The sequence below is a fragment of the Gordionus sp. m RMFG-2023 genome, chromosome 2 (assembly GCF_954871325.1).
Source record: "Gordionus sp. m RMFG-2023 chromosome 2, tfGorSpeb1-WG-v2, whole genome shotgun sequence".
NCBI lineage: Eukaryota > Metazoa > Nematomorpha > Gordioida > Chordodea > Parachordodidae > Gordionus > Gordionus sp. m RMFG-2023.
Window position 1 is genome coordinate 28,503,606 of NC_088776.1, and position 72,089 is coordinate 28,575,694.

Here is a 72,089-nt window from a genome sequence, read left to right on the forward strand (position 1 = left end):
TTTGGTTGCTGTATAGTGGCGTCTCCAATGACATTGCTGCTGATATAGTCTACTTCTTTACCGATCTTCATGTTTAGATCACCTAAAATTATTATAATATATCTACTTGGTAGGAAGTAAATAATGTTTAACATTATATCAATAAAGCCTGATCTTTCGCTTCTATTAGGTGGGGCATAAAAATATGCAATTATTGTTTTTTTAAAACTAAAAAAATTAAATAATATAAATAAAAAAATATATTATAAGAAATGTCAATCAATTTGGATATTATTTGTAATTTTTTTATAAAAAGCTATTCTGTGTTTTTAATATGATTTTCTATATGTACTGTTTGGAATGATTCATTCTTTTGTTTATATGATTTTTCTTTTGGTATTGATATTTGGAATAAGGAAGAATATAGGAAATAGAAACCATTTTTGTATTATTGAGAATATTGAAAATAAAAGCATTTTTACAATATTAGTTTTAATAATTTTATTTAGCATACATTTTTAAATTCTGCGCACAAATAAAATAAAGACTTACAGTGTTGTGATGATTTAATGAAACATGTTGACGATTAAATAAAACCATCCATATAAAAATATTTTGTTTGCAAAAATAATTAAAATAACACAAGGATGAATAAAAGAATTTTCAATAATGTTTTGTCTATATTTTAATTATTTTTGCAAACAAAATATTTTAGATGGTTTTAATTTAATCGTCAATATGTTTCATTAAATCATCACAACACTGTCTCATTAATTAATTTTTAAAAATATTTTATATTTCTAACATAAAGACAAATTTACAAATAATTTATATCAAATTGCAAAGACATTGAACATTTGAATTATACAAAGCACTTAGATGAAATAAAAAAGGCTCATGATTCAATATATAAAAATGATTTTTGTATTTTGAAGTATAATTTTGTATGAAATATTACTTTTTACATAATTTGGAAAAATACACAAAAACTCAGGAACATGTTCTTCAACAATTAATTTTGTCTTCTTCGTGAAATTTCTTGTGGTCATCAAGAAGCGGTTTGCGCGTTTTACCTCTTTTGACAGCTCTAGGAATAGTTGCATAAGAGATCTATAAAATAAATTAAAAAATACGTTTATGAGATGTCACAAATAACCTGATCATCTGGAATTTGTTTATTACGGGTATTATGAGTAATCAAGGGTTTCATTCTCCTTGTCATGTGAGTTTTGTTGATTTTTTTTCTAGAAGCTAAAATGGAATCCACTTCCTCTTCATATTCATCAAAACTTTTTCTATTGTCAATGTTTCCTCCTTCTATATTTATATTTTAAAATTAAGAAGCTGTGCAAAAATTGTTCACGATTCTAATGAACAATTAATATCTCTGTACAAAATAAATTTTATACACTGAATATTTTAAAAATAATTTCATTTTTTAATGTGGGGCCTTTTAACCCCATTCTAAAGTTTAAAATTCTTGTAAAAAAAAATAAGACTTACCAATTTTTATAACATTTTAAGCAAATATTACTAAAACCAATATATAGCTGTAAAAAATTGTAATGCCAAATTTTCATGGAAAAATTAATAAAACACTTTTATTCATTAGAAAACATATAATAATTGTTAGCATGATTATTTTATATCTTGTATTTTTTGGTTAATGATAGTACTACCTGTATTTTGTTTATTTTTCATTTGGATAGGTATACTGCTAAATTTATTTATAATATATATTTGAAAAATAGTGATTTTTGGAAAGCGTGAGTGGCCTAGTCGGCAGGAGCATCGTTGTCAATCCGTTCTGGGTTCGAATCCTAACAAAGATCGTGTTATTTTCTTAATCCAATTTGGTGGTTCCGTCCTTGGGGTGGGGAGCGGGGTGATATATTGGAGATCGAATTCAGCCACGTGTTTCCGTTAATATATGTTAAGTAATAAGTGGGTCTTATTACATTTAAATAAATTTATCAAAAGAATCTTGTATTCTTTTCATTTCATTGACAAAAGATATATACTTTTTTATATTTTTATTTAAAAAATCACTATTCAATCATATTATTTTTGTTGTATAGATTTAGCCGTATTTATTTCTTTCCCAATATATCTTATATTTTAAAATTAATATTCGTTATTTTATATCTGGCATACCAACTTTATCGTTGTATACAAATTAGATAATTCAATTTTATAATTCTTTTTAATATTTATATTATTGGCAAATATCATCATACTTTTTTATTGTAAATTAGATATTTTAACTAGTTATCTATATCGAGGCTAATTTTTCAAGCCAGGCCCGATTTCGAACGAACTTTTTTATTTGTTCAGAAAAGCCCGACCGACCTAAAATAAAAATCATTTGTCCACCCGACACGGCCCGAATTTATTCAAACATATAAATTATTTTTAAATGTAAAAAAATAGCCTACAAATCAAAAATATTGGTGTCTTGTTTCCTGCAATAATGCTATAATATATTCATTTATTTCACAAATTGAATATCATATTTAAAAATTTAACCTGATCCGATTAGAATTTATTTAAAAAATTTTAGGCCCGAGTCAGCCTGAGCTATAATTATTTTTAAAAAATAGGCCCGACCCAGGTAGAGAGTACATATAAAATCGACATATATTGTATCAGGCAGGGGAAGGGGATATGACGAAAGATCGTCTATGAAATTAAAGGGTGGTAGAGAAGGTAGGTTTTATTAATTTTGATTACATTTTTTTTTACTATTTTGGATTTCGATTTCCTTTTTTCCTTGCTAATTCAGGTGTCTATAAATTTTAAAAATTAATTATAAGGCCTGGCTAAAAATTTTTATTTAAGACCCAACCTAAAATTTTGAGTTCAAAAATAAAATTTGACACATTTTTATGAGGTTAAATTCCAAATTGCTTTGTTCTTATCACAGAAAAATAATTATTTTATTCTGATAAAACAGGAGAAAGCATCATTTTCTATAATATATATTAATTAATATTAAAGATAATTTAGATTGTCTATTTTTTTGGCATATTTATATGCAGAATAATTTTTTTATCTTGCTTGGAAGGAACAACCTAAGTTAAAGTCTTTATGAGACTTCAATTGAATATTTTTATGAGTAAATTGTTATTAAACTTATAGAAAAATTTTGTTGTAGGTGTTCCAAATAGAACTTATCAAATATGTGTTGAATTGAAATTTGAACATGTAAAGGTCTGCAAATGGCAAATATTTTAAGCTCGGCCAGGTCAAATTTTTACCCGTCCGGCTCCAATTTTTTACTACGATTGGTTGACCCAATTTTTTTAAATGTAAGGCACCTGAAATATATATAGTTGGACATTAAAATAAAAAACTATTGAACAGGATTTCCCATCTAAAAAAAGGAAAGTCTCAATAAAAAAAAGAAAAGGGTCAATCAAGAAGGAAAAGGTCCGATCATTATAAACAAAAAGAAACCCTACCTATTAACAAAATCTTGGCAATGCCTATGCTTAGCACCCTTCTTTCCATTTGCAAATTTAGACTGAACCGGAAACAGGATACGAAAATTTTGTTTATTTTAAAAATTAGCCTTTTAGCAATACTTAATATTATAAAAATCTTGTTATTATATTAATTAAGCAATAATATAATAATAAACTAGTTTCCGTTAATACTTTATTATACTTAGATTGTACTTTAAACTTTACAGAGGATCAATAAAATTCGTTATAACATTTTTTTAGCTTTCACTATTTTAAATTCTGGCAATTAAGGAAAAAAATTCTGAGGGAAATTAGATTCGGATCTCAATTATATGGTACAATATTGTTTTGTAAATAATTTAAATAAGTATTTTAATTTTGAATTTAAGAAACTTTTATATCGTTGATATGTTATTAATCTTCCAGGTACTAATAGTCGTCTTATTTTTATGATTGTAATTATATTTTCTTATTTTCAATATTTTTAATTTTAAAAAGCTATGTCTTGGTAGGCAATTAAAAATTAGCATATTCGCACATTTAATTTTAGCAAACTTTGAAAACAATATAAAAAGGCATGAGTGGTCTTAGCAAATATTCTCGTATTAAAAATAGCATTTTTTTGCCAAAGTTCATTTTCGTAAATTCGTGGGATAGGTTCTAAATCGCTAAAAGTTGGAAATAAAATTAATATTGGATGCTATGGTGTAAGCTTGTATTTAAGTTGATTTATCAGAAAAAAAGTGGAAATATTATCATTGCTCCCAATTTGATTACCAATTTGGGAATTTGGATGATATTTCCTCCATTTTTTGCGATTTCTTTAAAATTCTCAACTTAATTATATGTGTTTACTCCCCTAGCATCTATTAATATTAATTTCAAATTTACTTAAAAATTTTCTAGGAGATAAGGGAGATTCCCAATTTTTGGCGATTTAGAACGGGAACCAAATTAATCATTTTAAGCAGCAATTTTAATTTGAAAAAATTATATGATGGGTAAATAAATGTTATAACATCTATTTAATATTGAAAACTTTATTGAAGATATAAGGCATTTCAAAATATATGGAATATAAGTAGTGATAAGCATAAAAATAAATTTAGAAGGGAAAAAAAGTTTCAAGAAATAGCTATAAAGAATATTTCAGGTTAGGTTATATTAACAATTAGTATTAGAGGCTAAATTAAAATATAAAAGCTTACACATATGTTAGGGAAGAAAAAAGAGAACTTCAGGCTCTGGATTTAAAAGAAAGTAGATTCATTTTTAAGCACTTTCAATGTAGATTTAAGTCATAGTGAGGATGCATCCATTGAAGAAAAGGGAATAAAAATTTTATATTAATATAAATTTTATTTTAATAAAAATTTACAGACCAGATGTAGATAAATATTGTCAGAAATTGAATATGGAAATGCAGTAAAATTAATTGCATAATATAAATTTGTCATTTCAATAATTCAGAATTTATTACCATCTAATTCTAATTATCAATGTTTTAAGTGATAGTGCAAGGAAATAGAATGTTAACATTTAATAAAATAACATTTTATTTTAGGTTAATCCCACTATTCAAATTCCTAATCAAAGAAAACAAAATAAAACCTATAATGCAAAAAATTTAGAATTAGAACAGGAGAAATTGAAAATGATTAAGAAAAATATACTAGAAAAGGAGGACGAAATAATAAATTTTATTAAAAGCTTTTAAAAAAGATTTCTCTTCAATGTATAATTTATAGAAACGAAATATTATAAAAAATATTATATGAATTATTGAAAATTCTAATGTTTTATTATAATTTCAAAATATTGATCAATCAATATAAATACATTATAATATTAGTGCAAATATTTATATAACATCCATCATTAATAAAATAATTCATATATTTTATTCTAATTTCTTTATTAGAATTAGTAACAATAATTCTACTTCTGTTTTATTGAAGATGGTAAATTGAAATATTCCAAAATTTTATTGGTATCCCTTCAAATATAATATCGTGTATAACAATAATTGTTATTGAATTTTCCTTATTAGTTTCTTCAAATTTTTAAAAAAATCTATTTTACTATTTGTTCATAATAAAAACTAGATTAGTAAGATATTTTAAAAAATGAAATGTGTTTAAATTAAAAATACATATTATAACGGGAAAAATAGAGTACACATCGCATGAATAAAAAAACGCATGCTCGCGCCTTTTTAATTGCATGTGAAGTTAGTTATATATATATTTAAATATATTTTAATTTTCAGTTATATATAATTTAAAATATGTTTTAATTTTCATTTTAATATATAAATTAAAATATGCTAATAAAATGAACATTATATAGTAATAAATATATAATTATTTGGGATTTCAGTAGTAGATTGTATGTTAGTCAATATAATTTAGAGGTGGGAGGGGGCAAATCTTTAACGCTGAGTCCAGTAACTGAATATATTGACTAGGTATAATTGTAGTAACCAAGAGGGGTGGGTCCAAAAATTTCCTGTTCTTGTAAATAAATATTTCAAATTTAAAATACGTTAAGTAATTAAATTAATAAAATAGAATTTTTATAAAATTTTGATGATTTCTAAACTTTATTTAAATTTATCAATTCCTTAAGCCTCTCCACCATTAATGTAAAAAACAATGGCGGCGCGCCGAACAACGATAAATTTTTGTGGTGATGTGGTTATGGCAAAAATTTCCTGGAGGTAGGGGGGGGAGGTCTAAATATATGTCACCATCAAAGTTATTGTGGCATCCCGGTAGAGTGACATTTTTCAGCTGCACTTAATTTAAAAAAATGCAACCAACATTTTAAGAAAAAATAAATATTTCATAGTTATAAAAATGATATTAAACATTTTAAATATAAAAAAGATAACAATTTCTCTTTTTTCTTTTTTGATCATTGAGCCTTTTCTTTTTCAACTGAGTCTTTTCCTTTTTGATCGGATTTTTCCCAAGCCCTTGGTACTCTCTCTATTTTGATTGAACCTTTTCCTTTTTTGATCAGATTTTTTCCTTTTCTGATTGAGACTCTTCCTAAATGAATGGGAAAGAAGTAATTGAAGGGTCCATTATGACTCTTGATTCTGAATATCCTGCTAGAGTAAGTGCAGCAATGATAGTATAATTCATTCTTCATTTATTGTACATTTTTATTAGCCTTTTTAAAAAGGGAAAGAGAATTTTTAAAGAATAATAAAAAAATGAGAAGAAAAAAATTAAAAAAATCGAGAAAAATAAAAATGAGCTAAAGAGATCGTAAAAAGTTAGAATAAAATATAAAGGGAAATTAAAAATTAAAATAAGCAAAAATTTAAGAAAAATCATATTACAGGTTTATCACAAAAAAATTATTTTTAAATATATATATATAAAAAATAACGATTTAACTTTTATGAATGGAAATTTTCCTTTTTTGATTGATACTTTTCCTTTTTGATAGGATATTTTCCTTCTTTGATAAACATTTTCCCTTTTTTGATGGAATCTTTTCCTAAGCCTTTAGTACCTTTTTTTGATTAAACCTTTTCCTTTTCTCCTAAGACTTTTCATTTTTTGATCGAACCTTTTCCTAAACCTTTCGTACTTTTCCTTTTTTGATAGGACCTTTGTGTTTTTTTTTACACTTTTCTGTATAAGAAACCCTGTAAATTTTTTGTTAGAACTTTTTGCTGGATTAAAGGGGGTTCTGTTCGGTTCCTAAATCTTTTAAGAGCAGGTTCTGGAGATTTAATTCGGTTCATAGGCCTACGATTCTGTACAGATATAATCTTTATTTATAGAGGTTAGAAACTAAATTTAAAATTATTTAATATTTTAAATGAATCAAAGTTATTCTTAAGTTAGTAAAAATTTATAACACTTTTTATTATAATAATCATCAATGTATTCAAATTTATGGTAGAAAATTAATTACCCTCTTCTAAAATCGTGTTATCTGGCTTGGAAAATCGCGCTGATCGGTCATTTAAAGTAATGACCCCGTTAAATCTATCGTCGATGTACTCGTTTTCATCAGCCATATCATCATCCATCATGGATTCATTTAAAAAATACAAATTATTTTTAACAGAACCATGCCCATTATCTTGGTTATAATATTGTAGTGGGTAATGTGGCGATATGTCATTTAGACTTTGACTTTTTTTCAATTGATTCATTAAGGTATATTGCCCCTAAGTAAAATTAAAATGTATATAATCATATAACTATTGTTGTAAGAGATCAGCAAAGATTTTTTTTAATTTAAAGTAAACCTATGTAATGTATTTATTTAAAATTTTATACTATACAAAAAAGTATCAATTCGAATTATTTGTTAATGACCAAAAAAAGGTAAAATTCCCCCAATCCGATATTAAAAATATTTCCTAAAAATAAATCAGATCCTTTAATTAAAATACTGCTTAATGTTATTATTTTATTCTTAGCTATTCATTTATTTTAAAAATATAATCAGATTCCCTTACATCTTCCTATATAAAATAATTATTCTAAAGCGTTTTTCTATTTTAATTTGAAAGGTCCTCTTCTTTAGAAGGTAAATAATTTTAGAATTCATTATATATAACATTAATCTCAATCTTACTATAAACAATGTATAATCGAATTAAATTGGAAGGTGTATTTTATTATATGGATGATGTGCTGATAACAGGGGTGACACCAGAGCAGCATAATCAGTGTCTTGAGGAAGTTAAGAGAATTCGTGATAAAGGCTTAAGAGCCAGCAAAGAAAAAAGTGTTCTTGGTTAAACCGAAATTGTATATATTAAATATGAATCAGCTAAAGAGTAAAGCTGTGAGGTGCAGTCCTTTTTGAGCATCGTAAATTATTATCATCATTCTGTGGAGAATTTTGAAAAGTGGCATCTCCATTATATGATTTATTAAAGAAATTTGTTCATTTTGAGTGGAAAATTGAAAAAGTGCTTTCGAAATATTGAAGAAAAAAATTAGTGAAGAACCGATTTAGTGTGTTTTAATAACGATTTAGAAATAATCTAGGCCGTAGATGCATCTAATAAAGGTGTCGGATGCGGGTTATTATTTTTTATTGAGAGTTTTATATAAAGTTTAAACTAGATATTATGTTATTGAACAGGAAGCGTTAACGGTTATTTTTGGTTTAATCAAATGTCGTAAATACTTATAAAAAAATTGTAATGATCATAATCCATTAATTCATTATTCAAAAAGGATAATTGAGAATTAATGTTATCTCCACGATTACAACGTTGATTGTTATTAGTGGGAAATTTTAATGTGGAAATTAGATATCGTCGAGGCAAAGAAAATTGTTTGCCTGATATTTTATCCAGGTTGAGATCGAGTGAAGAAGATCTCGATTTAAATATGAATAAAGTAATGAATAAGGAGAAATCATTGGTTTGTTCTCTTTCCCATATGTCAAGAAGAGGTCCTACTAATTGGGAAGATCTTAAACTCGATACTTTAAAAGATAAGGAATTGCGCCAGATCAAATAAACGGAGAAAACCGTGGAAAAATAACTGTAAAATTTATAAAAAATTGAAAAAGAATTGTCCGTGGTGGATGATTTTATTATGCGAGGAAATAGGGCAGTAGATTCTTTTAAATTACGTAGTAAAATTATAGATTTATTACATGGCGGACATCAGGGTTGGTATAAAATGAAATCTTGGGCTCGATGGTTGCCTAGTATCAGTAATGATATTGAAAAAACAAGGAAATGTATTCCCTGTAATTCGTCTGCCGCTATGCCCCTTAATAGGCAGTAGTTGGATCAAATCAATTAGACCTTGGATAAGGGTCCACGTTGATTTTTCCGATTTCGATAAATAATCATACTTTCTAGTGTTTGATTCATATTTAAAGTGGATAGAATATGCAGAGGTACATGGATATACCACAAAAATTGTTATTAGTAAATTACAGGAATTATGGGTCCGATTCGGTTGCCGGATACAATCGTGTCTGATGGACGTCCAGCCTTCATAAGTGATGATTTCAAACAGTTTTGTGCTGAGTTACAGACAAAACACATTCTTGTTCCACCGTAACATCCCAGCTCGAATGGACAAGCTCCGAGGATGGTAGAAATTGTTAAAAATTGGCTCAAAAAGGCTGGAAAACATATTTATATGTCTCAGTTGTATTATCTTAACTCTCGCAACCGAGAGGTATCACTCCTTCGAAATTGTTTCTAGGCTGAAGAACAAATGTTTCGTTGGATTTTTTAAAGTTAAAGAAAAATAATCCAGGTAAACCAAAGGGTTAGATTTAGTGTGGACAAAATATATGGGCTCGTTGGTAATATAATAGAAAATGTGGGTGCACAATTGAAGCGCATAGAGTTTGAAGACGGAACCAAGGTGATCCGCCACAATGACCACATTAAAATAAGTGAATTATAATAAATATGAAATTATTATTAGATATATATAAAAAAAACTGTTATCTTAATTAACTTAAATGATCGTTGTGAAACATTTCTTAATTAATGTAAATGATCAATGAGGAACACTGATAATAATAAATGTTAAATTAGTGAAGAAACATTTCTTAATGATAATAATTGTTAAAACAAATGTGTTGTGGTTAATTTCTCAATGTAATATCAGTGAAAGATATCTAACATGTGTGATACGACAACAAATTATAAAGGCATCATTTAATTTATAGTGTTGTGCAGATTTAATTCAAAACATTTCCATATTTTTTAATTCGTTTATAAATAAAATTATTTAACTTGTAAAAATTGATAAGAATATATAAATATGTTATTTTAATAATTTTTTGCAAATCAAATAATTTTATTTATAAATTAATTTAATAAATATGGAAATGTTTTGAATTAAATCTTCACAACACTGTAATCAGTTAATATATCTCTTTGTATTTTAGTTTTGTAAAAAAAAAAATTTTTGATAAAAAAAATTGTAATACATCACATTTCTAATTGTTAATTATTAAATAAATAATTTATATATTTTTTTACACAATGATTAATATAAAAATTTTTTAATTAAATTTGTTAATAAAATCGATCTTGTATATCATGCTACCATGCAAACCCCGCCCCATTTGATTGATTTTAATTAATATTATGTGACCTAGATTCTAGAGAATGTCAACATGGAAATTCAATAATTCCATAAATAAATCGTCAATGGTTAAGAAAAAAAGTGTTACAGTGGTAAGTCTGCGGGACATATAATAGAGCAATATGGCCGTCCTCTCAAACTATGTATGTATAACCAAATCGATAATTCAGTGTCCATGCCAACGAATACTCCAATGTAGCGTAACTGTTTAGCCAGTTTAGGAACACTCGACAAATATTTCATTGACGCAGAAGGACGATACCATAGCAATTACTCTCATAATATCAATACTACTCATAAGCATAGATATGATATGGGAAAATCCTCTCAGTTTAATTATTTAAAGTATTTTGTAATATCTTATGTATCGTATGTATAATATACAACTATATTGTTTAAATATTTAATTGATATTAAATACAATATTTTTTCCATGGGTGAATGACACATCCCCATAAAAGAATGGCATGTCCCAGTACGTAATTTTACAATATTTTTAATATATTAAAAAGCAACCGTCAATCAATAATATTGCATAGTGTTGATTGGTCGGAGATTAAATAATGATAGATTTTGTTAATATTAATTATTATTGGATTTTAATTTAAAATTTATGTTAAATGAATAAATAAAAGAATTATAAATTTGTTTAATTTTTAAAGTTTTTGTTTTATTAATGTAAATAAGAGTATATTTAGTAAGAAATTAGTTAGTAAGAAAAGTGAGAACGAATAAAATAACAATATAAAATTGAATGTTGAACACTCTATGTTAATATAAGTCTATAATTTAAGCATGCTTGGGGCCCTATGGCCCCACGTGTTGAGGGTTACACAGTTAAATATATAATAATTACCCAACTACTAAATAATCTATGGCTCGGTCCAGTAGTTGCAGACACCTGTGGATTATTTGGACCTCAAGCCCTAAAATTATTCAAAACAATAGGGGAGTTATGTTTAAACAGGTGATCCAAAAGAGGATTTGCAACAAAGAATATCGATTGAATGCCGATCAACAGTATATCTATCAGACTTCAAGGTACCATTAACACGGCCCAGCCCAGATTTTCTTTAAAAAATTTTCGACCCAGGTTTTATATTTTCAGGCTCGGGCTAGCTTTGATTTTTTTAAAATATATCATATTTTTAATTTTTATAGCTAATAATAGCGATTTAAAATATTTGGTTTTAAAATATACGGCCTAGCCAGGGTATTTTTTTTTAAAAAAAAAATTTCAGGCCCTTTGCGGGTATTTAAAAATATTTTTAGGCCAGCCCGGACTGGGTATATTTAAAAAATTAAAATACGGCCCGGCCCGTGTAACCAGGCCTGTCCTGCATGTCTCTTATATCTATACATAGGTCATTAAACCATGACATAATAGTTTTAACATTTAAGAGTTAAATTAATTTTGTTATTAAAATTTATGGATTTTTTTAAAAGGATTTTACTAATATGAAAAATAAAAAATATTATGGCAAAAAACGTGTTTTACCTTAAATTTAAATAAGTTACATTTAATAAAAAAATGAATTTTCTATTAAAAATTTAAATTTTTTATATTTGTTATCCAGATATTTTATATCATTAAGTACCTTTACATATTTTTCACCATATTCTTTCTCTAATATTATTAGCAAACATTATTATATCGAAGAACTTTAAAAACATAGATTTTATCAATTTCAAAAAAGACAACTTGAATGGAATTAGATTCAATCACGAAGACTGGATGACGTCATATTCGTGCACCCAATTTTTAAAAGTATCAACTAAATAGTCAAAAAGTTAAAAGCAACTAATTTAAACATGCCACTCATCTAATTTTCTAAATAACGATTGTACATATCAATATAGAATAGGCAAATAGTATATTCAGGCGCGTACGCAGCGGGGGGAACAGGGGGACAAATCCCCCTCCACCCCCTGCCAAAAATGCAGATGCCGGATATATTTTGTAAAAATATTATTGTTTATATTAATTTATATTTGTTAATATTTATTCCTATATATTAAATATATATTTAATTACAATTTATTTATCACTACTATATCAATTAATTTCAATTTCAAGTTTTCCTTAGCGTAATATTTACCTATTATTTTCAAATTTCTAGTCAAAATTTCTGAAACTTCTTGTTCAACAGGGAGAAAGAAATTGCAAGCTTGTCCAACGGACGGAGTCTCCGCCATTAAGCAGTAACACAGCTTTTACGGAGTTAGAAGAGCCGATTATTAATGCTATTCCTGAAATATCACAATGGCCTAAAATAAATATTTCCTAAGAAGCAAGAAAATTATTGGATTCAATACTTATTCCAAATTTTATTAGAATGTATTATTTAATTATACAACTATTTTATGTATATTTTTCAAAAACATAACATTGACTTGATTAAGAAGATGAGAATAGCAGAGAGCATTTTATTAGAATTCACAGAAATTAGGGCTAATGTTGATGAAGAATTTCATATTTTATGTTATTGTTGAGTCAAAAGCAGAGCTATACGTGTTTAATATTTGTCTCCCTATCGTCACTCATTAATATAAGATCAGTAGAAGAGTATTATAAAACAAATGTCTCCTCTCTTAGATACATTTATAGGCCAAATAAATGAATGGTTTTTAATTCATCAAGCAGCACTTACCAATCTGCAGATATTACAACAAAGCCTTCTCAACCTTTTTCAGATGGTAATAGAAAAAAATAAAATATTTGTTAGATTTTTATCATGAAGATGTTAAAGTATCTTATGATGCCTTATTAGATGAATAACTTCAAAAGATTAACTATGCTTGATATAGTCCCAAAAAATGCTATGGATGTTTTGTATTATTTCAAACACATTTTAGATTATATTCCCAATCTCAATGTATTAAAATGGTTATATATAGATTAGCAACTCTTCTCATTAGTAAACTAATGAAAGAATATTCACTTTTTTTAAGAAGAATAACAGCCCTGCAGAGGTACCATTTGCAGGGCACGGCTTGTATTTTTTTTTCGGCCCGGATTTTTTAAAAATAAATTATATTTTTTAGATTTTTATAGCTAATAAGCGATTTCAAATATTTGGTTTTAAAACATACTGCTGGCCCGGATATTTTTTTTAAAAAAAATTCTGGCCCGGCCCAGGTATATTAAAAAAAATTAAAATATGGTCCGGCAAGGGGGCCGGGCCTGTACGTCTCTGAAAAACATACCTTAGAAGTACAACTTTTGAAAGTAGATTGAATGGTTTGGATCTTTTGAATATTCATAGGCATTTGACGCCAAGCAAGGATTGGATAATTAAAAAATTAGCTCAATCCCAACGAAGATTGGATTTTACATTGTAAATATATAACATACAAAATACAATTATTCCCTAAGCTATTTGTGTATTAATTTATATTTCTAACATTTAAATTTTTTATACTTTATATATAAATTTCAAAGGCTCAAAAATTTCAAATTTCTATTTTGGATCATTTAAATGGTGGTTATATTCACTATATTTTATAATTCACATTTATTTTATATTTTCTCATATGGCGCCAGATATATCCATTTAATATTTTTTAAATTACAATTATTTTATAGTTTTTTATATGCCGGTTTATATAAATAATTTTTTTATAATTCACATTAATTTAAAATTGTGTATTAGAAATTAGTGATCTGCAACGGGCCTAAATTCTCAAGCCCGGCCCGTAATTTTTTTTAAAAAAGCGGCCCGGCCCGAACACGATATTTTTTTAAAAAAGTTTTGCCGGCCCGGCCCGAATCCAAAATTTTTTAAAAAAAATTTACCGACCAGGCCGGAATTTATTTAAATATAGAAATTAATTTTTATAATTACTCAAAATAAAAGACATATGTTATATGTCGTTTAGTTTCAATATATAAAATCAAATATTTTTTACATAAAAAAATTCAATATAAAATTGATAAATTTAGATATATTTAAAAAAATTTCGAAAGTCCAACCCGACCCGGCCAGAATTTTTTTTAAAAATATTAGGCCCGGCCCGAACCCGATTATTTTAAATAAAATTAGACCCCCCCCCCCCGAAGCCCGTTCGGGCCGGGCCTAACTTCGCAAATCTCTATTAGAAATAGTTATTAGTCCTAATAAATTTATGCTTGATATTTTTAAATAACAATAATATTTCTTGAAAATTTTATTATCCCCCCTCCCTCCAGACCAAATTCCTGCGTACGCGCCTGAGTTTATTCATGTTTAAATTCTATTTTAGATGAGCAAAATGCAAATATACTGTAGAGTATAAAGCCAGTTTTTCTTGATTATATATTGTATATCTTACAGATTTATATTGCATAAATGGTACAATCATATTTAGAATATAATTAAAGATTTAATTATTCATCTATATATATTTATAGAATTTTATGTCATTTAATAATTTATTAAATGAATTTTAAAAGCATCCTTTATCATGTCAATTCAAACATATACTTCTATTTAAGTTATAAAAAAATGGGTCACTGCTGAGAAAAAAAGAAGAGAATATTGGTTATTATAAACAAAAATATAATAAATTACATATAAATCATAAATAAAATTAAAAATAGTAAACGACGATAATTTTTATAATGTAAACTTGAAATTTTTTTAAATATTTGGCAACGCTCGATTTTTGTTTTATATCTTTTGGTTTTTTAATTAACTGAGTATCCTCCTTTCCTTCATCAATTAATTCAAACCTTCTTACTTGTGGGGAAATAAAAAAAATTAATAAATATTCAAAATTAAATAACTTTATTTTTCAGGCAATAGTCATATCAACTAATGGAAATTTTTCACAGTCATATTTTTTTTAAAAAACTTTATCACGAAAAATTTTTAACATAACAAACGAAAATCGCGAATTCTTATTTCTTAAACAAATACTTCAACTAGAAATTTTTAAACACAATTATACTTGTTTATTAGGTGCATATTCATTATTAAATTAGGTTCTTTTAGAGCCTTCGATACTTATAATATATGTATTTATTTTTATTTAGTAATTTTACATATTTTTATATATTTGTTTTAATATTTTATTGCTTTATCATTTTTTAAAATAAATAAAAAGTTTTATATCTTTTAACCATATAATCTAGACAGATCTGGTATAGCCTTGGCCATTTAGTTTCATGTTTAAACTCTATCTTTTTTTTTTCGAACAATAATAATTTAAAAATCTAAAAATTTCAACAAAAAACAATTGTGATGGACATGTCACATTAATAAAACGCCTTTGTAAATCTCCAACCAACAGGGCATCTAAATGAAACTATAATATTTATTTGTTACGAAAAAAATACATAAATAATATTAATTTTATTAGACCTTAACTAAAAGGTGCTCTTTTTTATTCAAAAATAAATAGAAATGTATATAAATTATAATTTTTAATTTGGAATGAAAATTATGAATGAAATATATTTAATAAGTAACGACTTAATTTAGTCTTATATTTTTAAAACAATGCAACAAATTATAGATGAGCATTTTATCATCGAAAGTAAATAGTATAGTGAATTTTTACAAAATTATATCTCCAATAATCTAACTAGCATTAACAATACTAATTAAATTTAAAAAAAATTATAGTTCTCTTATTATTTTAATATTATGTCAAATTCATTTTTTTTAAAAAAACATAAAAAAATTTCATTTTACAAGATATTATACTCTTAGACCTCGGATTGCTTTTCACGATCACGAGTCCTGACTAGGCATGGTATTAGTTAATTGGTTTTAATTTTATATATTATAAATCAGAAACCTACAGACCCGGACCTAAGCCCGGCCTGGGTACATTTTATAAATATACCTGGGCCACCTGATTTTTTTAAAAAAATACCCAGGCCGGGCCGGAAAAATATTTTTTTAAAAATACCCGGGCCGGATATTTTAAATTGCCATTATTAGCTATAAAAATTAAAAATAAATATAATATATTATAAAAATCTAGAGAGGGCCTGAAAATTTTTTCTTAAAAAATCCGTGCCGGGCTTTAAAATATAAAAACCGGATATAGGCTGAAATTTTTTTTTTAGAAAAAAATAATAATCCAATTTGTTGTTTCTACTTATTACACCATTGGGATGTAATAATGTAAATACTTTTTATTAATATAAATACATTTATGTCTATTTGTGCATAGAAATTTACTTATTACAAAAATGTTTATTATATTCAGTACTTCTATTACTAAACAGAATAACATTTTATTCTACAATTATTTTATTTACTATTCAATTTTCTCCCTATTTAAACATAAATCACGAACAATTAAGTCATATTCAAAAAAAAATTGTTTCAATCGCTTTTAAGTATACTTTTTTAAAAAATATGAACTTGTTCGTACTGAAAACAAACCAAAATAGGCTGTCCTAGTTCAAAAAACTTATAGCATATACTAAATAGCAATTAAGTATCCAAACCGACCAAGACAAGGCCTGGCTTAATACATGATAACCGGCTATTTGGTCGTCTTTCAGCTAAATAGCCAAAAAATCAAAAGAAAAAATAAAAAAAACAAAATATAACCAAAAAAAGAGCATTGAACATAAAAAAATAGCAATGCCTCCCAAATACTTAAAATCCAAAATAGGGTGCCCCCGATCAAATACTTTTTAGCCTATACTAAAAAGCTTAAGTATTCAAATTAAGCCAACTTAGGGCATGGCCTTGGTTCTTTAAAATATTATAACTATTGTTTTAAATACTATTTATTTTAAATATGCTAAGACTATTTGGTAAAATGTTAACCTTTATTATATGATTGTAGTTTTTAAGAGCGCCCAATTAATATTAAGCTCGAACCACTATTATGCAAGACAGTACGGGACGTGGAAGGGAGTATTTTAGTCACAGAAATGCGCCGGCTATCTCTCATCTGAGTAAGAAGTAAGACCTAAAATAATTAGGTGATGCATGTCAATAATATCCTTCCCTTAAGTTAGTTTCGTTTGGAGATGAAAGAACCTATTGGAATTAAGGTTGGTCTAAAATAATTTCCACATAAAAGAAGACACATCACATATCAATATAGAAAGGTTCTATCCTTTATTTTATGAGATAATCTAAAGTAGCACATATTTCTATTCAATAATAAACTGGCCTAATTTACCTCAATATAGATTTATAAGACGATTAAAATTTACAACTCAAAAATAAAATTATTATAAAATAGTTAGAACGTAAAATAAGTGCAAAGTAAAAGAACAAACAATCCCGTTCTTATATAAGTTTTTATATCGATTATGTGTGTTAATATTAATAGCCAATTACAATATCGAGAAAAGTTGTGATCGTTAGTGTTTTTTTTTACCGCCAATCCCATTTCTTAGAATTAGCGTAACCCACAAATATTAATGTGATAGAAAATATGGTCATACAGAATAACAACCTTTGTTTGAATAATGAAAGCAAATAAAATTTTTATCACTTTCAATTTATATAGTTAGTTAAATATTTGATAACGAAGGAGAGGGTAATTACGAAATATAATTACTTTAGTTTAACAAAAACCATATTGTTGTAGACAAAACACCTCCTCCCCCCAGCAAGAATTAACTTAAGGGGAAGAGAGGTGGGAGGAGGCGCCTGGAGTGATATGAGAATCTTTCCGCCGGAGTGGCTGTGGCCAGATAAGAACATAACTTACCACGTGGGAGTGGGGGGGGGGGTCGGGGAAGGACAAAAAACTTGTTATATTATATGACATATAAAAAGTATAAATATGCGAAATTTAAACAAAATTAAGGTGGAGCTGGGAACAACTTTCCTCCTTCGTTAGTATTTTTCATGTCGGGCAAAATTATAATTGCCCTACAGTTTATTTTAATAATTTTGTAAACTAAGGTATAAGTAAAAGTGTAAAGGCAATTTGTATTGCTTATGTATATATAGACATGTGCGCCGAGAGCATTATCGGCGACGGCGTTTCTTTTTTTTAAAACGATCGGCTGGCGGCGGCGCTGCGGTGTCAAATATTTTTCTAGCTTAAATTTTTAATTGAATTATAAATTCATTGGAATCACTTTTAAAATAAAATTGATGCTTTATTATATTTATAACTATAATTATCATGTATAAATATTATTTTATTTAGATTTATAGGATATAATAATAATATTAGAGTTCAGAGTGAGCTCAGCTATAGAAAATACACGCTCGCTGGATGTGTTTATAGCTGAAACGCACAGGAACTTTCTAGCTAATATTGAAAGTTTAGGAAGATCCGATGCTCTTATCTTCCAAAAATCTAAGACATCTTTTTTCTCTAAATTACAAGGTGAAAATAATGAATAACACTATTTTTCTAGACTAGTTAAATAGTCTTGTTGTTCCAGATTATTTTTATGAATAGATTAATGTTTCGTAGCTAATGACTTATGATAACCAATTCTAAAAGAGGCGGCGTGTTGAGCGCCGACACTTTTTGGCGACGGCGTCGTCAAAAATCACGATTGGCGGCGCACATGTCTATGTATATATATGTTAAAAATTTTTTTAAATTATTTGTGTTAATGTTTATTTTTTGATCAAATGATGTTGCGGTTGTATGTGGTGTGCTTGTTTTCAGATAATATGAGCCGATAGACCTCTCTATGTATTTCAATCTTTTATCTGGAGTATTGGAGGGTTATCGATCTATTTCGGTCGGGGATTGATATTAAGTACATATAGGGAAAAGGTGTAAAGGAACTGGGTGAAGGGTCTTTGTATGTGGTAAGGGCGATTATAGTCTCCTTCAGATTGTAAGACTGTATTATCTGATATGTTGCATGGCGTTAATAGACTTTTTGATAGGTCTAATATATTTCTGAAATCAATCTCTTCTCCTGGCCTTGATGCATGTTTATCCTGAACAAATTATGGAGAGTTGGAGGTTTGACGCTTTCTCGAACGACGGTGGTATAACTTTTGTTTTTGATTGTGTTCTACTTCGTATATTTTGTGGCCTGGTTTATGGCTAATGTTGATCATAAAACATGACAGAATAAATATCCAGCGTTGTAATCTTTCAGACGCCATTGTTAGTATGCCTATTATTATCCCATCTATGAGTGGTTTATTATCGGTTATTATTATGAACGGAACGACCTGGTTGAATGACAGAAATCTTTGGAATGCTAAGCCTCTTTTTCTATAGTTGAATAATTTATTTCTGCATTGGATAAAGTTCTCGAAGCATAGGTTATAGGTCTCATAAAACTGCTCCCACTCCATAGTAGGAGACCTTGTAGGTGAGGATGAGCTTGGTTTCTAAGTTATAATGGCACAAAATTTTAGATGTTAAAATTTCTTTAATAGGTTCATAACTGCGTTCCGCTGCTTTATTCTAATTAAAAGGTATCCGTAGTGTCGCAATTGAAATATCGGAATAAATTTTGAATAGTATATGGCGTAACCAATAAAAGATTTTGTTTTTGTTTTTGGAAAGGGATATTTTAAAATTGCTTCCTTATTTTTGGGACATAGCGATAGACCGTTTGCATTTATTATGTGGCCTAAGTATTCTACCGACGGTTGTCTAATTTTATATTTCTTTATATTTACTCTTAGGTTGAAGTCTAGCAGACGATTAAACAATTAACACTTAAGGTATGTTCCTCGGGTGTACTTCAGGTCAATAAAATATCGTCCAAATATGTAACCTTTGTATTTACTCCAGATGTTATCATATCATTTATGCATTTAAAGATAATGGGAGTGGCTAATATTCCAAACGGCAGGAGGTTAAAACGGAATAGTCCTGAGTGAGTACTAATTGTTTGAATCTTACTTTTTTTAATAATCGACTGGTATTTGTATATACGCTTCTTTTAAATACATTATGAAAAACATCGTTCCTCCTAGTAGGGTGCCAAATATGCCCTCAATTCTTGGTGGATAACATTCAGTTTGTAATTTACCGTTTTTATAGTCCAAGTGAAAAGATCGGTGCGGGTTTAGTATCGACACAATTGGTGATCGTGATCCCCAGGAACTATCTCCTTTTTAAATTATCCATTTGACTCCCATTTGTTTAATTCCTCTCCTATTTTAAGCTTGAATGAATAAGAAATATTTATGGTTTTTATAAATTTTGGTTTGGTCTGTAAAAATTAATATGTAAATTTTCCCAATATATCCTCAAAAACTTGGAAGCCGTAATTGTGCATCTGTCACTTTTTTATTTTAGTAGGACTGAAAGTAAATAAACAAAATATCTCATTCTATGAAAAGTAAATATGGCACAGCAACTACAATGATCCGGACCATCCGAAAAAGACGAAGCTACTGGGGAAAACCTGATATGTCTAAAATAAATAAAAACCTAAGTAAAGAGGAAATTTTGGCAAAAGTGCGGATCTATAATATATAACTAACTAAGAAAAACAAGATTCGCACCGAGGCAAATACTTGGACCTGCAAATGGTGGAGATTATCATAATCTTATCATCAAAACATCTCCAGCAAAAGAGTCGATAACAGATTTTGAGGATGCACTTATAGAGCAGTATTGTCACCTAGGTTCAAGTTAGAATAATTTCTTATCTAGACAATTTGGATCTGGTGTGAATTGCCCTTGAATAATATAAAAATAATAATAACAACTATTCATACTATACTAGATCCAAGGTACAGCTCGTGGAAACACTCGAACTAAGCACGTCAATGGTATAAGAGTATAAATCACTTAAACCTCATAACAAATCATAGTAATAATAACCATAACAACACAGCAAACCATAAGACTCCACAAGCGGCTCCCAATATATACCACAACCATTTCCAAAATACGGGGAAACCCATGAGCTAATGATTACCTGACCGGCGATCAAGCAAAACCCGGATATAAGTAACCAAAAGGGAGACAACCTTTTAACATTGGATCCATTAGACGTATAAAGCACCATGCTAGTGTTGTCAAAAGACTCGTTTTGAGCCGATTTTTTAAAACGGCTAAATAAATACTTCATCCAGAAAAAAATTTCCCAAGCCTGAAGATTTTGCTCATAAAAGAAACAAAGGTCTAGACATATAATTATCGAAATCTTGAGGCTTAGGCAATATTTTTCTAGCTAAAATATTGTAGCCGTTAAAAATTGGCTCAAAACGAGCTGTTTAACAAAACTACACCAACAATTATATATCAAATCCAAGGTATTAATTGAAGGGTAGATAGAAACCTAACCCCTTCTTTGTTAATAAATTAAATAACTATATAAACCGAAAACGATAAACAATTTTAATTGCTTTCATTATTTGAATAAATCTTGTTATTTTGAATGAGCATAGGGGTTGCGTTCGGATTGGACGATAAGAAAGCATAGATAACGATTCTGCCCTTTTCTCGATGTTGTGAAAAGCTATAATTATTAGTACTAAAAATCTGCATAAGGACGGGGTGGATAAGGACATATTTTTACTTTGCACTTATTTTACGTTAATGGATAATAATTATTTTTATTTGAGTTATAAATTTTAATCGTCATGCATTTATATTATGGATTAACTTGGGTCAAGTTTACTAGTGGATAGAAACGTGTGTGTATAATTTTCATCCCCTCCTTTGTTGTAGCATAATTAACTATTCATATAATATATAATCGAAAGTGATAAACTTAATTACTTTCATTTTTTCGAACAAAGGTTTATTTGTATGACCATATTTTCTATTACATTGATATTTGTGTGTAGTTAAGGGAGTTGCCCCAATTCTAAGACATTGAATTGGCCAATAAGAAAGCACACATAACGATCGTACCCTTTTCTCGATGTTGTGATTGGCTATTAGTATTAGATCACATAATCAATCGAAAAACCTATAAAAGGACGTTGTTTGAGGATAAAAATCTTTTTACTTTACACATATTTTACGTTAGTTGATCGACAATGATTTATTACCAACTCCTTCCTCTATTGAAAATGGTCAAAGCCATTCCGCCAAACCCAATGCTAGCCGACGCACCTAATGAGATAACGTCCCTAATTCTCTTCCCGTCCGCGCATCGTTTAAATGTAAGATTTCCCTGCCCCCAAATGAGTCAAAGTGAATTAAAAATTAGACTGAATTGTAGCTATTATAAATACCCATTCCTGCTTTTCAAAAAAAAGTAATTTCAATTTTAAAAATATTTAAATAGAATACAGATTTTTTTTTACCTATAATTTTAATAATATTTTCCAATGAATTAAATTCTTTCTTTTGTTTTTTAAATAACAGCCCTTATTTTTAGTATGAAAATTTAAGGATGTAATATTAAATTATTTCTTTTGTTCTTTTAAGATAATAGTCCAGATTTTAGTGTGAAAATTTATGGGCTGTTAAAGTAGCTATAAAAGAAGTGTAGTATCTGTAGCACGTTAACTTTTTAAATGTCGATGCTACTTTTATAAAAAAGTACCTAAATAGCGTCGCTACATTTTTCGAGTAGTAACTAAAATTAGCTGCTTTTTTTAAAAAAATCAATTAATATTTTAAAATTATAATTAATTATTTATAATGTGAATAATAAATTGAATATTTAAAAAAAATTAAATTTGCATCTAATTAAACTAAATCAACATTGTTATTGTCATCTAATATTGGTAAAATTATTAAATCATTTTATTTCTTCTCAGATATAAATCAATTCTAATCTTCCATCTAGCAAATTTGATCAAAATTATATTTTTTTTGTCTATTTTCTTTACTGCCCTAACCCCTTCTTTTTGTTTGCCCCTTAAAGAGCTAGAAACGGGTCTTATTTTAAGACTAAAAATGTCTAGCAATAATTATATACATGTAAATACTTTAAGAGCAATTTCAGCCACAAATTTTGAAGCTAAAGTTAAACCTTTCGCCCCATAATTGACAAGAGTAGAATAGCCTTGAGCTCTTGCTTTGGCCACAAGATCGTCTATTTCCTTTATATTCAAAACAGGATATAATTGTTAGCAGGATACTTCTTATAATAACTTGGATATAATGACATAATACCAATCTAATAGTATCTTAATATAATAAAGATCTGGATCAAATCCCTGTTGAGTAAGAAAATTAAACTTAAATTATATCAATTAACGGGTTAAAAATTTAGATTAAGGATATTTTCGATTTTTCTTTGAAGCAATTATAACGACCAAAATTATTAAGAAAAATTTTAAAAAACGGTTGCAAATTATTACATTTTAAAATCCAGGGCCGAGTTAAAAATATAAACCTGTGTAGGGGCGATGATACCTCTACAGGCCTGGTATAAATATGATAAGATAAAACCTTTTCTCTTCTAGAAAGTTCAGGATGTACAAATTTCCGATATAAGCAACTGGAGCCCTTCGTCCAAGGAGAGAGTAACCAGAATAAAAATAAAATTTTTATTTCATAATACAGAGGCATCCTAGTGAAAAAAAAATACATATTGTTATTATACGATATAATTATACTATTTCATTTTTTATAGCTTGTATAATAAAATATTTACCAAAATGATAATATAACATCGGCAAATGTTTCTACACATGTAAAAAGAGCAAATACTATCCAATACATCATCCATTTAACCTATATAAAATAGGAACTACTATAATATAATATGGTCATTAAGGGATGGATGGAGAAATTTTTAAGGAAAGGGTAGGGGGAATTCATTATTTTTGGTTTTAACAAAAATATAAATATAGAACAAAATTTTTTAAAATTCGTTTCAAGTATAAATCTATTAAGGTTGGTTAAATATGTAAATTTTTTGAAAAAATTTAAAAAATCGATTATTTTTATTTAAACATGATTTTATTTTATTAAATACTAATATTTTATAGAAGTTACAGATTTAGATTGAAAATATCATATAAAATAATTTTTCTTTACCTTAGTATAATATTTCCTTGTAAGCAAAAAGTTAATGATTCAGGAGATTCTGCCAGGTAATTATTGGAAAAATATATCTTGATAAATCATGGGCTAATTTGATATTTTGTTAAATGAAAAGCTGACTGTCAATCAAAAACTCGATGATATGCGCAAACTGTTTAAGAAAATTTAAATAGTCGATATCAGTGAGTCGGAAAGAAAATCATTGATTTTCTAAGATGAATACTGTTTATGAATATCCTCAACTAAAAATTTTAAACCAAATTTAAAAATTTTATTTTTTTGACTAAAAAAATAATGGCGGATTATTTTTAATATATCTAATGTTATTTCCTAATTGGGTGTCTTGATGCATTAGCCAAATTTAAAATGTTCGTTATATCCTTAATTTAAAATAATCTTTATTATTAGTTTTGTGGCAATTGTTTAGTATGTTTCAAAAATTAACATTTTTAAAATTCTCCCTCTCCTCCCTTTTTCTAATAAAGGCTAGTTTTTAAGTTACATTAAGATAAATATGGGTTATTCCCCTTTTCTGAAGATAAATCAATTATTTATAACAAAATATTCCACAAATCAAATAAGCAATCTAATCATTTTAAAAATGTTGTTTATTTAGTAAAATAAAAAAATTAATTATATCTATATTAGTTTATCATTTAATTTTTATTATATGGTTGTTTTTATAATCCATCAATATAAAAATCAACATTATTATAATACTTTCACAGACACATTTCTTCTCCTATCTTCTAGCCCCCCAAATATGTTTCAAATTTAACAAACAATGAAACCGAAGTGGAAATGGAACGTAACTAATTTTATCTTCAACCAATCTCTTATCTATCAATTATGGTAAAATTCCAAGCTATACTGACTCGTTTAACAAAGTTACTTCAGATGAAATAATATAAAAAAAATCAGCTTAGCAGGACCATTTTAATGAAACAATCTACAGCTTCAGTAAAGTATTTTCATCATATGGAGTGTATTCCAAACTTAGGAATCGTTTAGGAAAACTAGTTTACTTTTAAACATTTTGAAATGGAGCCACAATCATTGGCTGTTCCACCATCAGGGAGGGGGAGGGATCGACGGAGCATGATGGTCTGGGATTGTCAGAGATTGGGACAGGGGGACAGGACCTGGGTTTTTTGTCATCGCATCCAACTCCCGTCGCGGGTCGTCCCGAAAGGAAAACATCATTTTATTAAACATACGTTGGTTATAGATAAAAGCGAATTATATTAGGTTAATAAAACGGTGGTCGCCGTAAAACGAAAAACTAACAAACGATTTATTCCATATAGGTTAAAATCAAATTTTCACGAAATAAAAAAGGAATCATAATTCTTTAAAATAAAATAAATATGGATCATGAATATATATTTTACCAAAAAAAATCTATTAAAGAATTTTTATAAAGAATATATGTGTATTGGCCATCCTTAAAACTGGCTAGGACCAGTTTCAAGTGAATATCATATAAAAACAAGCTCTATAATAATTTTACAATCGTGTAAAACAAAGGAAAGAATAATATAGTTGTAAGTAAAAAAAATATAACAAGTTATTTATAATTTAAAACGAAGTAAAGATAAAATAAGCATAACACTCTTCCCCGCTTAAATATTGCTATCGCCGCACCGTCGGATCAGGGCGTATTGCAGAACTAAAGAATTCAACAATCAAGAAGGAAGAACGGCATATACCGTACCGCCGAATCAGAGCGGTTTAATTCCTATCTTATCTATCAAAATAAATAAAATAAACAGCGTTCACCATACCGCTGGGTTAGGGCAAATTACGTCATCATTAACTTAAAAATGTCAAATACGAACAGCCTTCGCCGCACCGCTGAATTAGAGCGGTGATTAGTCCTAAGCTCATTTACTTAAAAACAAAACATCTAACAAAAATGAGTGATGAGGCCGCACCGCGATGTCAGGGCAGATTTTAATTAATTTAATTAAACACCTACACAATAACCAAAAAAAACGGCATATGCTGCCCAAGCCGGTTCAGAGCGGCTATAATTCCTACCTTAATTCTATAAAAAAATAACACGGCCTTCGCATAACCGCCGAGGGCGGATTTATATTCCTATGATAATTTAATTTTTTTTAAAAAAAAATAATGTATGATACACAAATAAAAGGGAAGAGGGAGGAGAGGTGGATAAATAATGTGTAAAACAAAAAGTAAAGTACATAAATAAAAGGGGGTAGGGGGGGTAGGGGATGAATGATGTCAAAAAACGATGTTTCGTTAGACCACCACTCTCCTCCCCGCTTAAATACTGCTACCCTGAGGAGGAGTTTCAAAAGGACTAGCGGGTTCTCCTTAGATTGTCGGGTCTGCTCGTTCAGAAACGCTACGGTTCGCCAATCGGGTTGGAGAATCTGAGGGTTCTTTTCATCCCTACACGATGGACGTGGTCTACCGGAAAAGAATTGCCTGGAGTTGTGGGAATCGAGTGATTTTTTATTTTGGCAGGATCTTCGACGGCCTTGGGAAAGTAAGTGATCGACGTCTCGAATCGGTGTTGACGCTGGTGGGAAGGCGTTTCGGACCTAATAGGTACTTCAGTGGAGTCTTGGTGGCTGAATCTTCCTGTGCTTCCCCTTTTTCCTGGCTTTCGGGATTCCAATCGGGGTCGGATATCTCGGCGATGGTATCGTTGGGTTTTGTTAGTGGTTTCCTAATAAACGACAGATCCTTGAACGTCAATTATGATTTCTTTTTCCCATTTTGAGTTGGTAACGTTTGGGGGTGTTCGAACCCATATTAGATCACCGTTGTTTATGTCGGAGAGAATTGGGGAGTGGGTGGGGCGGGATACCGATTTCTCCCGGAGGAGGTCTGATGGACGTCGTGTTTCGCGTCCTAGATATGGGTCATTCCATGTCAAATCAATCACTTTTCGGCCGACCCCTTTCGATTTTGATGAAAAATCGTATGCTGGTTATATATGTTCCCATTAGATTAGAAACAAAATTTTAGCGGATTAGCAACTATATTAGCGGAGATATTCGGGGTTAAAGGTCTAAAAAACGTCTTTTTTTGCTTTTTACTGATGTTAAATAACTAGTTTTTAATTTTAAACTAAATATGATCAAATATTGAATATAATATCAATAGCTAAGTTAATAATTTATGATTATGGCAAAAACATCAAAATTAATTTTTGATAAAATATGGGTCATCTTATGGTCAGTTGAAAACTTGAAATTAATATTTCGAAATGTATATGATCTCCGATTTTTAATTTTTTTAAGAAATATTATCCGTTTACTATTTTTTTAATAATTTCTTCAACAATTAGCATGGCTGGATATTTATTTTAAAATTTATTGCGATTTTTATACTTTAAAAAAAATAGATGGCGCTATATATAATAGTTTTAATATGTTAAAATTCATTTTTTTATTGATTAAAAATATTTTAATGTATATATATCATACTAAATCGATTACAATGCCCATTATATATATTTATTTGTAATTCAGATCATAAATTTTTAAAATCTTCACAAATTTAGCCTAATTAAGATAGTTTATAAATTAATTAAATCTTACTTCATCTAAAGGAACACAAAGCCTGGCTAGCTTGTGAGATTTCTTCAGAAGATAATATATATGTTCGACCGGTGGGAGTAGAAGGATTGACCAGTGAAAGAATATGAGATTTAGGTAACACTAAAATATCATCTTTCAGGGGAAATTTAAATGAGGCTGAAGGTCCACGAGGGTGTAAAAATCGGATTTTTACTTCTTCATTTGTATCATATTTATCGATTATATATCCTAACCACCATTTATCATCATATACACATGTTACATATCCATTAATATTTTTAAATATAATTTTTTCATTTAAAAACGAAACTTGTTTTATATTATATTTTTTAGAATTTGAATATATTTTGGTTTTTAGTCTATTTTGATCAATGGGAATAACCCCGTGAATTTTTAAGGTCCCATGTATGGGCAGCGCAGAATTAAATCTTTTGCGAAGGGCTAATTCCCCTTCGATATATTCTTGATTGGATATATATTCAAATTGAATTCCATTAATATTTTCTTTAGCATAATTATATAATTCTAATGGGGTTAGGATTTTATTTTTATTTGGTTTTTGAAGACTAGCTCTGGCAACTAATCTTTTGACAGTTCCCCCGATACCGTCACATGCATTTTTGCCGTGAGCAGTGGCAAAGAAATGCCATTCGGCAGGAATATTAAAATCGTATTTATGAAGGCATATGTTCAGAAAATTTTTGCGATTCTTGTATTGAGACGCGGCTCCATCTGAAAAATATATTATTTTTTCTGGTTTAGAATTAAATTTGGCTGTTAAGAAATTAATAAATTTTTTTGGTAAAGGTGGACTGCACTAGTATTATGGTTTAATGATTCGGATATAATAACAAAATTTATATTTTTTAAATCTTCTCCAGATTTATAATATGCTACAAATGGATGTATAGTGGCCTGCACGTTGTTCCAATGAAATCCCTGAACTTCATCTTGTAAAATGAAGGAATAATTTTCAGAATAATCTAGAATTGTTAAAAATTCCCCATCTTTTAAATTTTCTTTGGAATTCTTCAAAAATAAACTTTGTTGTTTAACTATAAACGAGTGACGCAGTAAAATTTAAACTTTTTATAATAAATAATCGATAAAATCATCAACGGACTTTATAATAGTTTCAAGATTTGTTCTATCCACCGTGATCCATTGTTTAAGTGACATATTCTATACGATTTCTCTGAAACAATTGGTATAATTGTCCCTTAAGAGATTCTATACCAGGGCATTGATCACAATTTGTTAAATAACATTTTGGCTGAGATGGATTACAAATAATTTGTGCCAATAGATAGTTGTAAGAATTTATACAGTAATCTTCTCGCTGTAATTTCAGCTATTACATTTGTCATTAATTTCACATTCTGATGAATAGCGCAGACACAAAACAGTGTGTGTGCCACTAGCTCCAACTAAATACAGTTTTTTGGTCTAAGTTCGGCAAATTTAGAGAATCCTATTGATATATTTGGGTATTCTTCCTTAAACATCTTGAATATTTCTTTAAGATTATTTAATATAAGTCTTTTTTGAACTGGTTCTTTCTCGCCTTTAACAGATACACAATCTTTTATTCCTGGCATGAGTCGGCTTATTTCATCAGAACTATAAAAATCCTTGACGAGTTTAAATGTTTTTTCGTTTAGTGTCTTTCCTGCCTTATGTTTTGGAAATGAAAGAATTCCACTTTCTTTTACCATCATTTTAGATTTTCTTGCCATGTATGATGTTACGTTGAATTCCTTTTGAATTTTATTTACACTCCATCTTTGAGGCAAAATTGTAAGAATTTGATATTGTTGATTTTTTGATAATTTATCAAAGTTATCCTTTAATATAATAAGAATTTCCTCTTTCATTGGACTATCAATCTCGGAATCAGATATTTCTAAAACCTTAATCTTTATTGCTTTTTCAATCTTTTGAATTTTATTTTTAAGATATTTTTTCTCCATTAAACGTTTTCTTTTAATTGGTGATTCTCCAATATTGTGTAATGTTTCATTAATCGATTCAAAGGCATCCTGATTATGGGTTATTGGGGATATAAATTCTTCGGGAATGTGTGGACCAATTTTACTTAACTGGTATCGGCACGAATTACATATTTTTTGTTGAAGATATAAATGATTATTTATATTAAGCATCCATGGAAGAACTGATCTTAAATTTTTTTTAAAATTTTTATGATTCACTTTATTCAGTGGATTGCAACATTTTATCTTATCTTTTAAGGGTTTCATTTAAAAAATTTTATTTATTTTTAAACGACAAGTAAAAATATTTATATGTAAAAGATATGAATCGGTGTTTGTGAAAAAATATTAAAGAAATCAATTTGTATTTTTAGCAACTGTGATTTATCGATTAAATTCGCTAATTAATTTTGCTAATCAGTTTATTTTTAATAATTTTAAGAAAAGATAAAAACAGCTGACTTACTTTTATTAATTTTTTCAGTGTTAAACATATGCTCAAAATTCAAAGACTTTAATCAAAAATTTTATAGAGAATGCTCAAATTCATTTGATACCCAAAATTTTATAACTAGTTAATTTTTTGTTAATTATATTGCTTAAAATTTTTTTAAAAATCTTTGAAATTTTCTGGTTAATGACAATTTTATAACATTCTTGGTCTTGATGGGTATGACTTAGTCTGGAGGGGGGATGGGGGGTAGGCCGGGTAATTATATGATTTTCGATTTTTCCCTTAATAATTTTCCTGCACTCCTTTAATACTGCTTTTTTGTTCGCATGTTAGTCGGATTTTTTAATTATTTTTAATTTACATTGAAATATTAAAAAAATTATTAAAATTTTTATCCTGCGAATATCTCAGGGGAATAAGGTTTACAAAGTTATATAATCGAATTTTATGATATATTATACATTAAAATATTTTTAATCAATAAAAAAAATAAATTTTAACATATTAAAACTATTATATATAGCGCCATCTATTTTTTTTAAAGTATAAAAATCGCAATATTTTTTAAAATAAATATCCAGCCATGCTAATTGTTGAAGAAATTATTAAAAAATAGTAAACGGATAATATTTCTTAAAAAAATTAAAAATCGGAGATCATATACATTTCGAAATATTAATTTCAAGTTTTCAACTGACCATAAGATGACCCATATTTTATAAAAGATTAATTTTGATGTTTTCGCCATAATCATAAATTATTAACTTAGCTATTGATATTAGATTCAATATTTAATCATATTTAGTTTTAAATTAAAAACTAATTATTTGACATCAGTAAAAAGCAAAAAAAGACGTTTTTTGGACCTTTAACCCCGATTATCTCGGCTAATATAGTTGCTAATGCGCTAAAATTTTGTTTATAATCTAATGGGAACATATATAACCAGTCTACAACTTTTTATCGAAATTGAAAGGGGTCGGCCGAAAATCTTGATTTTTTTGCTCATTTGACATGGAATAACCCATATAGCATTGTGGGTATTTGTTTTGTGGCCAGATGTGGAGTGTTTCTATACGCTATTAGAAAATTGGTCAGTTGGGTTTAAATTTCGGTGCGGGAAAATCATCTTATGGTGTTTTTAAAAGTTCACGTATCGTTCCTATTCCATTACTTTGTGGGGAGTATGGCAGGGTGCAAATATGTGTTATTACATGGAGGTCACAATATTGGTCGTGGCTTAAAAATTGAGGCCGGGGGTATCCTAGGTGAGTAAAAATGTATAACAATGTGGTTAGAAGCAAGGGCGGTCCTGCTATTCAGGCGAGTTCTGGCCATTTGGAATAGGCATCTACCAGAATTACGATGTACGTTGTGAGTGGTCCTGCAAGGTCGACGTGTACCATTTCTCCTACTGTGTGGGTGAAGGGCCAGTTGTGGAATAGTATCCGTGGGGAGTTTTCTTTAAATTATTGACAACGGTTGCATGTTTCGCTGATTTTGTGATATCCCTGTTTAATTGGGCTCACCAGACATACTTCTTGGCTGTTTCTTTCATTCATACAATTCCCAAGTGTCCACTGTGAAATTCTTGCAATATCGCAGGTCGTAAGGACTTTGGAATGATTAATCTGGTTCCCCGGACAATTATCTCCCAGTCTATCGACAACTCGTTCTTTATATTTCAAAATTTTTGTAATTCGGTGGTTCTTATCTTTGGATGTCAGTCGTTTCGTATGTTTTCTTTGATTTGTGATAATTCAGGGTCTTGCATGGTTCTGGATTTTATTTTGTCTCGAGTAAAGGCTTTAATTTAGGTTTGTATAATTTGGTTTATTCAGGTTTCGTCTTGGTGATCTACTTCGAAGAGCGGTAGTCGGGACAGTGCGTCAGCTTCATATTTGATGCTTCTGTTTTGTAGCAGGTGTTTTTAGGTTTGGTTTATTCAGGTTTCGTCTTGGTGGTCTACTTCGAAGAGCGGTAGTCGGGACAGTGCGTCGGCTTCATATTTGATGCTTCTGTTTTGTAGCAGGTGTTTTTAGGTTTGGTTTATTCAGGTTTCGTCTTGGTGGTCTACTTCGAAGAGCGGTAGTGGGACAGTACGTCGGCTTCATATTTGATGCTTCTGTTTTGTAGCAGGTGTTGAAATTGAACCCTGATAGTGCGACTCCCCATCGTTGCAACCTTAAGGAAGTCATGGATGGGATCCCAATTAGCTTTCCATATATGGCTAGCAGCGGTTTATGGTCGGTGTTTATGGTAAATTGTCTACCTAGGAGGAATTGCTGGATTCTCTTACCCGCAAAAACTATGGTTAAGGCTTCCTTCTCTACGGTTGAATAGTTGATTTCGGCTATGAATAAGGTTCGGGAAGCATATGCTTTGGTTTTTCAACTTCGTTATCCTTTAGATGTGATAGAATTGCTCCAGTGGAAGCATCACACGATAGGGTCAGGTGGTTTCGAGATTGTAATTGTTTTTGAAAAATTTTTTTTTGGGGGGGGGGGATAACAGTAGAGTCTTAATGGAGTTGAAGCTGTCCGACTTGGTCTGGTCCGAGTTAAATTTTACCCCTTGGTGTAATAGATCGTACAGCAGTTTTGCTATGGTAGGCATTTGTGGTATAAATTTTGCGTAGTAGGTAGAGTCTAATGAAGGGTCTACTTCGTGGACGTTTTTTGGAACAGGACATTTTTTGATTGATTCTGTCGTTTTAGGACTCGGGATTAACCCGTCTGCATTAATAATGTGTCCTAAATATTCCACCGATGGTTGCGCTAATTGGCATTTTCTCAGTTTTATCCTTAAATAGAAATCATACAATCGTGTGAAGAGCTGATGTAAATTGTACCAGTGTTCCTCCTATTTTCTCCTGATACCAGAATATCGTCCAAATACGTAATGAGCCTAGGTGGGTGCTAATTGTTAGCAAGTTCACTTGTGGTTTTTGTGACTGGTATTTGGGTGTAGGCTTCTTTTAGATCCATCACGGGAAAAATGGCCCCCTTGTAGTGTTCCAAAAATGTCTTCAATTCGGGGGATCGGGTAATATTCGGCAATGACCAACGAATTTAGAGTAATTTTGTAATCTATGCATAGGCGCCTTTTAATTATGCACAATTGGTAATCCCCATTTACTGTATAGACATTTACTAATAATCCCTTTGTTTTCCCAGTCTTTTAGTATTAGTTCGATTTGTGATTTTAGTGCATAGGGTACAGTTCGGGGGTTTGATGAATCGGGGTTGGGGGATTACCAAGGGTATCAGAAAATGTTCGTAAAAAATTCTGTTGTAGCTACTTCATTTCATTATTTTTGGATGATATCATGTATGATTTTGGGTATTTTATTTAGTAAATTCTTTCTTATTTTGGATGTGTGGTTGTCATTTGTTACAAGTATTTTACCTGAGTATGTACTGCAATGGTATTTTATTATCGCGGGGAAGTGTCCTATTGGTTGTATGGTCTGTCCCGAGAATGATTTTAGAATTAAGTTAGTTTTATCGTGAGGAATAAGCTGGAAAATTCCGATGACGGATACCGCTGAGCCAGTGTCAATTTCCATTTCCAGTGGTATATTATTTATCTTTATGGTTACCAGAAATGGGTGGTTCTTGCTGTTGTCTGATTCATCACATTTATGAGTCTGTACTATTTATTTCTCCCCTTTTTATACTTTGGTGGTACCAGGCTAGATGATTGGTAAGATTTTGTGGGGAAACTGTTGTATGTTTGTCTAAATGGGCAATCGATTTGGTAATGTCCACGGTTACCCCACTTGACAGGTGGAATTTTTATTACGCTGAACATTTCGGTGGGGTGGGTATTGCGCATTGTTATACCTTATGGGTATATTGTTATGGCTATAGTGGGTTTGGTTACAAGGATTGCTTAAATTAAGTGATCAGGTATTTCCCATGTTTGGGCTATTTTTAATTTTCCCTTAAAAATTAAATTATCCGATGTAATCACTCGGCTTCGTATTTTGGATGATTGGATTCCGGCTCCGAATTGGGATGAATGGAAAAGATCCCAGCTGAGGCCTAGGTTGCGTAGCTAACGCAATTAAAGCATCCGCATATTAGGTAATGGTTTCAACATCCTGTTGGGTACGATGGCGAAGTTTGTCAATTGACAGCCCCTGGTTATTATTATTGCTGCCAAGAATCATCTTTATATCCTGCATTGATAGCTCAGCCATGGATTTTGGAGCAAAGGTCATTTTTATCTTTTTATATAAAATGTGACCACAAGATGATAAGAATAAGGATAATTGATTTTGGTCAGTCTGGTTTCGGTGGATGAGCATAAAACGTTCGAGGCAATGATCTGTTGCCTCCTCTTGGTCGTAGATTATAGAATGCACGTTAGGCGCCAGTGAAATGGTTGGAGCCACGATCATTGGCTCTTCAACCATCGGGGAAGGGGATGGATCGACGGAGTATGATGGTCCGGGACTGTCGGAGATTGGGACTGGGGGACTGGACTTAGTGGGCATATGGTCATCGTATCCAACTCCCGTCGCGGGTAGGCCAGAAAGAAGAAAACATCATTTTATTAAACATACTGGTTATAGATAAAACCGAATTTTATTAGGTTAAAAACAAAACGGTGGTCGCCGTAAAACGAAAAACTACAAACGAAGTAAAATTTCACGAAATAAAAAAATCAAAATACAAACTAAGAAAAAGAATCATAATTCTTTAGAACAAAAAAAATATGGACCATGATATATATTTTTTTGTTCTTATATACTACAGGTTTTATTTACCAAAAAAAATCCATCTAAGTATTTTTATAAAGATTAATAATGTATTGGCCATCATTAAAACTGACTAGTACCAGTTTATGAATATCATATAAAAACAATCTCTGTTTATAATTACAATCGTGTAAAACAAAGAGAATAATATAGTTGTAAGTAAAAAAAATATAACAAGTTATTTATAATTTACCAACGAAGTAAAGCATAATAAAATAAACACAACACATTTAAATTTAGTGTTGTTAATCGGCTTAACCGAGTCGGCTCGAACAGAGGTGACCCAATTTTTGGGTCATTTTTTTCGACCTCGACCCGAGTTCAAGCCGAAAAAACGACCTCGACCCAAAATAAGAGTCGTTTTTTTCGACCCCCACCCGAGTCCAAGCCGAAAAAAACGACCTCGACCCAAAATATGGGTCGTTTTTATCGACTCAGACTTGAAGTTTGGGTCGTTTTTTTCGACTCAGACTTGAAGCTTGGTTGTTTTTTTAATCTCAGACTTGAAGTTTTTTTTTAGGCCAATGTGTAAAAATATATTTTGCAAACATGTTAAATTAAAATTTCAGTGAAGATGTACCATAGGAAAGTGACAATTATCATAATCGTCATTTTTTAACTTTTTCGAATTTTTTTTAGACAAATGGGTAAAAATATATTCTGAAACATGTTAAATTAAAATGTCGTGAAGATGTACCATAGGAAAGTGACAATTGTCATAATCGTCATTTTTGAACTTTTTTCAATTTAATTAAAGCAGATAGATAAAAATATATACTGTAAACTTGTTAAATCAATTTTTCAGTGATGAAAAACTTTGGAAAAACTAAAATAGCCATGTTGATAATTTTTTTGGAATATTTTGAAGAAAATAAAAAAAATTTCGAATTATTGTAAAAACTGGTTAATAAGACGCTACTTTATTGAAAAAATAGCGGAAACTATAATAAAAACAGGTTTTGAAATACTAATTATAAATAAAATCATTTCCAAAAATAAATAAGTATTTATATAAGATAGTTTGCCACCATGAATCTTTTTCTCAGGTTCTTCTACACTAAAATATTAATATAACTTGTTTTACAAATAAGATTTTTCCTATTTGATTAAATAAAGTTTAAAAATAATTATGACTTTTATCACTTTTCTATGGCTTTTATTGAAATTTAAATTAACTAGTTTATAATTTATATTTTAACCATTTTCTTCAAAATATTCCAAAAAAATTATCAACATTGATATTTTAATTTTTACAAGGTTTTTCATCAGAAAAATTGATTTAACAAGTTTACAGTATATATTTTTATCTATCTGCTTCAATTAAATTGGAAAAAGTTCAAAAATGACGATTATGACAATTGTCACTTTCCTATGGTACATCTTCAATGAAATTTTAATTTAACATGTTTACAAAATATATTTTTACCCATTTGCCTTAAAAAATTCAAAAAAGTTCAAAAATGACGATTATGACAATTGTCACTTTCCTATGATATATCTTCAATGAAATTTTAATTTAACATTTTTGCAAAATATATTTTTACATATTTGCCTTAAAAAATAAACTTCAAGTCTGAGTCGAAAAAAACGACCCATATTTTGGGTCGAGATCGTTTTTTTCGGCTTGGACTCGGGTCGAAATCGAAAAAAACGACCCGAACTTTGGGTCGATGTCGCGACTCGCGGCGTTTTAACAACACTACAATACCAATGTCGAGTATATGAAAGGTTGCATTGCAGTGTCAAAGTTAGGCATAAAAAATGATATTTTAATTTTAACATCTAGATTTTGGAATATATCATAATAATTCTCTTATAAAATAGAAACAAATAGAATATTATTTTAAAATTGTATTGTATTATTTTAATTATAATGATAAAATTATTATTATGGTAAATTATAAATTTAGTAAAATAAATTTAAAAAAACCTTTTTCTGGTACTTTTATTAAATTTTACAAGTCTTTTTTTTCTAAACTGCAAACTCTGAATCCGTACCGTAGAGATATTTCACTGAATCAGAATTATTTTTTAAGAAGGGTTTATTTTTAGAATATTAAATATTCTCGCCATATAGAGATAAACTTTACAACAAACTAACAAGTATATTAATTTCTTAACATTTATTTTCTGAATTATAATTAAAATTTAACTAAAATACTTAATATATTCATTTTTACCTATTTCTATGAACAAAAAATTGAAACGGTTATACAAATAGGCCATTTTCCCGAAATACATTAAATTTATACTAAAACATATTTAGAAAATTAATTTTAATTCATTTTATCAATGAAAATATTTTAAAATAACGATGATAATAATTGCCATAATAATATAAGATCAAATTTTTAAAATAATTTATCATTAGATTTTTGCCGATTCGGCGTACTTAACATTGTGATAATAAATAATCATTCCATTGGAGCTGAAAGATATTGCAGTATTTTATTTTAAAAACATTACCTTAATAGGAAGGATAATAAAGCATTCATAATGTATCTCGACTTTCTTAATATTATTTGAAACCTCTAATTCAATGTAATTTGTATTATTAATCTCAGCAACATTTGTTCACCAAAAGAAAAATAATCATCATTTTCTTTATTAGATGCTAAATCTATTGGTGTTATAGTTTGAGCTTAATTATATACTCTGGTACAACATTCACGGTTTCTTTTAATAATATATTTTGGAAGTATATTTTTAATCACCCTCAATCCATAAGTTTTAAATGCCAATATAATCCTCAATTATATTCATATCATAGAAAAATATTTTCTCAAAATTTTTTGTCTGGGCAGCTTTTAATAAAGGTAGACAATATTCTAAACTTGAATTTTTAAGATAACCTATGTCCTTTTAACCACATATAAATAATATACTTTAATATGTTAACATAATTTGTATTGAACCCTTTATCATTTATTGTTTATACAGATTTTACATTTATCCTTACATTTTTTTTAAACTTTTATTTAAAAAAAATTCCCATTTAAAATTTTGGATTTGATTCAGGGGAACTAATTTTAATAATTTATTTTTCACTACCATCTTCTTCACTACCATGAATGTTAATCATTCCACAAATTAAATATATATAAAATTGGTAATGATTAGGGGTGTATCGGATATCAGTTTTTAAAGGCCGATCCGACCCTATATTAAATTGATATCGGCCGATTACCGATCCGATATCATATCTAATTTTGTATTCTGAAAGATACAAATGGTTTAAATTTGTAATATACTTTATTAGTATAACATCTATAATTTAATTTTATAACTTATGTTATTTAAATTTATTATAATTATCAGTTATAGTTTATATTCAATTCTATTGCAATTCTAAAAGTATATAAAATATTTTTATTGTTAAATCATTTTTATATAACAAAAAGATCTTGTATCTTAGATACAAGTATTCGCGGTACTGCCCAACTCTAATCCAGCCTTAGTCTTAGCCAAGAAAAATAGTTTCAGGATTAGCCAAAAAATTCGCGAAGGCACAGGCTTAGCCATAAAAAATCTGCTAAACCAATACCCATCTATGTAAATTTATAAAAAGATATTTGGTAAAATATATCATTGAAAGTAAAATAAATAATAGTAGCATTTCTTACGTATTCTTTCAAGTTTTTGGTTTTAACAGCCTTGTATGAAGCATAAGCGGGGTAAAGGGTACCGAAAAGTAATCTAGAAGGTGCATTAAAAATAAACTTTAAAAATATTTAAAAATGAAACATTCTTCATCAATTAATAAAACATCGAAATAGATAAAGTTAAAAAAAAAATATCAACAAATTTGAAATTATAATTTTTTAAAATAGTAAATTAATAATTCGAGGTGGCTACGGCTAGACGGCGCTGCCGACTCACATGGCCACGTGCATATTTGTCATTCGCCACACGTTGCCAAGCTATACAGTAATATTACTATAGCTTCGTCTAAGGCTGTGTCGACCCACTTTCGATGCCGATATTTGTATTAATTTTTTACGATCCATTTTTGAACCAAATGTTAATAAAAAAATCCATATTTTCGATGCAAAAAATTGAATTGTGGATTTTATTTTATAAATGGTTTCGGGTGCCTATTTTTAAAAATAAATTTGTTTCTGACTGGGTTGGGCCTAGAGGGCTGTAATGGAGGGTCTAGCCCAGATGTCCGCCCGTCGAATGTTTTAAAAATTTAACCCGTATATAGTTTTAAAAAATAAATACCCGCCCGCCCATTAGTCTAAAATTCTTTACTTTATTAGTCAAAACATTTTACGCGCCCGCTTTAAAAAAAATCTTTAACCCACATCCACCTATATAAATTTTAATGCCTATTCTTTTAAACCGCTGGGATATTAAATTTTTTACCCTGCATGCCCATAGTTTAAAATTTTTAAACCACCCGCCGGTCCATTTTTCAAAAATTCAGTCTACCGCCCACTTAGATGGGGGGGGGGAGGGGCGTTGGCTGGCGGACAGACCTTTAGGTGAGCATATATTTTAAAAAAAATTCGGATCATATGTAAAATATTTGAAGTAAAAATTTAAAAATAAAAATCTATTATTTTTAATATATAAAACTATATTAAAACAACATGAAAAAATACAAAAATAAGAAATATATATTAAAAAAATATATAAGAGGGGGAGCAAAAAAGGCTCTCATTGATATTCGAGGAAACTTAGATAGTTGCCTCAGAACATAGCGAATTGAGTTAATTGTTTTGTAACATTTTAAAATAGGATCCCTGATCACTAGTGTGGTAAAAATGCTTGGTTGGGTCAAATTAGCATGATTTTTGGTTGGGTTTTTGGTCGAAAAAATGAACCAAAACCAAAGCAACCAAATTGGTTGACCAAATCCATAGACCCGAGCACCGACCCGATTTATTTTATTTATATTTTATTATTATCACATCAATATTTATCAACAAAAAAACATGATATTATTTTTATTATTTATATTATTTATATATATTATATTATGAAATGAAATTTATATTATATTATGAGAATGGTTTGATGTTTTTTAATAAAAAAAAATGATATGCTGCTAAATTGTAATATCATTTTAACAATAAATTTGTGATTTTCACGCCCAAAATTTTAAAATATAATCATAGTTCATTTGATAAGAATTTTAAATCTTTTTAGAAATAAATCTTTTGTGAATTTCAATATAAATAAACAATCTTTTAGGTGAATGAAATCTTTTATATTTTTTTAAAATCGTTTTCTGAAATTATTTTTTAAGTATATTAAAAGAAGTGGTAATTTCTAAATAATTTATTTTTAAATATTTATATCAAACTTTTTTATGTTATTTATAAGATCATTTTAAGGATAATATTTTAATGTGATAATTGTCATAATATTCGTTATTTTTTAACAATTTTGAAATTTTTTGGCATAAAAGGCTAAAAATAAAATTTATATTATATCTGTATTTTTAAGATATTAGTTTTTTTTTGAAGTTAATGGGCAAAATTAATTGTAAACATGTTTAATCAGTAAGATGTACCCTAGAAAATTGACAATTGTCATAATCGTTATTTTTAAGGTTAATAGAATTTTTTTTTGACGCAAATTGGCAAAAATAAATGTAGCAAGCATGTTTAAATAAAATTTCAGGAAAGATGTACACTAAATAAGTGACAAGTGTCATAATCTTTAATTTTAAAATTTTTTGAGAGTACCGACCAGATCATCGACCCTAGCACCAACTTATATTATTTTATTGCGAACTGAATCTGAATATTTTGCATAGAGGACGAATATTTCAATATTAACATAGAAGTATTTATATTTATTATTTAATATTAGATTCCTTTTATAAAAATGGTTCCTTTCATCGACCCGAGCATGAACCGGAGCATCTACTTCAAACCATATTATATTATTGTGAATATTTTGCCCAATCATATTTTTATGCATAGAGGACGAAATATTAACAGAAAAATAATCATATATTTACTGTTGTTAATTTGCTGGATCGAAACAGCTTATTTAAAATAAATTAAAATATTTTTAGACTCAGAGGTAAAGGAGGTTGTTAGTAGTGCCTGCAAATAGGTATAACTGAGATAGCGTTTTAATAAATTGCAATGGGCTCAGGCCAAAAAAAAAATTGAATTTGCAGAGCTCCCTTGGGTAGAGTAAACATTTTTTTTAATTCAGTTAGTATAAGTTGGTGCTCGGGTCGATGATCTGGTCGGTACTCTCAAAAAAATATAAAATTAAAGATTATGACACTTGTCACTTATTTATACATTTCCCTGAAATTTTATTTAAACATGCTTGCTACATTTACTTTTGCCAATTTGCGTCAAAAAACTTTAAAAAAACGATTATGACAATTATCACTTAACCAGGGTACATATTAACTGAAGTTTTATTTAAATATGTTTGCAATATTAATTGTTTCCAATTTGCGACAAAAAAATTCAATAAACTTTAAAATTAATGATTATGACAATTGTCACTTATCTAAAATACATCTTCCCTGAAATTTTATTTAAACATGCTTGCTACATTTATTTTTGTCAATTTGCGTCAAAAAAATTCTATTAACCTTAATAGGAACGATTATGATAATTGTCAATTTTCTAGGGTACACATCTTACTGATTAAACATGTTTACAATTAATTTTGCCCATTAACGTCAAAAAATCTAATATCTTAAAAATACAGATATAATTATCATTTATTCAAGGAACATCTTCATTTAATTTATAATTTATTATCTTTATAATATAAATTTTATTTTTACCCTTTTGTCCCAAAAAAATTCAAAAATGTTAAAAAATAACGAATATTATGACAATTATCACATTAAATATTATACTTAAAAAGATCTTATAAATAACATAAAAAAGTTTGATATAAATATTTAAAAATAAATTATTTTGAAATTACCACTTTTTTTAATATACTTAAAAAATAATTTCAGAAAAACGATTTTAAAAAAACTATAAAAGATTTCATTCACATAAAAGATTGTTTATTAATATTAAAATTCACAAAAGAATTTCTCAAAAAAGATTTAAAATTCTTATCAAATGAACTATGATTATATTTTAAAATTTTGGGCGTGAAAATCGCAAATTTATTGTTAAAATGATATTACATTTGACGACTTTGAATTTTACATAAAATGTCAAAATTTATATAGCATTACTCAAGATTCTTAAAATATATACCCACACACATTTGCACCCCATCCAAATAACTTACAATTTCCAAATTCTATCTGACAATACAATCAAACCCACTCACATTTTAAATCAATTCAAAAAACCTACCACCCAGCCTCTCTTTTCAATCCACACAATTTAGACTCAAGGATTGCCTTCTTTTTTTTTCATACACATCAGAAGTTACCTTATATATCTTACTTTCTTATTTTCTTCAATTATTTTTAAAACTTATTCATTAACACATTCATACATAATAAATTTATATATTAGTTTTTTTAAATAACTTTTAACCTTAAATTAGTTTAAAATACATCAATAAATTTACATATAGATTTTATATTATTTAACATTTAAATTAATTTAACACTTATTATATTATATATTAATAAATTTCCATCTTAATATCCCCATTAATTTAAATAATTCTTCTTCTCCCTTTCATAAACATACCCAAAAATAATTCCTCCCCCCCCCCTTTTATATATATTCCCCAGTCTTTCAATTTTCTATTTACTTTAACCATTAAATTTATTAAAACAAATAACCAACCTCTATCAAACACTAACCAACCCCAACAACCTTTATGCCCATTCTTTCCTTTCATATTTAAAAACCTTATCTTTACAACATCATTATTCTCTGTAGATTATTTCTTCTTACTCTCTGTATTCACATCCTCTCCTTATCCACATAATGGTACACTGTCCTGCATGCTCTAAAAACATAAAAATCACCAAACCCGGCCTCTTCGCCAAACACAAAACCAATGGCATCGTTTGTCCTGATTCCGGGAAGCGTCCTTCTCCTCCCTTCCTAAATCCCCTTTCCATTTTTTTCTACTCACAGCCATTCTTCCACCTCATCCAAAAACGCCCACACACCAACCACATTTATTCCCCTCCAACCTACCACCCATGGCGACATCATCTACTTCATAAAATCCGACAAACCTTCCATTATCTCTAGAATTCCTAAAGGCTCCAGAGTACAAGTAGCCAAAGCCCTCTCTACGTGCCTTTAATCATTATTAAATAACTTATCCTCTCTTGATCATTGGCTCAAACTCTTCACATTTTCCTTCACGACTCTCGAACCTCCCAATCCAGAGATTCAGAAATCTTTAACCCAACAAATCAAAGACGCAACCCTACATCCCCTCACCCTCACAAAATCTTCTCATGAACCCTAAAAACTCTCCAGCCTACAATTAAAGGCAAAGTTAATTTCCAACAAAATTAACAACTTAAACATCAAATCCGCTCTTCGCTTAGTAGCATCTGATGATTCATTTGCCACTAGCAACAAATACCTCCACCTCCTCCCAATATTTTTCCTTCTGATTTCACCCCCGCCGAGGTGCGTAAATCTATTCTATCCTTCCATCATGACTCTTCTCCCGGTTATGATGGGCTTCGTCCCATCTTTCTCCAGGATCTCACATCCCCCCTCATAGTCAGCCAGGTCCTAATTTTACAAAATTTAACAACATTTTGTAACAAAATAGCACACGGTCTCGTTCCCAAATCCATCAGACCACTCTTTTTAGGTGCAAAACTAATCGCACTCGAAAAACCCAATAAGGATATCCGCCCAATCGCAATCGGAACCGTATTTCGCCGTCTTGTCGCTAAACTAATATCTTCCAAAATTAAGGACAACGCGGCCTTAATTTTAGCTCCTCACCAACTAGGAATCGGCATCCAAGGTGGCTGCGAAATAGCCACACATGCTACTCGTATCCATCTCCAAACCAACTCAAGTAACGAAATCCTCGTTAAAATTGATTTCTCTAACGCCTACAACTCCATTCGCCGCTCTCACTTTCTCCCGCAAATGTACCACTCTTTCCCCACCTTTTCTCAATTCTTCCATTCCTGATATTCCAAGCCATCTCATCTCCAATTCAACAACTATTTAATTTCAACATCTGAAGGGATCCAACAAGGCGATCCTTTGGGATCGATACTTTTCTGCATTGGAATCAATGAAATGGTCAAAAACATTTCCAATCTCCCACTGCATACTTGGTACATTGATGACGGAATATTCTGCGGTCCCCCTAAAGAGGTTGCTAAGGCACTCACCATCATCAAAACACATTCCCATGCTATCGGTCTCTTACTCAACGAACAAAAAACTGAGATCTGTTCATTTCATTGCTCCATCCCATTCAACCACAACTTCCACACAACCACTCTCATCCCTCGGTCATCTCGGCTCTCCAGTCGGTGGCCTGGAATCCATCAATCACTTCTTCACTAACGCATCATCCAGCTTACTTCATTTCAAAAACATCTCTAAGTTTCTCCCTCCTTATCAAGCATTTTTTTCTCCTCAAAAACTTTTATTACATTCCTAAAATTCTCTATGCCCTTCGATCCACCTCAATTTTCAAATTTCCCAACTCATTAAAATTTTTTGAAATCTCTGTCAAATCTCTCGCCGAAGAGATCCTTAATCTCCGCTTTAACTATAATTCATGGTTACAAGCATCACTTCCATGCAAGCTCGGGGGTATCGGCTTACGCTCACCTCTAACTCTTTCCATCAGTGGTTTCATCGCCTCTCGTATTTCATCTGACTCACACATTAGCTAGCTTTTTAACTTCCCTGACCCCTTATTAGCTGAAGCCCAGACCATTTAAAATACTCTACGACCCTCCTCATGTTCACAGAGAAACTGGGATATTCCACTCAAAGAAGGCTCCGTCGCTTACCTAAAATTGTGCCTTCACGACGACGATCTCACAGTTTTTAACCAATTGAACCAAGGATCTGGTTACGAGTTTCTGGAAACCATACCCTCCAACAACCTCGATTTGTTGCTCTCCGCTGACGACCTAAGATTTGCTATTGGACTACGGCTCAATTGCGAAATTGTTCTTCCGTATCAATGCAAACATTGCGAAACCAGTGTCGACAGCAAGGGTAGGCACTGCCTCCATTGTCGCTTTTGTCGTGGCCGTTTTTCACGGCACACCAAATGCAATGACATCATTTTACGCGCCCTCTAATCAGGAGGCATTCCATCTAGACTAGAACCAACCGGAATTTTTAGAACCGATGGAAAACGTCCTGATGGAAGTCCTTGATCCCCTGGTCAAGGGGTCAGCTCCTGGTTTGGGACTTAACCTGCATTGACCCAAATGCACCATCTTACCTTAACGTTGATGCCCTCGCCCTCACAGAATCCCGGAAAACCATAAAATACAGTTCCTTAGACCCTTCTTTCTTATTCATACTCATCGCCTGCTCCATTCTCACCACCTTCAGTAGCAAAGCCCAACGTTTTTTCAAAGAATTAGGCAAACGGATCCACGAAAAAATCGATCAGCCTAAGGAATCCCTCTTCTTACGCCTAAGACTTGCTACCGCCATCATTCGCTCTAACTATCTAAGCTTCATCTCTTCCATTGAATAACCTCCCATTTTCCAAGCTTCCTTTTTTTTTATCCCCCATCCTTTCCCGTAAATTCTATTTCTACATTTTTCACCTTTATTTATTTTACCTTTTTAAAAAATCAATTATTTACTACTACATTTTGACAACATATCATATCAGTAAATATTCAAATAAAGTAACCCATGACCGGAAAATTTTTTTTTAGCAGCATATCATTTTTTTTTATTTAAAAACACCAAACCATTTTCATAACATAATATAAATTTCATTTCATAATATAATATAATATTATATAAATAAAAAAATAAAATAATATGTTTTTTTGTTGATAAATATTGATGTGATAATAATAAAACATTCAAATATAAATAAAATAAATCGGGTCGATGGATTTGGTCGACCAGGTAGTTCATTTTTTAAACCAAAAACTAGTGTCGTGGTAGTGTAAAACCAATTAATTTACCACACTACTGATCACCATTAATTTGAACGTTTTTCTCTATTAAAAATTAAAATTTCCTTTTATGGGAATGTAATATAACTTTTCTCTTAAAATTTCCTTTTTTGGGTCTGCAATCTGCATTGTATTATTTTATTTAAGTAATAATTGTTTATCTTTATAATTGCCATTTTCATTTTTATTTTATTATTAATAAATTTTATCTTTTATAACATAATTTTTAATAAAAAAATATTTTTTAACTTAATTTTTAATTTAAAATTATATTATGAATAAAGAAAATATATCTAAAAATATAAAAATATGTTTTACAAGTTAAAAGATAATGAATCAGACAATAAACTCAAATCTTCAATGTGGAAACAATTTAAAATCATTTTCATTGAAAATGACAAAAAGCTAGATTGGATTTGCTGCAATGATTGCGAATCTATCTATAAATATAATAACAAATGTGGCAGATCATTCTTCCTTGGGCATCAATGTTCATCTGCAAATTATGAAGATTTATCGGATAATAATAAAAATAACCGGATATTTTCAAAAAGACAATTAAACAAAACGATAAAATCGGGTCTAATCTCCAATTTTGTAGAATATTGTGCTAGAGATATTATGTATTTTAATTTTTATTAAATTATTCTTTTATCTTTTTTAGGCCCTTTCAAGCTATTCAGGGACTAATTTTACAAATATTTGTCGATTTAGGAGCCACATATGGAAAATTGGAAGCCGAAAAAATTATTCCTTGCTCCACAATCGTTAGCAGGCACATAGCCGAAGTTACTGAGGATCTTAAGGAAATATTATTTCCTAAAATTGGAGAAATGATAAAATTATATTTGCCCATGTACTACTGATATGTGGTGCAAGGATTTTACAAAAACCGATTATATATATTTATCAATACAAAATTGTAAATTAGAAAAAAATTTTTCTTTTATTTCACAATTTCAAGAGAAAAAAAAGAAGAGAGAAAATATTTTTAAAGTTTTTTAAAAAAATTTAAAACTTGGTGTTTCCCGGGAATATTTTTCCAAGCTCATCTTTGTAACGGACCGAGGAGTAAATATTAAAAAAGCGCTGGAAGGGTAAATTTTTTATAAAATTTATAATTGATAGATATTATAATAATTTATGAGAGATTCTGTTCTGTATAAACCTAAATAAAAACATTCATATTTAGAGAACTATATTTTACGTTTATTTTTTCAAATATTAGATTTAATAAACTAAACTGTTCAGCACATATGTTGAAAACAATTTTTCGCAATGCATTCCAGCCAACTTTTATTTTGGAAAATGCTCCGAGATTAATAACATTTTGATCACTGCAAAATCGTTGACCACTTATTTCAAACAAAGTGGCAACATAACATATCTGAGCAAGATGTAACAACAAAATATTGATATAAGATGGATACAAAGCATAATATGCCACAAAGCATTTATATAATGTATGAGATTTCTTTGTTCTTACAATCTTGTGATATGAGTGAAAAAATCTATGGGAAAGAAAGGTTTGAAAACACTGATAGATTATTTGGAGCCATATAAAAATGCAACTAATGTTCTTGAGAGCGACTGCAGGCCTACAGTACAGAACGTTCTTATATGGTATGAAAATTAATATATGGGGATTTATGTATTATTTCTTTATTTATAAAAAAAAATAGGTAAAATCTTCTTCTACATAAGCATAATCAAATAAATATGGATATAATGGGAAAAAAGATTGTGAAAGAAATAGATTTAATAAAGAAAAGAGCTAAAAAAATTATAATTAAAAAATTTGAAACCCATATGCTTCATAAAATTTCAACATTTTTAATACCTAAGTTCCAACAAATGAGGATGTTGACGTCAGAAGTAATTAATGAAGTAAAAAAAACATATTGAACATGTTGGATTTTTTTTGCATCGAATATAACATCGATGTGAATTTTTACCCGTTTCCCCAAAAGCAAAGAGAATCCAATTAAAGGGTATTAATAAATTATAAAATCGCTTAGCTATATTAAATGCAATGTTTGAAATAAATAGCATCCACATTAAAATTAAACCCCGACATATGGGAGGATGAGGTTGTTACAGAATAGGCCTATTCAAAAATAATTCGAATATTAGATTCGATTCAAATAATTCGAATCTAATCGAATAATTACGAATACGAATAATAAATTATTTGTTTTATCTGAATACGAATAATCATTTATTCGATTCGAATAAAACGAATTATTCGAATAAAACGAATTATTCGTAATATTTAATAAATTGTTTAATAAATCTAACATTTGTCATTTCTATTTGTTGACCTGCCAATCTGACAGGTGATGTGTTTGTGTTTATAAAGATTCTAGTACAAATTTAAAAATTTCTGAAGTGAAAATTTAAATTTTTATTTGCCACATTTTTTGAATCTCACGAAAAGTTTATTTTTTGAATCTCATAATAAATTATATTAAAAATTAAGCAAACCAGAGGTATATAAAAATATATTACATCTCTAACAATAATTATTGTTAGCTAACCTAATTATGTTAGAGGAGAATGTTTCTGATGAAATTATGCTTGATGTTAAAGATAAGAAAATTTCCTCACAAAAGAGAGCAATCATATGGGATCAATATCAAATCCTTAAAGAAGGTGAAAAGGCTTCTTGCAATCATTGCAAGAGTAATATAAAATGTAAAGGCAAAACAACCTCTACTCTTATTAATCATTATAACAGGTTTCATTCACACCTTAGTAAAAAAAATAATAAAATTGACATTTTTTTAAAGTCTACACCAAATTCTTCAAAAAAAAATTAATTTTAAGGATAATTTATTAAAATTATTGATAAATAATAATATACCTTTTAAAATTATTAATTCAAATGATTTTAAAAATTTTATAAGTGATCTTGATTGTTCTGTAAAATCATTATGCTCCAATACTTTTAATTTGCACATTATAATATATTTGCAGATAAAGAACAGTTGGTAAAGGAAAAATATATAAAAATAAAAGTCAGTTTAATTTTTCATCTGACATTTGGACTAGCAGCACAGGTTCCTTTTTTAAGGCTAACAGCCCATTTTATTGATGATAATTTTAAAATAAATAACATAATTTTGGATGTCAGTCCAATAAATGAAACACATTCAGGTGAAAATATATTTAAAGCCTTTGTTAAAATAATTAAAATGTATAATTTAGAGAATAAAAATTTTTTTATAACTTTTAGATAATGCAACTAATAATAAAACAGTTATTGATACATTTTCTTTAAAATATCCATTAATAAAAATAGGGCACATCCGATGCTTTGCCCAAGTAATTAATTTAATATCCAAAGAAATTTTAAAAATTTTAGATCCTTCAATTCTAAAACTAAGAAACATTATTAAAATCATTCGTATGTGGTGGAAGGCAAATGCATATCGGATCCCCATGCTCTCCAAAATGGCAAGGGATTATCTATCTATACAAGGAACATCAACTGCTTGTGAAAGGCTTTTCTCAGTTGGAACTAATTTTGTCAAAAAACCGCATGTCATATAAGGAAGAAAATAAAAGAAAAACTCCTTGCCTTAAAAATTGGCTTAAATTATAAAATAAATAAATAATATACATTTTAATTTTGTTTATAACTTGATTATATATTATTTATTATCAGATTATTGATTACATATTATTATAATTTTTTCTGTTTAAAATCAAATTTGTAATAAAAAAATTTGTCAATATATTTGAGTATGATTTATTTTATTAAAAAAATTAATTCGAAATATTCGAATCGAATACAAATAGTAGAATTTATTATTCGTACAAATTCAAATAGTAAATTATTTGATTCATTTAAACAAATCGAATATGAATAATGCACTATTCGATTTGAATTCGTTTTTGAATAGGCCTATTACAGAATAACAAAATCTTTAAATCTACCAGTTTTGATATGGATAATTTAGAAAATTTTAAGCTGCATATTACAATTAATTTAAATTTTAAATTACTTTTTTAAATTTATTTTTATTGGTTTCACTTTTATTTAAAGATCTCACTTGAGGAAGAGGATATACTTCAAATGGATATCCTACTTTGGTTGAAATGACAAGAAATTGCCAAAGCTATCAAGATTAGCAATAAAAATATTGGCAATTCCTGAAACTAGTACTTCTTCTGAACAAGGATTTACCATTGCTGGAAAGTTTTAGAACAAAGAAGAAAGTGTTTGAATCCAGAAAATGTCAATTCATTATTACTTTTGCATTATAATTGTATATAATATCATATTAATATTATTTTCATAAATATTCTATTTGATTAAATAAAATGATTATTTTTTTATGCTTAAATTATTTTCTAAATTATAAACTTTTTGTAGAGGTGTAATGCTGAAATATTTTTATTAGATGCTTAAAAAATTGAAAGAATGGCCATAATTAAATTTTATAAGCAGACTTGGGTTAAAAATTTTTATAAATAATGGGCAGGTGGGTAAGAAATTTTAGACAAATGGGCAGGGCAGGCAGGTTTATATTTTTTGAAAACTATGGGTGGGCAGGTTAAATTTTTTTTAAACATTGGGTGGGTGGGGCTTTTGGTCCATAAACCTGCCCAATGCAGACCTCTAACCAAATAAACACTTACTAATATTTATCCACTTGAATGGCTAAAGTGGCCATTTAATAACACTGAATATTTGGATCAGAGTAAGGTAAATAATGCCATAACTTTTGTTCACAAAAATATTTTAAAATCTCGATAAAGTGAGCACTTAATATAAAATGATTAATTTGGACATTAAAAAATTTAAAATATGAAAATCATCTCAAAACAAAAAACTCAATATCTAAATTATAAAAATAATTAAAAGATAAAAATATTTTCTTCAAAAATGAAATTCAAAAATAATTTGAAAACACAATTTCACTTTAAAAATGGTACTTTCATTTTTGAATGAACATTATGATATTGAAAATATAATTATGATATTGCAAAAGGAATATTTTTGAAAAGATACTATATTGCAAAATGTCATATATGACTAAAAAAAAGTAATCAAATATGGCTAAGTAAATTACACAATAGCATATAAAATATAATATGGTTCATCAATACCAAAAGGTTGTACCCACTCTTTCCAAAAAATGAACACAATGTAAAAAATAAATTACTTTTTAATATGACTTAGAAATAATTAAATGTAGCCTGGCCAAAGGGCTTCAAAAAATGTCTGTAAAGCCTTCTAGTGAGGGATGCACAGGATAAATGTTAAATATTATTTAAAAAATGTAACATTTAAATTTAATACTGATTTACTTATCATTATGAAGAGAAAAAAACAACCTTAAAAAATATATTGCTTAGTTTTTCCAAATATTATAAAATAGGAAAAATTTATTGAGTTTAAAATACTGAAAGGTCTTACATTATTATCCTAGAGAGAAAGGCAGAGAGCATATTTATAAATATATTATCACATTAATAAAAACATTTATATTTTTGATAAGGTTCCAAAATTTAACATTTTCTTTGAAATACACTGCGCCTATCATAATAAAATAGGATGTATAATCATATGTTAGGGCTGTCATTAGTTTGACAGTATAAATAGATATATAATTAATCTCAATGTGGTGTACAACTATTAACAAAAAATAATACATGAAAGTCGCATTAAGGGCCTAGCCCTATGTGTTATATATATGGCAGAGTAATATACATAACAGAGCAACTCTTGCTTCGACAATTATGAGGAATATCCTCTTGGGAAGGACCTATAATTAGATGAACTTGTTATTTAAAAGTCTATAAGAAGTAAGAAGGTATAAAATGGCCTGTGCCCGATTAAATAAATGGTCAATTAGTAAGGAGTTTAGGGAGGTATAGTTTATTGAATATTTTTTATATTGTAGAGCAACTAGTGTTATTTAACGGTTGAGCCAAGCCGGCTTAGCCGAAAACAGCCAGATTTTGAGCGAAAAATTTGGCTCAGGCTCAAGCCATTGGCTCAGGTTCGCTCAGCCTTTGGCTTAAGCCGTTAGCTCAAGCTGTTGTATCACTCAAGCCGATTATTGAGGCTTAATTTATTTATTTGAGATTGGTAATAGTGTTGCTAAACGGCTGAGCCAAGCCGGCAAAACCCTAAACTCAGCCAGTTTTTGAATCAATAATTGACTAAAATTCATGCCTCCTCATTGAGCCCCTTTTAGTTGGCTGGTTGACTTGGCTCAAGCCGGCTAATGAGTTGCCTCAAGCCGCCTTTTAATCCAAAATTTATTTATTTGAGATTAGTTTTGTTAAACGGCTGGCCAAGCCGGGGCCTAAACTCATCTAGTTTTTGAGTCGAAAATTGACTCAAGCCGACTCTTTGAGCCAAATTAGGCGGCTGGCTCGAGTCGGCTCATAACTTGGCTCAAGCCGACTTTTAAGCCGAAATTTATTTATAAACACCTGAGCCAAACCGGCTTAGCCTTAAATTCAGCTTGTATTTGAGTCAAAATATGACTAGGCTCAAGCCCAGGGTTGCCAGGTCAAAATTTTCAAATTGCGGGAGAAATTTGGGATTATGCGGGAGAAATATAAAATTTGCGGTAGAAATATAAAAATGGCTAAAAAAATTTTGCGGCGGGATTTGGAATTGACTTAATTATCCGCCTATTATTTTTTATTTAGTTTATATAAATACAAAGTCGGTAACTATTTTTCAAAATAAAATAACATCTTGATTTATTAAAATATATTAATTTATAAAAAAAAACCAATTATCTTTTTTATATATAAAAGAATGTAAACAATAAAAAAATTTATTTAAAAAAAACGATTTTAATTTTACAATTAAAAAAATATTTTATGCGAATGTCCCGCAAAACGACCGCAATTGGAAATCTACCGTGTGTGTGGATAACATTATAGGGATAGGCGCTTAATATCACGTATCACGTTTAAATACATAATAAGGTACTCCAAAAATAAGAAGATGGAACTACAGTTGCGGCAATTGTAATCACTTATCTTGTAATACAACATTCACAGAGATACCTATTATCACAATGTTGGTTGAATCCTTTTCCCATAATATTTAACGACTCTAATATAAATGAAAATTATACTTGTGGATTGAGCAAGGCTATCATCAATGTTTTAAGATCTAAATCCAGGTGGTCAATTCTAGACGATTTGAAAAATGTGCATACATATGTAATTCTAACAGATGCATCTAATAAAGGAAATATTATTAAGGTCGTTTCAATAAAACTATTAAATTTTTTCCCCTCAAATAGTGAAAAATCTAAAGACATAGCTAACCATATAATGATAAATATAGCAAATTCGAGATTATCAATAAATTGTATGTCAGCTTTCTGATCTGATAATGTCTCAGTGAATTTGGTAAAAACAGAGTGTATTTACAGAATTGAGTCAGCACAATGTTGGTTGCAATATGTTCTTAATACCCGCCATCGATAGAATTTTAAAATTTTATAAACCTTTAAAAAAATATTTCTTAAATAAAGATTATAAAAGCTGTCCTAATATTTTGAAAATTTTTTTCAATAATAGAGGTATATTTAGGAATGATTTCACATGTATGAAATCTACTACATGCTGTTAATGTGTAGTTGCAATAAGAAGAATCTTAACAAAGATTCACAAAATTATGCTGCAGATGTGTTCATCTTTACAGTTAAAAATTGACAATAAACTTTATGGCGCTATTTCTAAGACTTAATTATATTTTATTTGAGATTAAATAATAGAACTAAATGTTTATCGCCGTTATTGAGATATTTATAAAAAAATTCCTGGCATGACATATTATATATTGTTTAACCATTAGCTCGGCCTCTAACGTTGTTAAAGCAATCCGATTTCTCTCCTTTTTCCAAGCAGTCCTCATCAGGCTAAAAATGAGCTCGGATCAGGCATTAGAATGAGGTTAGGAGAAGACATACTCGCATATTTTTCCCAAGCATTTGGATTTATCGTTATTAAGAAAAATTTCTACCCATTTCTCCTCTGCTTTTAGACCATTTAACTTTAAGTATTTTGGCGAATCATAAAAAATAGAGAGAATTACAATTTCCTCAAACAAGAAATCAATGTCTTTCGGTATTTTTAATAAATTTATTAAATTATAAAAACCATCAATTGATGGTGTCTGTTCCAAGGTCATAATATTTATACATTTGTAAATAAAGTTATTAAAATCAAATTTTGATTGTAAATATTCTAATTGTATTAATAAAAATATCTGCTTCATTTAAAAATGTATTAATTAGAGTATTATTTGAACATTTTAATATAATATTTTTAGCAATAGCGCCATAAAATTTATTATCAATTTTTAACTGTAGAGATGAACAGAGTTGTAGCATGATTTTGTGAATCTTTTTTATAAATAATATTCTGATTGCAACTGAATATTAACTGCATGAAGTAGATTTCCTACATGTGAAATGAATCCCAAATATGCTTCTGCCATTTTATACTCGAAAAATTTTTTCAATATTTTAGGACAGCTTTTAAAATCTTTATTTAATAAGTATTTTTTTAAGGGTTTGTAAAATTTTAAAAACTCTTTTAATTTATTAACTATTTTAGTTGATGACTAAATTCATTAAAACATTTCATCACAATTATTTCGACATCCACAGAGAGTACATTTATTGCCTTCTTGCAAGAATTATGTAGTATATGGCATATACAGCCAATTGGTATTAATATTTATTATGCTGTCTCAATTCGACTTTCGTTTTTGCCATAATTTACAGAGGCATTATCAGCGCAGAAAGCTGACATACAAATCATTAATAACCCTGATATTTACCATTATGTGGCTAGCTACATTGTTGGATTTTTCACTATCCGAGGAAAAATTTTAACAGTTTTATTGAAATGTTCTTATTCTTGTTAAAATAGCGAAGGATCGAGGGAAATGTTTTAATATTTCCCTTATTAGTTGCATCTGTTAGAATTGCATATGGATGCCCATTTCAAATCGTCTAGAATTGACCTCTAGAATTTAGGTACTAAAACACTTGTGATAGCCTTGCTCATTTTTGTTCTGCCACAAGTAAGGTTTGCACTTATATTGGAGTCGTTCAATATTATGAGAAAAAGATTCGACCCACATTGTGATGATATCGCTCTGTGAATGTTGAGCTATATGATAGATGTATACGATTTCCGCAAATGTAGTTGCATCTTTATTATTTATTATTTGAGAATATTTTTGTATTGAAATCGATGTTAATATACTCCCCTGTACTGACTTATATGAATCAAATGATGTTGATTTATTATTGGATAAAAATAAAACAGGATAGAAAGAAATTCACAAACTAGACATGTTTTTCGAATAAATATTATAAATTATTTTAAAAATATAAAAATAATCAATTAATGTCTCTCCAAATTATTATTTATATATTAAAAATGTTAAAATACTTTTAAAAAAATTGCGGGAGAAATTAAAAAATTGCGGTAGATTTTTGCGGGAGATTTCCAATTGTCTTAGTTTTGCGGGAGAAATATGTCCGCGTGTAAACTAATAAATTGCAGGAGTCTCCCGCTGATGGGGGAAGACATGGCAACCCTGGTCATGAATACAAATTATATACTTGAGTCGACTAGAGGACAAACAGTTCTATGACTTGAGACGTTAACCTGAGCATTTTTTACTTTAGACTTCCAGTCGTGAATACCAATTATATACTTCACTAGACTAGAGGTCGAATAGTTCTATGAACATGAGTCATAACTTGAGTCAACTAGAGGACGAATATTTCAGATTTATTATTATTAATTAAAATATTTGTTCTGTTTTTTACATTTTTTTACGACTTCTAACTTGAGTCGTGAATAAGAATTATATACTTGAGTCGACTAGAGGACGAATAATTCTATGAACTTGAGTAGATTAGAAGACTAATATTTCAAATTAGTTAGTTATTAATTAATTAAGATATTATTTCTATTTTTTACATTTTTTTACTTTAGACTTCCAACTTTAGTCATGAACAGTGTTGCCAGGCCCCCCCCCCATCAGGGGGAAACTCCCTGAATTTTTTAGTTTATACACAGACATCTCACTCCCGTAAAACTACCGCAAAAATCTACCGCAATTTTTAAATTTATCCCGCACAATATTTTTAGAATTTTAACGTTTTTAATATATAAATAATAATTTTGAGAAACTAATTGATTATTTTTATAATTTTAAAATAAATTTTAAATATAGTATTTCTTTCTATCCTTAGCCCAATCATATGTTTTATTTTTACCAATAATAAATTAACATCATTTATTCATAGTTTGCCATTTTCATGTGTGTGTGTATAACATTATAGGGCTAGGCGCTTAATTATCACGTATCACGTTTAAATACATAATAAGGTAATATTGTACTTATTTCAATGATAATTATTTAATTTATTATAGTTCAATCACATTATTATAATCAGTGCAGGCATTGGCGTACGCAGCGGCCCCCCCCCCAAAGCCAAAAAATGCAGATGCCGGATATATTTTTCAAAAATATTATTGTTTATATTAATTTATATTTGTTAATATTTATTCGTATCTCATATTAAATATATATTTTATTACATTTATTATCACATTCATAAGTTATTTTATCAATTAATTTCGATTTCAAATTTTCCGGCTTAATATTTACTTATTATTTTCAAATTTTTAGTGGCGTAATATTTATCTACCATTTTCAAATTTCTAGTCAAATAATAATTATTTCTGAAACTTCTGGTCCAACAGGGAAAAAGAAATTGCAACCTTGTCCAACGAGATAGAGCCTCTTCCATCAAGCACTAACAGCTATTAAGGAGTTAGGCCAATTATTCGTTATTACTGAAATATCACAATGGCCTGAAAGAAATATTTCCTCAGAAGCAAGAAAATTATTGGATTCAATGCTTATTCCAAATTTTTTTTCTCATTAGAATGTATTGTTTATTTATACAACTATTTTAAGTATTACTTTTCAAAAACATGACATTGATTTGATTAAGAAGATGAGAATAGCGGAGAGCATTTTATCAGAACTCAAGGAAATTAGGGCGTTGATGAAGATTTTCATATTTTATTGTTGAGTCAAAAGCAGAGCTATACGTGTTTAATATTTGTCTCCCTCGACTTGTAGCAAGGCAAGCTCATCGTTAAAACATATAGGATCAGTAGAAGAGTATATCTTAGATGCAGATACATTTATAACCCAAATAAATGAATTTTTAATTCATCAAGCAGCACTTACATCTGCAAATATTACTTCCAAAAAAGCCTTCCCAACCTTTTTCAGATGGTGATAGAAAAAAAAATATTTGTTAGATTTTTATTATGAAATTGTTAAAGTATCTTATGATGCCTTACTAGCTGAATAATTATGTTTATAAGATTAACTATAGTTGATATAGTCCCAAAAAATGCTATGGATGCTCTGCATTATTTCAAACACATTTTAGATTAAATTCCCAATGTATTAAAAGGGTTTATAAACTTTTCCCATTAGTAAACTAATGAGAGAACACTTTAAGAAGAAAAACAGAGGCTTGCAGAAGTACCATTTGCAGGGCACGGCCCGGATTTTTTTTAAAGATTTTTTATGGCCCGGCCTGTGTTTTTTTAAAAAAAATTTCAGGCCCGGCCCGGCTTTTTTTAAAAAAATTTTTAGGCCCGGCTCGGCTTTTTTTTTAAAATTTTTAGGCTCGGCCCGGCTTTTTTTAAAATAAAATTTTCAGGCCGGGCCCGGTTTTTTTAAAAAAAAATTCTATTTATTTTTGATTTTTATAGCTAATAATAACGATTTATAATATAGACTGTTTTAAAAAATACAGCCCGGCCTGGGTGTTTTTAAAAAAATAATTTAGGCCCGGCTTGGGTGTTTTTTTTTAAAATTTAGGTCCGGCCCGAGTGTTTTTTTAAAAAAAATTCGGGCCCGGCCCGGGTATATTTTAAAAAATTAAAATAATGTCCGGCCCAGGGGACGGGCCAGTAGGTCTCTGAAAAACATACCAAGAAGTACAACATGTGAAAGTAGATTGAAAGATTTGGATCTTTTGAATATTCATAGGCATTTGGCGACAAGCAAGGATGAGATAATTGAAAAATTAGCTCAATCCCAACGAAGATTGGATTTTACATTGTAAATATATAACATACAAAATACAATTATTCCTAAGAAACTTTTTGTGCAAAGGCTGAAAAAATTCAAATTTCTATTTTGGGTCATTTAAGTGATTTCTTTACATATAATTTTTTTATAATTCACATTAATTTAAAATTGTGTATTAGGAATAGTTATTAGTCATAATAAATTTATGCTTGATATTTTTAAAAAACTTATATTTCTTAAAAAAATTTATTATCCCCCCCCCCAGATCAAATTCCTGCGTACGCGCCTGAGTGCAGGGGAGTGTATCTACACCTATTGCAATACAAAAATATGCTCCAAAAATAAGAAATAATATAGATAAACTACAGTTGAGGAAATGGTATATACTTATCATGTAGTACAACATTCACAGAGCTACTTATCATCACAGTGTGGGTCGAATCTTTTCCCCATAATATTTAACGACTCCAAGATAAGTGAAAACTTTACTTGTGGTAGGTAGAACAAAAATGAGCAGGGTTATCACCAATGTTTTGAATCCAGGAGGTCAATTCTTGGCGATTTGAAAGATGGACATCTATGCAGTTCAACAGATGCATCTATTAGAACATTTCCCTTCCTCTGCTATTATTATAAAAATAAGGGCGTTTCAACAAAACTATTAAATTTTTTCCTCAGATAGTGAAAATCCTAAGACATAGCTAACCATATGATAGTAAATATAGCAGATTTGAATGAGTTGCAAGCTTTCTGCGCTAATAATGCCTCAGTGAATTCAAAACCCAGAGTATATTTACAGAATTGAAGTATTCCTATGTTGACTTAATGCCAATTGGCTGTATATACCATATACTACATAATTCTTGCAAGGCAATGAATGTATTATCTGTGGATGTCGAAAATTGATGAAATGTGTTAACGAATTTAATCTACTAAAAGAGTTAATGAATTATAAGAGTTAATGAATTATAAGAGTTGGTGAAGTTGTCTGAATTAAAATGGTGTGAGTTGTTGAGTTATGTCCCTATCATGGTTATCATTAATACCCGCCATCGTTAGATTTTTATAATTTACGAACCTTATAAAAATATTTCTTAAAGATTATAAAAGCTGTCGTAATATTTTGAAAAAATTTTTCGAGAATGAAATGGCATAGGCATATTTAGGAATGATTTCACATGTAGGAAATCTACTACTTGTTGTTAATATGCAGTTGCAATCAGAAGAATCTTTTTTAATAAAGATTCACAAAATTATGCTGCAGCTGTGTTCATCTTTACAGTTAAAAATTGACAATAATTTTACGGGGCTTGCTGAAAATATCATATTAAAATGTTCCAATATTTCTCGAATTAATGTATTTTTAAATGAAGCAAATATTCTATTAAGACAATTTTAGAATATTTGAAATCAAAACTTGATTTTAATAAGCATCATCCCTTTTGCTATTTGCGATTTAAATATCAGCAAGGTCATAAATTTTTGCCTAGCAACATTTTATCAGCGACACTTTGTTATGCTTACACTTTATCACGACAACACTTCATTCCGACGACACTTCATTCCGACGACACTTTATTACTCAGTTATTATTTAACGCTACATTTTATCATGCGAATGTTTATAATGCGACATTTTATCATGCGACACTTTATTACGCGACACTTGGAAATTAAAAATAAAAATAATTATAGTGTTTTGGTTATGTTTATTATTAACAATAAAAGAATTTCTCGTCTCGTAAAATTCTTGAAAAAATGTATTTATCTATTGAGATTTTTTTAACTCAATCGTTTTTTCAACAAAGATTTTTAAGGTCAATTTTTTTATTATACGTAAATATAATATTTTTTTTCTCTATATATAGCCCAATTTTCTATATTATTATATATTTAAGAACATATTTTTATTAATTATAATGTTAGAATTTGGATTTACATCAAAAAATAAACCAACCCTATTATATCAGAATTATGAATATACGAAATTTAGAACAAATTAAAATAAATCAATATGCTGGAGATGCGCCAAAAATATATCTCAAAAATGTAGTGATGTTAAAAGTTACTTTTGAAACATAACTAGTTACTAGTTACATTGGCAAAAACATAACTAGTTACAGTTACTAGTTACTAGTTACATTTTTACAAAAGTAACTAGTTATTAGTTACAGTTATTTTCAAAAGTAACTAGTTACTTACTTTATACATCATTCATATGCGCATTATTTATTTATTGAATGCATTTAATGAATATAAAAAAAATTAGGATAAACAAAGTATAATCAGTTATTTAAAATAATATACAATTTATTTATATAAAAAATATCGCAAAATTGAATATTTACATCGAATAGAAAAATATATATTTGCATTGAAAAAAAAACATTTACTTTTCATAAAAATTAGAATCTAATAAATGTTTATTTGCTTTTAACAACAAATTAATTTCAAAGTTATTATCTAGGAGACGTGCTCGTTTATCTCCAAGAATGAGCTTACCTAAACTGCACAAGCGCTCTACGGGAGCACTTGATGTTAGAACAACATTATATTTAATAAAGAGTAATTTTAACTTTGGAAAATCGTTATATAAAGAAAAAGTGTTGTTATTAGATTTGATAAAGTTTTCTATAAGTTCATTATACAGAATATTTTGGCGCTTTAGGTCAAAAAATCCAACTACATCAAGTGATGTTGGTTTTGATGATTCATTCGTCTGGGATTCACTTTGAGGTATTAAGGTATTTATTAAATTTAAAATTTCATCCTTTTTTGCTTTATTCCTTTCTTGCCTAATCCAAGGCCAGTCAGTTTTAAATAAAGGGTGAAGAATTGCAGCAATGATGTTGTCATTATCATAAAGATTATTAAACCTATAACATGATATTTTTATTAGACTTGGTTCTTGTAAGTAATGATTAATAATTTAATATTAAATTCTAAAATAATCTCTTTGTTTTTCCTTATACTAAATTAAAATTTTTTTTTATTACGTATGATATGAAGTTCCAATGCTTGTTACTTGACGGAAAAAAATATATTGTGCTACATTTGTAAATAAATATAATATTAAAATTTATTAAATTACTTGAATTTACTTACAAAATTATGAAGCCCATCAGCAATGTAACAATTTAAGAAAAGAAAATCAATTTGAACGGGAAATTATAACAATCAGACATTTTCACAAAATTTTAAATTAATATTAATTTAAAATTAATTTATCATATTACTTTTGGCAGTTACATTTCAAAAATTATAAATAGTTACAGTTACTAGTTACAATTTTAAAAATATAACTAGTTACAGTTATTTTTTAGCCACAATGTAACTAGTTACAGGTAACTAACTAGTTACCTTAACATCACTACAAAAATACAAATCTTTTATTAAAATAAAAGAAAGCAAAATTTTAAGAAGTCCCCTTGATCATTTCATGAAGGTGACATTTCAAAATCATATGCCAGAAAAGCTATATTAGAGATGAAATCAAAACTAAGGGATTATTCTAGTCCTTCGTTGGTCCACGCAACCTTATTAAATTATGATAATAATACCTTAATGGTTATACAAAATAAGTCAGCTTTTTATCGATCATTAGAGTGGCATAAAAGATCAAGCTCCATTATTGCCACAATCCCGACGGATCTCACTTTCATATATCCGGAATGTTACAAGGATATGCTCAAATACGATTCTGGGCCTGGGAATAAAAATTTAATGGTTATAATATCACGGATAAACTGCTCGAAGGATAATTATCCGATATATGGATATGTGATGGTACCGTTAAAATTTAACTGAAATATTCTTTCAATTTTATACCATTATAATTATAGTGTTTTTCTTAATAAAATGTAATAACTGCAATATAGTGTTTATGCGCTTATGTATTTTTCCAAAGATATAAGAAATAATAAAAACCATTTATATGGAAAGATTCCATGTCAATTCAGCGAAACTTTTATCGCGAAACACTTTTTCGCGAAACTTTTATCGCGAATGTCGTTTATCACGAATGGATTTTGTAGCGAAACTTTTATCGCGAATCCATAATAGCGAATACTATTCCGCGAATGCAATATCGCGAAACAAATATCGCGAATTTTTTATAGCGAAACCTTTATAGCGAATACATTACCGCGAATACAATATAGCGAAACAAATATCACGAATTTTTTATAGCGAAACCTTTATCGCGAAACCTTTAATGCGAATACATTACCGTGAAACTTTTATCGCGAATCAATAATCGCGAAAATTTTATAGCGAAACTTTTATCGCGAAGCATTTGAAGCGAATACATTACCGCGAAACTTTTATCGCGAATCAATAATCGCGAAAATTTTATAGCGAAACCTTTATCGCGAAACCTTTAAAGCGAATACATTACCGCGAAACTTTAATCGCGAATCGAAAATTTTATAGCCAAGTTATTATCGCAAAACCCAAATCGCGAAGACAATGTAGCGACAATTAATTCGTGAAACATATATCGCGAAGTATAGAGAATTTAATATCGCGATAATTGCTAATAATGACTAATTTATTTTTGAATCATTTTTTTATAATTATATTATTTGAATAATATTTTTTTAATTCACATAGATTGTAATTTTCTTTTAACCTTAAAAAATTTATATAATGATTAATAAACTTAGATCTGGTTTATGAAATTTGTTACTGAAATACACTTTTTTCGCTATCCTATTTCCTTCGAAGTTCTTATTTTATAATAATCGCGCACAAGGAACTCAGTTTTATCAATATATTAATCATTGAGTTTATTAGTTAAATCTTGATATTTACTGTAGAAATTGATATCTGGGTAGCATTCCTATTTATTGTCTGATGACTTAATATTTATAAATTTATCAATCAATTTTGGCCAGGGTTAGCAAGTCAGTCAATTAACCAGTCAAATGACTAGATTTTGACGGGTCAATTGAACGGGAGAATATTTGATCTGGTCAAATGGTCATATATTCTATAAGATTTTAATATAAAAATATGTTTGAAAAAGAAAAAACGATATAAATATACGTGAAATGTGATCACAATGCTTATTGAGTTCCTAATATTAAGGAGAGCATTTTAATCATAGTGAATTTAATGAAGTATGTAATATAATAAAAGAATTAGGCATACAAAGTGGTGATCAAAATATTTCAAGTTATATCATAAATTTCAGAAATAAAAGCGGCTTGTTTAATAGAAAATCATGGGGATAGCAGTAACTTCCATAAGAAACAATCAGATTTCAATCTCAAGCAGTGGAATTAGCTTTGATCACCATGGCCATTAAGAGAAGTGACATTACTAACAGAATTTAGACAAAAAGAAAATTGATTAAAAAATATTAAAGAAAATGATGATATTCAATATAAAATAATATTTATTTGATTTTAACTATATTTGACCGGTCAAATGCACAACCGTGGTTTTGGTAGTCACTATTCTTAAACAGTGTAGATGAATAAAGTCTACAACATTACTGTTTAGAATATCAATTTTGAATGACAATTCAAAAATAAATTACATCTAAGTGAAATAAGGGGTCCAATTTAAAATATTTATTAATCTTATTATTTTACGATCTTTATAGATATCTTTTTATCTTTTCTGTTTATTTGGAAGGGGGGGGGGCGTGATAAAAATTTTAGTATAATATCTCGGCATTAATTTCAATTAATTTAAATATAATATTTTGATATGGGTTCTTATTGAATCTTAAATAATTTTAAAATATAATAAAAAAATAGCTACATTAAAAATTAACAAATAATTAATGACATATTTGATAAATTATAACTATTTAAAAAAAAAAGTATTGCCGAAATTTAAAAAAAAAAAAATTCTCGTCTGGCTGGTGCCATTTCTTTGGTTATAAATAAATATTTTCGCCATTCTTTCCTCTTTATTTCGGAGTCTTATAAAATATGTTATCAAGCAAAAATAAGGAGATCTTAACCTTTAAAAATTACTTGTTCCGCCTGGATAAAGTAGTCTCAGATACTAATTATTATAGATGCATTTATCAGGATATTTTTAAATGTCCCGTACGACTTACAAAAAAAATGGTAAGATAAAAGATAATAAAGAAATACACAATCATCCAGAAAATCCAATCGAAATGGAAACCAAGAAAATAATCAATTCAATTAAGAATGAAGCTTTAATACTATGGAAACTCCAAACTTTATTGTGGCGAAACACGTATCTCAATTAAGTGATTCCATATCAATGGCACTACCATCATCGAATCTTGTGAAACGCATAATTCACCGAACGCGGAGTTCAAATAATTTTGCACCTCCGAATCCTAGCAGCCTTATTGAGCTGGTAATTCCGCATGAATATTCAATTAGAGATAAATATGAGGATTTCATACTTAATGATGATGGTCCGGTAAGATTTTCTATAAATTTTTTGAACAAATATAACTAAATCCTTCATTTTTATTGCGATAAGCTGCCCGATAAGAAACACTTTATTATAATTGCTTATTTATTTATCATGTGTGTTAGGTTTCCGACCGTGTTATCATATTTGGAACAAGAAAAAATTTGGACTTCTTAGCTTCATGCGAACATTGGTTTTCTGATGGTACATTTAAATCGTCGCCTTTATTTACGTTATACAATTCATGGGATTAGAAATAATAATGTTTTACATCTCATATATATATTGACCAATAGAAAGGATTATGAAACTTGTAAAAGAATATTTACTATTATAGGTGACAACTTAATATCAACTCCAAAAAATATTATGACGGATTTTGAAATGGCCAGTGTAAAAGCTTTCAATGCAGTGTTTCCCAATTCGCAATACAAATGTTGCTATTTCCATTTTGGCCGATCCTTTTGGCGAAACATTCAAAAATATCCAGAAATATCGCATAAATATAAAACAGATGTAGAATTTAATATACAACTTAGAATGATGGTTTGTTTGGCGTTTGTGCCACCCTTAAATGTAGTTGAAACATTTGAATTACTAATAAACTCCGAATTTTATTCTAATAATCAATTGTTACTTCAGCCTCTAATTGAAAACTTTTGAAAAAGCTTATATTGGTAAAACGTTTGGAAGTGGCAGACTACCTGCTTTGTTTAATATTGAACTCTGGAATTGTTACCAATCAACACTGAACGGGGAAGCGAAAACCAGCAACGCGGTTGAAGGGTGGCATAGATGCTTCAGTTCCCTCCTAACAAGTTACCATCGAAACATGTGGAAATTTATATCAAGTTATCTATATATCTATTATTTTAAAATGATTTAAAAAGTATAAAAATTTACTAATAAACTATATAATTTTTTCTAGGCTTAAAAAAACAACAAGGGTTTACAGAGTTAAAAATTTCTCAATATAATTCTGGTGAAACACCCTCTACCCCGAGAAAAAAATATCTAAATCTACATGTGAGAATAGTAACAATTGTTTCTGACTTCGAAAATCGATCAAGATTAGATTATCTTAAAGGAATCGCTATTAATATAACATTGAATGTTTAATTTTTAAAATTCTTATCTACAATAATAAAAATTTTGTTTGTTTTTATATAATAGTCTCAAAATTTTTATATTTTCATTATTTTTTGTGACAAAAATTTAGGAAGGTCTACTTTGGTATAAAATTTAGCTAGTTACATAAGACTCATTCATCAAGATACAAATTTTATGAAGGTATTTAAAATTCTTTTATATGTGACACAGTCTTTCTCTACCACATCAATCCCACGATTAATATTTCAAAAATAACTACCTTTCGTCATGCATTATAAAATTATTTTAAAATTCATATTCCTAGCCCTTGAGTCATATAGTTGTTTCCCCTTACAAATATTATCATTTTTGATGAGCAACATTATTATAAAAGTACTATTATAAAATAATACTCAAATATTACACTAAAGGGCAAAGTTTAAAACGAGGATTACATTTTCCTTTTATTTATTAAAGCATATAAATTTATATCGGGGTGTTTTTGTCAGATGTTTTTTTTCCATGGTTATTTTTAACCAGTCTTTGTTCAAATCACTGATTCTTTTAAAATTTTACACTTCAGTTATATATTTAACAAACAAACCTATTGGTTTAGACGATATGATATGGCAATGCTCTACTTTTTCCTTCACATATTCAATAAATAAAAAAATCATTTTTTAAAAAACTTTTTATAATGAAATTTATTTTTTAAGGATATTTATTCTATATGTAAATTAGACATAAAAAAATATGACCTAAAGGGATCAATTAAAATAAGATAATACTTGCTATACCATTTCCTATTTTAACTTAAGAAAAGGACTGCGGAGAATATAATCAGGGGCTTGTATACATATCTATAAATGATATCAACCCTCTCAGAACTTTTAACCTCCTACCAAATATAAATAATTTTAAAAAAAAATACCTTTCATCCCTTTCTAATTTTTCAAATAATGATGATTATTTCATAACTAACTATCCCCCCTCTAATTTCAATGATGCTCCTCTAATAAGTTCGCAGTTTACGATATTGACCTTGCTATAAAAATTTGGAAAAAAATTGGTTGTATTAATTTTGTTATATAGCTTTAAAATTCCTTAAGGTTATTAATTATTTAAATTGGAATTTGGTTAACTTTTTTAAATATACTATTCTCATTTGATTTGATAACAATGTAAATGAGCTAGGGTGGCTTCATGTCATGTCATGAATAATAAAAATAAAACTAAAATTAAAATACATCATTTTTTTTGGTTATATTTTTTTAAAAATTATTTTTATTTTTTTTACGGCATTAAAATAATCTACTCAACCTATTCGTGGCTTGATGAAAATAATTAGCTATCCTAATTGTTTTTAATTTTACCATATCCAATCCATCTCATTTTGATATAACATTTTCCAAAGTTGCCGCAAGTTATGTCATCTGTCGGAAAAGTTTCCAAGCTTAATTTTCTTTTGGCTAAAATGGCGAGTTAGCCTTTTATCTTTATCCTCATATTTTGAAATAAGGAAAAAAGTTGATTTTATAAATAATGATAATTTCATTTAATTTTTTTATTATAATTGCTTTCTTTAGATTCTTTGTTCAATCTAAATTTGATAATTTTTGAAATTCTACTTTTGGTTCATATTCAGGGTTGCCAGGTCAAAGTTTTCAAATTGAGGGAGATGTGGGAGAAACATAAAAATTGCGGTAGAAATATAAAAATTGCTAAAAAAAATTTTTTGCGGGCGGCCTTCGGCCGGGATTTTGAATTGATTTAATTATCCGCCTATTATTTTTTATAATTAGTTATATAAATACAAAGTCGGTAACTATTTTTCAAAATACAATAAAATCTTGATTTATTAAATTATATTAATTTATAAAAAAAACCAACGATCTTTTTTAAATATAAAAAACGATTTTAATTTTACAATTAAAAAATTATTTTATGCAAATGTCCCTCAAAACGACCGCAATTGGAAATCTACCATGTGTGTGTATAACATTATAGGGATAGTCGCTTAATTATCACGTATCACGTTTAAATACATAATAAGGTACTCCAAAATAAGATATAATACAGATGCAACTACAGTTGCGGAAATTGTACTTATCTTGTAGTACAACATTCACAGAGAGACTTATCATCACAATGTTGGTAGAATCTTTTTTCCGTAATATTTAACGACTCTAATATAAATGAAAATTATACTTGTAGAACAAATGAGCAAGGCTATCATTAATGTTTTAAGACCTAAATCCAGGAGGTCAATTTTTGACGATTTGAAAGATGGGCATATATATGCTATTCTAACAGATGCATCTAATAAGGGATTTCCCTTGATCTTCCGCTATTTCAACAAAATTAAGGTCATTTCAATAAAACTATTAAATTTTTTCCCCTCGAATAGTGAAAAATCCAAAGACATAGCTAACCATATAATATCAGATTCGAGATGATCAATAAATTGCATGTCAGCTTTCTGATCTGATAATGCCTCCAGTGAATTTGGGAAAAACAAAGTGTATTTACAGAAGTGAGTCAGCACAATATTGGTTGCGATATGTTCCTAATACCGGCCATCGATAGAATTTTAAAATTTTATAAACCTTTAAAAAATATTTCTTATAATGAATGGCAGAGGTATATTTAGGAATGATTTCACATGTAGAATGTGCAGTTGCAATCAGAAGAATCTTAACAAAGATTCACAAAATTATGCTGCAGATGTGTCCATCTTTACAATTAAAAATTCACAATAAATTTTATGGCGCCCTTTACTAAAACATAATTATATTTTATTTGAGATTTAAATAATAGAACTAAATTTTACCGTCGTTATTGAGATTATAAAATTCCTGGCATGACATATTATACATTATTTAACCATTAGCTCGTTCTCTAATGTTGTTAAATCCGATTTCTCTCCTTTTTCCAGGCAGTCCTCTTCAGGCTAAAAATACGGTCGGATGAGGCATTAGAATGAGGTAAGGAGAAATTTTGGCGAATCATAAAAAATAGAGAGAATTAAAATCTCCTCAAACAAGACATCAATGACTTTCGGTATTTTTAATATATTTATTAAATTATAAAAACCTTAATTGATGGTTTCTGTTCCAAGGTCATAATATTTATACAATTGTAAATAGAGTTATTAAAATCAAATTTTGATCGTAAATATTCTAAAATTGTCTTAATAAAAATATCTGCTTCATTTAAATATATGTATTAATTAGAGTATTATTTGAACATTTTAATATAATATTTTTAGCAATAGCGCCATAAAATTTATTATCAATTTTTAACTATAGAGATGAACAGAGCTGTAGCATGAATTTGTGAATCATTTTTAATAAAGAATATTCTGATTGCAACTGAATATTAACTGCATGCAATAGATTTCCTACATGTGAAAAGAATCCCAAATATACTTCTGCCATTTCATACTAGAAAATTTTTTTCAAATTTTATAACAGCCTTTAAAATCTATATTTAAGAAGTATTTTTTTTTTAGGGTTTGTAAAATTTTAAAATTCTATCGATGGCAGGTATTAATGACAACCACCTGATAGGTATATATCGCAACAACTCACACCATTCCAAGTCAGACCACTTTACCAACACTTTTAATTCATTAACTCTTTTAGTTGAACTAAATTCGTTAAAACATCAATTATTTTGACATCCACAGAGAGAACATTCATTGCCTTCTTGCAAGAATTATGTAGTATATATGGCATATACAGCCAATTGGTATTAATTCATTTGTGCTGCCTCAATTCGGTAACTTTTTTTGCCAAAATTTACAGAGGCATTATCAGCGCAGAAAGCTGGAATGCAAATCATTGATAACCTTGAATCAGCTATATTTAACCTTATGTGGCTAGCTACATCGTTGGATTTTTCTTGAGGAAATTCTTTTAACAGTTTTATTGAAATGTTCTTATTCTTGTTGAAATTGCAAAGGATCGAGGGAAATGTTTTAATATTTTCCTTATTAGATACATTTGTTAGAATCGCATATGGATGCCTATCTTTCAAATCGTCTAGAATTGACCTCTAGATTAAGTTACCAAAACACTTGTGATAGCCTTGCTTTATTTCCACAAGTAAGGTTTGCACTTATATTGGAGTCGTTAAATATCATGAGAAAAAGATTCGACCCTCATTGTAATGATATATATAGAGCTCTGTGAATGTTGAACTACATAATAGATGTATACGATTTCCGCAAATATAGTTTCATTTTGAGAATATTTTTGTATTGCAATCGATGTTCATATACTCCCCTGTACTGACTAATATTAATGAAATAATGTTGATTTATGATTGGATAAAAATAAAACAGGATAGAAAGAAATTTACAAACTAGACATGTTTTTCGAATAAATATATAAAATTTAATTTAAAAATTTAAAAATAATCAATTAATGTCTCAAAATTATTATTTACATATTAAAAACGTTTAAAATACTTTTTTTAAAAAATTGCGGGAGAAATTAAAAAATTGCGGTAGATTTTTGCGATTGCGGTAGTTTTGCGGGAGAGAGATATCTGCGTGTAAACTAAGAAATTGCGGGAGTCCCGCTGATGGGGAGAGACATGGCAACCCTGTTCATACTTAAAGGTTGCTATTGTCTATTTCTCTTATTAAAACTAGTTTTTGTTTATTGACTAGAAAAACTGATTGATGGAATAGTAAGTACTAATCTGGCATTTCTATGGTATGAGATCACCCAAAAATATTTGTTTTTTTCGCATGTTGCCAATCGTGGCAATTTTATCTTATTTTGTCGAAAAACTATCTACCAAACGAATTGAAGAATCAATGTAATAAATTTCAATTATTGATTTAAGTTCCAGATTAAATGCTTCCAGAAATTTGGTTGATTTTACGCTTTAATGGGAGGTATAGATTTTATTTCTCTTATAGTACGGTTACCTTTTTGTGTGTGAAAAATATGACTGAAGAATTAATAAATATTAGCGCAAACCAGCTATTTTACATTCTATCAATAATGCCAAATTAGGCAATTTTTCTTATTTTGCTAATAAACCTTTTCTTTATACTGTCTATTAAACGAATTAAATTATAATTAATACGGAACATCGATAAAATTTTCTGAATAAATTATTTCCGTCGCTTAAATCATAGATTTGCCAAAATTTTGTTACTAATAGTTTTTTACGAGCTACTATACTCTTTTAAATACTCAATTGGTATAAATAAAGCAAGAAATAATGATATAATTTACAATTAGTTCGTAGAACTATTCAGCCGCCAAATTTAACGGCGCTGATATTAAAATATATAAATCTTGTCTATTCCTCTGTTCTGATACACAAGTTGAAGCATATAAAGAAGTTACTCAGAATTATCAAACTATTATGGTAATTATAGATATAAATAGCTTAAACATTTGATTTTGAATGATACGATCAAGTTAGAATATTTAGAAAGAATTAAATAAAAATGTAAATATAAGCCTAAAAAATATCTAAAAATTTATTTTTAATTCTACATTCAAATGCTGGCACAGAGATGAGTTTAATGAATATGATTAGGCGAAAAAATTTTTCTTCGGTCTCATTTGATTTATTAGAGGCCGAATTAATGGTAAAGCAGAATTTTGACATGAATTGCGAAGAGTTAAAATTTATTTTCATATATAATAAACTTTTAAACAAAATAAATTCCTTCCGATAAATATGTAGATTTGGATCTAATTTTTATATATTTTGACTTTATTATGGATAATATTCAAATTCAAATTTAAATTTGTAAATTATAATTTGAAAAAAATTATTCACCAATATTTATATATAAAAGGATTGCAATTGTCGCGCTTTCCCGCTTTTTATCCTTTAGTCATTAAAAATCCCACCTCACTCTTAGAATATGGGAGGTATGGCCGGGCCTAAAATTTTTGCAATTTACAAAATGAGAAAATTGAATAAGACACCTATTTAATCTAGAATTAAAATATAGCCACTTTTTATAATTATTTTTTATTATCCTTCATTTATATACTCTTCTCAAAATTTAGAAAATGTTTTTAACAAACCCCGCCCCCCCTTTTCCACCCTTGTCGTGGTAAAATATTTAAAAGTAAATAAATAAACACAACCCATTTTCCCTGATTTCCCGATATTGGAATATCTTTATTTTCTTGATTTGGAACATTTTCTTTATTTTCTAAAAATCCGGATTTTTTTAATTCCATTTTATTAGAAAAA

The 72,089-nt window shown here is 28.7% G+C and overlaps 1 protein-coding gene and 1 long non-coding RNA gene across 2 annotated transcripts; both read right to left on the reverse strand.

Annotated features, from left to right (window-relative positions):
- Positions 1-716: 716 nt before the first annotated feature.
- LOC135925080 (receptor expression-enhancing protein 1-like) lies at positions 717-51,785 on the reverse strand. Its single transcript, XM_065460243.1, has 8 exons — positions 51,661-51,785; positions 38,806-38,878; positions 24,006-24,085; positions 23,801-23,921; positions 23,335-23,448; positions 7,377-7,635; positions 1,136-1,296; positions 717-1,089 (listed from the first exon to the last, which is right to left on the reverse strand). The coding sequence occupies exons 1-8, from the start codon at positions 51,690-51,692 to the stop codon at positions 985-987; spliced, it is 945 nt and encodes a 314-aa protein (XP_065316315.1). The 5' UTR covers positions 51,693-51,785; the 3' UTR covers positions 717-984.
- On the reverse strand, positions 17,316-22,671 carry LOC135925034 (uncharacterized). Its single transcript, XR_010571501.1, has 4 exons — positions 22,404-22,671; positions 22,172-22,364; positions 22,056-22,129; positions 17,316-17,443 (listed from the first exon to the last, which is right to left on the reverse strand). It is a non-coding gene; the product is annotated as an uncharacterized LOC135925034 (long non-coding RNA).
- Positions 51,786-72,089: the final 20,304 nt, after the last annotated feature.

What these genes read in the sequence shown, in the direction of transcription:
- LOC135925080 (XM_065460243.1), bottom strand. Translation starts at nt 51,692, where the DNA reads ATGCTCTCTGCCTTTCTCTCTAGGATAATAAT. An exon ending in AACTTTCTAGAAGAGAAAAG is followed by an intron (nt 23,449 to 23,800) that starts GTTTTATCTTAT and finishes TTGAATATAAAG; the next exon opens with GAAATAGACGATCTTGTGGC. An exon ending in TGGCTGAAATTGCTCTTAAA is followed by an intron (nt 7,636 to 23,334) that starts GTATTTACATGT and finishes AATTTTACTTAG; the next exon opens with GGGCAATATACCTTAATGAA.